Genomic DNA, 72,089 nt, shown 5'->3' with positions numbered 1-72,089 from the left:
ACATGTCTGCTGTGTTGCTCTATAAAGACTGATGGCTGTGGGAATGAAAGCTGTGAGAGTGTTTTGGGCTTTCTGGCAATAGGTTTCCTGTTTGAACTACCATAAAATAGAGTTCTGTGGGTTTTGATTGCCAATTTAATTGTTTTCCATGACTTTCACTCTGCTTCAAAGGCAGATTTGATCAGTTGCAACCGCTGGAGTTCCATATTTCAGTTCTTGAACTCATGATTGTGTGTCATGGTGCTGTAAATCTACAACAGACATCTACATGAAGACAGTTTTAATTGTCCTAATGAATCTCCGATTCAAGTAATTAAACACACACTTACAAAGCTTTTACAGATGATATTTGTGTGCAAAATAACACTCATTATTTCTCCCTAAAGCAGCATTAAGAGATTTTTGTCCACTTGGTGGCAGCAGAACAATCTGTACACACAACACTAACATATTATCACCTTGGTTTTACAAACAGTGGGATTTTAATGCTTTGTCACTAGAGCTGAGTGAGTGAACCAAAATCATAACACTTTATTTAAATGGACGTATAGTTTTTGACATGCAACTGACATGTAACGATAACGTTTCTTTCTCCATTCTATGTAATTTGAGGACTAATAACCGGGTTAATGGTGTTTCATTGTTAGCCTTTCAATTATTGATTCCAATGAATTATAGCATAACATATTAATAGTTTTCTTAATCAGCAGATCAGCTGAGCTTGCAGGAATGTAAAACTTTTCTTAATGTGTTATTGTAATTTAGGGGCAGGCAAACAATAAAACAAATATGGAGAATGTAGTTTCCAATAATACATGTGTCTACTTGGCTTTAAAATTACTTTTAAATCCAGCAGCTACTTATTTACACTTCACAAAAAAAATATACAAACATTATTTTAAAATAAATGAATTATTAAATGAATGCCCTGACGAAGACCTACAGTGGTCGAAACATATTGGATCTTTTAATGATTTAGCTACTATAATAAAGACACTTTAATATTTTATTTCTATATAATATTTGGTTCCAAGATTTTTGAGGGCCTCGATTGCCTTCCTTTTCATCCGGATTTTTGTTCCTGTTTTCCAAGAGCGCCTAACATGTTTTGGTATACAGTTTATTACACAGAGCAACCAGTTATCTCTCATTCTTAGGAAATTCTTAGGAAATTGCAAGACTCTGAAAATAAACGCTTACTTGCCGTAAACACTAAACAATAAGCTGACAGATGTTAAACCGCTCTGTAGAGATCTGCCACTGTGCATGAGACTTTAATATTATCAACCTTGATAAAAAGGAGACATGCAGGAGCAGACGGATGCAAAGTGGACGTGTTTATCGCAGATATCTCAAAGGCCAGAGCTCCAGCCGATACCAGATTTTCCGCTACCTCCATTACTGACACACACAGCCCAAGGCCTGGAAATTGCCTTTTCTGTGTCCAGAGGCAGAATTCACTGAAGCATCTTGAGAAAGTGCATCTGCAAGGACACAGATGTCCTCTTCAGGTGTAAACCTTTGATCCTTAAGAGACCCCCACCTTCCTTTTACCCCTTAGGTACAGGCATCAGCGTAATTGAAGATCATTACCAACCTACAATGCAACCCTCTTAGCGACCGTCTCCATAATGGAAATGAATTGTGTGGCGCGGAGCAGCTCACAACAGCAGAAAATGGAAGCCAAGAGGTAGAAGGAGCGAGGGATGTATTCCAAATTGAAATGAAGTGGAAATACTCCGTCCGTGGTGCCATTGGTTAGCCAAGGAGCCGAAACGAGCAAGATTACTGGCTTACATTTGTAGCTCCTCAGTGTTTTTGTTTTGTTTCGCTGAAGTGGGGTGGTATAGTGGGGGGGGGGTGGGGTGGGGTGGGGTGGGGGGCTGGGGGTGTTGTGTGTGCACTTCAAAAGAATTTGCAACAAACCTAATTCATCTGAAGCGTAGGATGAGCTGGTAAGAAAGATGAAAGATGAAAGTGAGTTGGCATGGAAACAGAAAGCACATCAGCGCTCGGCTGGCACACAAAAGGGCTGCCTGTGTTGCATGTAGCATTTCTGCGGGAAGGGATCCAGAGAGGCTTCAAGTGCTATCGTGACCTTACAAACAAAATTAGCCAATTATGACTAACTAGGGTGCTCAATTTGCACTTTTTTTTATGAGACCGTGCTTATCATATTTCTCTCTATTTTTACATAGGCCTATAATCTGGGGCATAGAATCAACATTTTTGTTACACACCTTCGAGTATATTTCCTCCACGCTTGTTATGTCGTAGTGTTGCTGATCAAAGTGGGTGTACATTCACTGTCCCAGAAAAAAACTATAAAGCTCATTCTATCTCTGTTTCACACTTTCTTTTGACCCCTGGCTGTCCCCGTCTCTTCTTATCACTTTTCATCTTTCAGTAGACGCAGGTGAAGTATTAATTGGCGAGCAGTTAGAGCCCATATATCTTTATTCCTCCATTTGATCTTAAGTAGGGGAATTCCACAAGTTGCTACTGCGCAGACCTCCAGTGCTGCTGCTGCTTCCACTGCACGCACACCTGAAAGCACACACACACACACACACACACACATAAAGAAAAACGTGCATGCGCAGTGTTCCAACAGAAACACAAGAAAAGTCCTCTGAACATGAAGAAGTGTGAAGTTTTTCTGCAAACTACAGCAACATTCACAGAACAAACACAGTCCAAGTACGGAAAAAGAACATTAAAGCAGACAATCATTTCCAGAAAAAGCAAACACTGTACAACACTGTTGCCCTGAAAACATTTGTGGTCAGAACATTTGAAACAAAGCCTCCAAACAGGTAAACCGCCAGGACACAGTGTTTACCATTTCATGTTTTCTCTCCGCGGAGGAGTTTGATCTTTTTCTCCTGTATATCCCGCAGTGTCACAAACACAATGCAGTGTCTCGTAGCTTCAAAGGCCCATCGGTGACAGGTTCAGGGGGAAAAGATCAAATATTCATTTCACAGAACGGGAAATTTAAATGAAATACGATGAAAATAGAAAAATAAGTGCTTGTGTCACTTGTGACGGGGACTCGCTGGAGAGGAAAAACCTTTGGGCTCTCCTTTGTGTTTTATTTTATGGCGGTGAAATCACAGTTTTTTTCGTGAATTTGCTTGCACAAAGAGTTTTGTTCTGAAAATGAGTTCTTTGTTTCACAGAATTACAGAAAGAGAGACATGATTTTAAATACTACTTCCATCTAAAACCCTTTTTTAGCCCTTTTATCAAACTTTCTCACTCACGCCTCAATGTAGCAAACTTTGTGTGTAAAAGACCGCAGACTTGTTTTGCCATTAATTAAAACTTTTTAGTTTGTTGCTTGTTATGGCACCAAATGTTCTCATCATATCATCATATTAACTGGCAATCCTCCCTTGGCTCACTTTTTGCTCTCTGCACACCATCAACAAAGTATCCCTCTGGGCCTCCGTGGCACGCCCAGCAAAGAACTAATTGAATTAAACTGCATTAATATGACTTACTGTATGTCCTTCCAACCACAGAAGAAACATCGCTCTCTAACACCCTCATGTTTATGATTATATGGGATATTGATTTCAGCACTTTAAAGAGATACCCCGTTTTATCAAATCTTCAAAAACGCTGCTTAATTGTTTACAGCGAGACCCATCTAAATCGTAAACACAAGATAGCAAACACATGCATGCAAAACTCCCACAGCAATTTGAATACCAATCCTCAGCAAACACCCCCCTTCGTAACTCTTTTTTTTTTTTTTATGCACTTGAGGAGGATGCAACTTAATCTCTCTCCTCTTAGATGGGAGCAGGGTTGTCAACTGAAATCTGGGCGGGCTGCATACCGATTGCTAGATGAGAGTTTCATCAATATAACAACGATAACAACAGGGCTGACCTCCTGAAGCCTCCCAACTTCACAGAGGGAGGGCGGAGCTCCCTCCACTTCTGTGTTAAGTGTGTGAAGAGGTGGAGGGCTTTACTGGATTATTGGGATCCCTGCCTGGCTGGCGCACGCAAGGGGAGCGTCTCCGTTGAAAGTCGTGGTATAAGGAGGATCCGTCGCTGCCATCATTGTTTTCCCGATGTCCCTTTTCTTGTGCATTTTGAATTTAAATGTGAGCATCATTGTCTGCATGAATGCTGACGATCTTCGTGTGTTTTTTTAAATTCTACAGCACAAAAGCATTCATAACACTATAAACACCAGAATAACCCGGATCAAATTACCTCCTCTTTTTTTCCTCATGTCGTCCCCCTTGTTCTCTCTTCTTCCCCCATTACATTTTTACATTTTGTGTATGTGTGTACGCGTCTGAACTGTGAGAGGCTGCTCCAGCAGAGTAGAAAGCGGAAGAGAGACCAGCCGGCACATGTTGAAAGGCATGGCTGCTCTTTAATGTGGCTCCAGCTCGGGAGTCCTGGGCCTAATGAGGTGCTGTGGAGCTGTGCTGCTCCATCGCCTACACACCAGCAGCCCACATACTGCCACCGCTGCACCATTCAGGATCATTAAGGAGATGCTGCCAAATTCCTCTAGGGACCCTGAAAGAAAAGAATGAAAAAAAAAATGAAAAATAGCTCAAGATTGGCACAGAGGAGGAGTTTGGGTGTGAACTGCGCTCCAGTCGCCAGCAGCTACACCCTACAGCCGGCACACAAACACAACTCACAGCACACTTAATCTTGACCAACACTGAGCAGTAACTGAAGCATCTGTCTGATTTAAGAAAGACGCTACAGTGAGGTGAACGATGCCAGCCGTGGCATCTTTTGATATTAATCCAGCAAAGGAAGGGCCCGGTGTAATTTAGATTTTGATAAATTTTGCTTCTGGTTGTGTTCTACTTGTTTTTTGTGGTTATTTCAGTTTCTTGGCCTATTATATGAGAACGACAGAGAAACCTTAATTTTCAGCAGGTTTGAGCAACCGTGAAGTCATTAGTCATACAATGGCAGGTGTTTTGCTGAAAGGGTCAAAGAAAACTTTAATATACTGTACCCAAATGCACGAATTGAATGTTCACTGTTTTGACATTATTTACTTAAGTCTGTCTATTAATTACTATAAATAGTAAAAATGTCCCATCACTAATTCAACCAGTTTAAGGTGCACTCTCCAGATTGCTTTTTTTGTCCAACCAACCATCTAAAACCAGGAGGAATTCACTTTACTTTCACATCACATAAAGAAATGCAGCAAATCCTAACATTCGAGAAGTTGTAATTGGAGACTGTTGAGTGATTTATTAAATGATAGGATTATCAAAATAGTTGCACATACATTTTCTGTCAATCAAGTTATCAGTCATCAAGTCTGTTTGACTAAGTCGCATTTCAACAACATGCTACAGGAAATGCTTCCTTTGAATGCATTGTTTTTTGCACAGGGATTCAAATTTTCTGTATCACTACTGTCTTTTGTAAAGCCTCGCACTTTTGAGCATAAGCTCCTCTCGGCAATAATGTAAACACTCACATGTATAACGCGTTATAAGCAGGGATAAAGATGATGGCACAGTAGGTCCACTTTGCTTTCAGGAATCAATAAACATGCTTCATAATAAATCCCTGGTTCTTACAATTTTGGACCAGATTCCAGTTTAGAAGCGGTTCGTGATACTCAGCCCAATGCAAAGTTCAAAGCCTTTTCAGGATTTCACTTGTTAAAAATGTATTACTCTCAATCATGAAGGTACTAGACATAGATGCCAATGTGAAGACCTCACACACAAAATGATCAGTGAGATTATTCGACCAAATTCTGACTCCTCATTGACATACACTGATCTAATCTCTTAGTGATTAAAGGTTTGACTAGTCCACTGCGTAGTTTACGAATACTTCTAAATGAAGAAGGGAGAGTCTGGACAGCTTTTTACTCATAACTTAAAGGTAAGTGTTGGTAATCTTCTTCAAAAACATTGTGATAAAGCTGCGAGTACTGACAATAGCCATGTTTATTGTTTTTGTTTCATAGTGATAATTTTGGGGAGCGGCTCTGGAGGGAGGCCTGAAGGGACGGGCTGTCAGTGTTACATTACATTACAGTCATTTAGCAGACGCTTTTATCCAAAGCGACTTACAATAAGTGTATTCAACATAGGTATTCAAGGTGTTGCTGACTCTGTGTCTTTCTTGCTAGATTTAGCAACTTTTGGAGCTAATGCTGCCAGCTACCTACACTGGAAAAGAGTTGGCAACACTGGGTTGGGTTTTTCTGTTGGACAATTCTTAGAATCTCTTGCTAGATTCTCAAGATTACTAACCCCAGATTCATCAGCTTCCCTTGAACAGTTTTTATATCTTTCCATTTTTCACTTGAATATGCATCACATTAAAGTAAGTGATAATATGTATCATATGGCACAAGTTGACCGAGCAGCTTCCAGTAAACCTAGAGGCTATCATAAAGCTCACTTAACTTAACTCTTTAATATCCACCTCACTTCACTTCTGTGTTGGATTGGCTCTCATTTGCTGTTGCCAGTTTGCACAGATTACAAAACGTGTCTAGATGCTGTGTCGTAAATATCAAACGTGTTTGTCACACGTTGTTATGTAGACATTGTTCTGATGTAACAGATGAGGGCCGCGTTTCCAAAAGAGACATTTGGGTAACTGAAGGTAGTGTTCCAAATTTTGTGCGGTTGAATATTTACTATAAAACGTGTAATTACTTTTCTTTCTTATTTTAAAGGTAGTTGCATGTTTTAATCCCTGACATCTCAAGTGTTCTGCAAAATAACTCAAATTGTTTGACTCAAGTTTGTAGGTTGATACTTTTATTTTAAAAGATTTCCACAAATTTTAATATTGTGTGACTTTTCCCTTTCTCACAAAAAAACCAAAACAAACAGAACAGAAGTCCACTTCCATGCCTTATAATAAAAGTCTAAAAATAAATTAAATAATGATATTCCCACCAACACTGTATAATTGAACAGTATCTTGATAACAACAGCAGTTCCAACATCAAAGTGTGGCAATGAAAAAAGTAAAAAATTCCTGAGGAGGAAATATTGGTGCAGTTATATGTGTATGTCTGTATATGCATGTGATGCTGCTGCTGCTGTGTGACAGTGGCATACCGCCCAACGAACAGGATGAATAATCCCCAACACCATCAAAGGGTCCTCAAGTAGGGAGCTCAGGCCATGACAGCGGCACATACAGCGAGTCTTCTAGCCTGTCTCATACCCCCTGGGGACAGCAGAGGCCGAGGAGAAAGGGGAGAGAAATGGGGAAAATGACGGGAAAGGAGAAGGGGAAGGAGCCGAGAAGGGGAAATTGGAAAAGGGAGAGAAAAGTAGAGAAAAGCAAAAAGTGTTGGTTGTAGAGGAGAAGACATAATGTGAGCTGCAGTAACTTCAACAGCATTTAAGAACCACTCCTTTGGGTGATGGAGACAAAGTGTAGTAGATGGTGGTGTATCTCCACCAGGACATAACATGCAGTGTTAAAGATGACCGGCTGAAATCATACCTAAAGTTCAGAGTGACAGTTTAATATTTTCATGAAAAGAAATTGAAGTGAGCAGTGCCAAAAAACAAACAAAACAAAAAAACCACTTATGATAATTTTATGTAGCCCCGGGAGTCCTGAATCTTCAAAATGATGTTTATTATCAACTTGTGCAGACAAGTTATTATCTTTGTATAAAATCTGTTGGTAGATAACTAATGTTCATAACTTATGAACATTGTGTGTAGAAGATAGGGATATCATGGTCAAACAATCTGATCTAAACTGTGTGAGGTTTAAGGAGGAACGGGCTACTAAGGGGCAGTATGACAGATTACATTTCAACTATGTGTCCACTGAGCATGTTTTGTCTACATGTACAGAGTTGTTCTCTGCCTCTTTTTATTTCAACTCTCCTGTTTATGATTATCACATCTTTTCTTTATGACGTCCTCATCTCTGTGAGCTTCAAATACACTATTCTCCTCTCCTGTTGGCATCAGTGCGGTATTGCTCTGTCCGACAGGGAAATACAGTGGATCACAGCTGGCCCGATGCCCACAGATAGAGCGGCTCCCGAGCGTCCTCACACCACCGCCTCAGATCCCGGGCCAATTCCCCCTGCCCCGCCTCGTAGGTCAACCTTGGCTGCTCTCTACACCCCTCGCGCTCCGTTCCCTGAGCCGATGCCCCACCCACCACCCGTAGCACAGACGCTGCTTTCCCTTCCCTGCCAGCTTTTTACCAAAAACAAACAAAAGGGACACAATGCAGTGTTTTTGTTAAGAGATGGACATGTAATTAACCTTGGACCGTGGGTGTTTTTACTCCGTGTCAAGACTCGTGGAGAGTTACGGAAGGCAGTTTAGCCAAAAGTCAGGACTGTTAGCAGTGTGTGAGGGGGGGCTAAATTAATGAAAGAGCCGTCCATTAACCTCGGTGGCTCCTCGCTGGCTGCTCACTCAGCCTGGTGCTTCTGGATGGATCTCAGCAATGTAAACTATGGACAGCACTACTTAAATGATACATGTTCATACTGAGTTCTGCATCAGTTAGACAACTGACAAAAAATACATCCATAACTATTTTATTAATTGAGTCATTTTTTAAAACATTTCCCTGTTCCAGCTTTTCAAGTATGAGTTTTGATCCATTTATCTGTCTTATAGTAACTCTAATAATAATCTCTTTGGGTTTTGGACTGTTGGTTGCGACTGTCCTCCCGACAAAAACAAGAGCATCTGTCGAGTCGGCAAATGCTTACGTTCAAGTATGACTTCTGGTGACTAGTAGTTCTCTTGAATACCTATGTTGAATACACTTATTGTAAGTCGCTTTGGATAAAAGCGTCTGCTAAATGACTGTAATGTAATGTAATGTACAAAGCCCTCTAATGTCCATACTGTAAGGATTATCAGTTTGTCTATCTGGAGCAAAATAGGAAGTAGTTTTACATTGTTATTTAGCCACAAAGTCCACGGAGCGAGAAGGTTGAGATAGATAGACAAGTCAAAAAACAATAAAATGCAGAGACCAGTGTTAGTTTCCTGTTTACACCTGACAGTTAACATTGATTTTGTCCATGATTGCTTCCCGATCTTATCCAAGTACTGTGACAATAGCGTCGAAGGTACCATCATTTTAACAAAGTAGTCATTTTTACCAAAACCATGATGATTCCCTAACACAAGTTGTTTCTGTACCCAAAGCTGTCTACGTTGTTTTCATTTTTTAAATAGTGATTTGTCAGTATTTTGATAGGCGTCAGATCAGAAAACATAATGTAGCAATTATACTGTATATCACTATTACAATCAATAATGAAAATAATCCTAACGCCCCATTCATACTGTGTCTAGGAATAAAAACACATTACAAACTGCACCCACGGTTCCCATTTACCTTAGCTTACAGGGCGGCCTGTGAATCGTCTGAGAAGGTGTAACAGTTAAATTTAGATCTGCACAGTCATACGGACCAAACGCTGCTTCTAATATAAAGATAGTTCTCGTCACATGACCCTCTAAGCCGTCCCCCCCCCCTCCCCCCTCCCACCAGTGTGCCAGTTCTGTGACATTGTTCATCAGCAATTACATAAAGCCCTTACAGCCGCTGTCGATGTTAGGCAGCATCTATTCACATGCAGATGTTACTAAATCCTCTTCTTGTTTTTGTTTTTTCTGCCGGGGATGGCTCATTTTGTTTTGGCTCCCCCCCCCACCACCACCACCTCCCTCTCCTTCTGGGTGTGTGTCTCCTTATTTGCGTTTATGGCCAAGAAAAACAAACAAAAAAACGAGGTTAAGCCCAAACGTGGATGGTACTGAAATGTTAATTGGTTGCATGTTCTATATAATCCTCCCTGCTCGCTCTGGGTGACTGTATAGATGACGATTGATAAATATTTGATTGTAGGCGTGTGGCTGTATGTACGGCATCCCCCCCCCCATCTGCTCTATGTCGCCCCCCCTTTAAAAAAAAAAAAAGGAATCAGCTGAACAATAGGCCTGATATTCTTTCTCTGCGCTCATCCGTTTGTCCCTGTTCCTCGCTCACTTTCTGCCACCCCGTCATTAAAACGAGGCTCACAGCTGTCCTATCAGCGGGGGCTTCCTTTCATCATACGCTGACTCCATTGCTCACCATTCTTTTTCTTTCATCATGCTCACAATAAGTCAGGAATCATGGTGACATTACGCAACATGCTGTAACACTATTACCTCATTGTCACATTTTAGCGTCGTCGTGAAGGGCGGGTACAGTGTCTTCCAACGCCGCCGTCCAACACAAATTCAAACGTCCCCCGCACCGGAGAGAGAGAGACACTCTGTGACTTCCTCCCTCTGCCAGACAACCGAGTCACATCGTGGCTAGTTGGCCATCTCTAATTATTTCATGCCCCTTGGTTCTGCGTGTACGGGACGACACGGCATAGTGTTGTAGAAGAATGAGGGAGATTGACAGCCAGGCTCCATCCCACAGGAACTCATTAGGCTTCCTGACTAAAAGCTAGTGGGCACGCTCATGCTGCTCTTGCCTCCTTCTTCCTTTGGTCCTCCTTTTAGTCGTACATTCAGTAAGTTGGAAAAAGAAAATTCCCGAACTCAGCTGCAAGCAGAGAGTGAACTTACTGTGCTCTTATCTCATCTGATCTGAGGATCAGATCATAATAAAAAATAAAAAATTGTACTCCGCGCTCTTTCATTTGGAGTTTCTTTTCCTCTGTGAGGGTTTCTCTGCTCGTCTCAGCCCCTATGACTCTTTTGCATTTTTGGTTTTAGAGTGTTCTCCCTCTTGCTCGCTGTCTCCTGCGTTCTCTTTCTATTTCTCTTTGGCCCTCTTTTCTCTGCCTCTCCCGGGGTGATACAAGGCAGTGGTGCGGGTTCTAAGAAGCCCTTGAAGTGCTGGCTCCTCTGAGAGCACTTTAAAAGGCCATTTCATCATGTTCATGAAGCTGCATTTGAGACCAAGCTCAAATATGACTTATGTGAAACTAGTATAAACTCCCTGGAAAGTTTTGTTGCACCCTTATAGTTACATACCACTTTTTCTGCGCTGTGGATGTCAGCGGCCCTCTTTGTAGTCCTGCAGTTGATGATCTTCAGATCTCCATGCATGTACATGATGTTTCTAGTTCAAGGAAAAGGAAAAGTGAGTCACTGGAGGATGATGGGCAATAATTATGTTGAATTGTAACCTTTATCTTAGCTTTTTCGGTTTCCAGAACTATTGAAGTGCAGGCCTCAAACAACACATTCCTCACTGAATTGATACCAAAAAGCAGAGGGCTGCAGAGAAACCTACTTTTAGTCATTCAGAGTCCAGACCTCACTGGGCTTTGTGGAGTGGCAATTATGACATGCCAATTAGACAGAGATAGAAGGATGGATGTGCAGCTCACTGGTTTCTAATCCGCTCCCAAACTGGGAAATCTACAGACCGAGTGCATCAGATTTGGTTCACTCACTGCCATTCATTTAACACATCTGGTACCACACACAGGCACCGATGTATGTGTGCTTACCGAGCGGTACGCACACAAACATGGATAATAAGGAAGAGGAGGGCAACAGTCTGTTGATTTATCTAAAAAAAGAAAAAAAAATCTATTTCACAACCTCAACCTAGAAATAAAAAAAAGTTGAATTTAGGCATTATTTAACCTGTCACAACTTGCATCTAAAGCCTGAATCATACTCTCTGAATTTGCATATCTGTGTCAATGTTATGTTATATTCGTCATCAGTCCATGTCTTCAAGGATCTGGGACACGCTGACAAATGTCTGAACACATCCTTGGCAAACAGTTGTTTATTTACTCATGCAGTGGATAGAGAGCAACATTAGCACTCGTTTGGAGTCATGTTTCTGGCCACCTGGCCAATGTTTGGATTTATTTACCAGCAGCGCTGGTATGGATGTGCGTGTGTCATCATGGCAAAACTTTGTCCTGGAGACAATTGCTGCAGCGGGAAGTGCTTTACTTCAGAAGTGGTTTTGAGCAGGTGTTTATATTTCTGTCCGATGATAGATGTCGTAACTGTGATAGCATCAACATCTTGGAAAATGCAGTCACGAACTTAAAAAGGTGTGTAGTTGAGATCAAAGAGAAAGGTTCAGTAATTATTGGTTATTGATTTGAGCTCTGTTTTTGGTCTCTACCAATTCTACAGGGAAAGATCTGTCTCTTTAGCTGCTAAATGCTTTGTTCACCAGCTAGTAGCAAACTGTGACTGTTTGCTGTTTTGGTGCTGGCCAGTCAGTGAACACTGCAGCTTTTTGCTGAATGTGTCAGATTAATGAAGGGAAATAACTAGATTGTTTCATTCATGAATTAATTTACCACTGCCATGATGCACATATACACAAACAAACACACATCATCTCGTCTGAATAGATGCATTCCATATTATTTAAGCGGAATTTGTGGTATTTGAATTTACATTGACCCAGCTCCCTTCACCAAAGCTATTTGCTGTTTACTGACTCCCAATTAGCTTCCAAACGCATGTGAGCAAGTTCCCATTTGAACTCATGCAATTCAACGTAGACAATTACTCCTTCTACTTGCAGTGTAGTACCAAGGCTTTAAGGCTCAACAGCTTGTTGTAGGAGCCGGGGTAAATACAGCATTGTTTGAGGAAATGTTGATGGTGAAATTACACTGTTTCATCTCGATTAACATTATTTACAACATTGTTTGGCCTGGGTTTAACAGCTAAGAAATGAATAATGGATTTTAGGGGGCCATAAACACAATCTTTTTCTGGTGCCAAGCCAGTGGTTAAATATAAATTAAGAAGAAAGCAGATGATTAATAGGGTCCGTAATACTCTCAAATCCCTGTTGCTTTACGTTCTGTTTGATGTCTCAAGTGAGGAGCTCATTCACGCTAAAATCAAAGACCTGTCATCTTGGTTGCAGTAAGAGCAGATCATATCATGATTATGGGTTAGTTTCTAAGCATTTAGGAAGCTGTTGTTTCCACTGTTGCTCACTGCCTGCTGACCAACATCTTTACACAACTTATTGATCGTCATTATGGACCAGTGAACAGTCTCATGGGAGAGACGCTGTAAGACGAGTCAACTGACAGGACTCCTTTATAGTGAAATTCAGTAAATCAAAGAGGTACCTCTTACCTTCTTAAAACATAACACTTGTCGTCCCTAATCAATTAATCTAATTGCATGTGTTCAGAGGCCCTCGGCTAAGTGACTAAGCATTCTGACGTTACACAGACTGATGTAACATGGAAATAAAACTAATGAGCTTTTATTTCCCCTGGTTCCACTGGCTTACCCCTAAATGGACAAAACTATGACGGTATTGTTTGTGAAGCTACTGCTTTCTAATTCATAAATGAATAGACACACGTGTGAGGCTGATGTAGAATTATACCACCACATTGCTCTAATAAAAAAATGTTTTCATTGCTAACTTTTTAGATCCATAAACTTGGAATTTTGGCATTATAGATTGTCATGGAAAGTTGGTTGCATCTCGTAGTTTACTTTCTTTCAACAATTTATTTTTTCATGTAATGCATCTATGTGACAATATATAAAAATCTAATTTGTGTTTTTGCCTTTATAGACAGTTGATAGAATAGAAACAGAGAGGAACTGGGGTATATGCGGTGACATGGTATGTTTCTTAACCCCTCCTCCTAAATCTCACTATTTTAACTGTTTTTTATTTTTTTTAAGTTAATCAAGGATAATTTATTGCCTCCTGATGCAACGAAATAGAGTCTTAGCCCATTTTCAACACAAGAAAACATGACAAACAAAGCATAACTAAAACAGTAGTGCTTTCATGTAGCAGTAGCATCAGGAGGAATGTAAGCAGCAGCAACACAAACAATTATCTGGGCAGATAATACGTCATCTTAACATTAAACTCAGCATCAGGAAAACATTGTCCATCATCTTTCAATATGTTTGAGCACAAAGCATCATTGATGTAAACACAGAGTTCCCTCCTCTCGTCCCACCGGAGTCCTGCACTCTGTCCTGTGCTGCTTGATCCACGATGCCATGATGGAGTCACCGACCTCCGGTCACTCGGTTCGCTCAAAGTCTTATTTGATCCATCTTATTTACCTGCAACCGAACATCAGACAGCCAGGAGTAGGCTGGGTAGTGGAGTCGCCTTAAATCCTAGCTGTTGGCTCAGCTGCTATCTTGCGGCAGTTCGGTGGAGTCTGGTCTGGCTGGTTGGTCGACTCCTTGGTCCTCCAGAAAACACATCAATTTAAGCCAGTTTTCGTAAATGTTATTTGTTAATTCTCTCATCTCCTATAATCATAATTTTTAATATGCAACTATCTTGCTTGAGCAAAATACGTTTTGCGGAAAATTGTTTTTCCTGAGCTCTTCTTATTGAACGATCATATTATACGTCTGGAAAATGTTCACTGCTGACATTCATGTTTAGATATCTTGATATACAAATAAACATCAACTATAGTATGGTTCAGATAATGCCACTATAACCCACTTTGTTTAGGATAGAGAAACATCACTGTTACTGTTTTACTAACACGGTCTGCATATTACACTAGGTGAACTCACACCAACATTAAAGTAAAACACATACACCTCCACACACAAACTTTTTGCTGAGCAATTTAAAATCATCCTTCTTCCTGTACTGAAAATTAAAAGAATGATTGTTTCTTTGAATAGATTAAGATATCTTTTCCCCCACTTAAGTGAGCAATGTGTTCCTATCGATGATCTCCTGTGACGTTGGGCAGCAGGATGTGGTCGTGGTGGATGTAAAAGTGTTACAGGAGCTTATTGCGTGAGCCTCCAGATATATTACGCATGAGAAAGCCGTAGAGGAAACCCACAGACCACAACGCCAGAGTAATGAGATGAGGCAAAAACAAACCACAAGCAGCACCAGAGGAAAACTTGTAAGACATCACGACAAGGGCGCTCAATGTAGAAACACAATGTCTTGTATGTTGTAGAGCAAAAAGTAGGAGAGAGAGTGTATTGCTGTGATCGCTTGCAACCATAGATTTTAATTGTGTTGCGCCCAGAATTCCTCCACCAATCGGATCCCTGACTCAGGCACGCTTCAGGGTGACCGCAAAGGAGCAAAAAAAACAAATGCTGGCCAAACAAACCAGCCCTGATCTGAAGCCGCTGAGCCCGTCCAGTCTTAGCAACAACAGAGCTGTCAAGAGGCTTCCAGGAAACAGACCCTCATTCCTCCACGCTGTCTCCTTTTAGGATTTACTTTATGCCCCATTTTTTGATCCTCTCTTCTCCTTCTTTTTATCGCCCTCTCCTCTTTTGACTTTCTTACTCCCTCTCCCCATCCATCTCGGTGCTCTCTGGCTCCCTCCCTCCTTCTCTCCCTCGGTGTCACTCGGCCCATCTGGGCTGTCTGGTGGAGTTGGGAACATCGGTCCCTGTCAGGGGAGCTCAGTGGGGCCCTGTTGAAGACACAAAGGGCGGATTACTGCAGCTGCCAGTCACACTAAGACCCACACAGCGGCTCTTCGGAGTCTATTCCAGTGTCCTCAACCCTCACACCCAGCCCTATCACAAAGGGACATCATTAGCTCCGGCACAAAGGATCCCCCTTGCTCACCCCGTCTTGAGCAACGCTGCAATCAGGCCCACAAATAGCCTGATTAGTCCAGATAATATGCATGTGTAATGTATGCTAAGGCAGTGTCATCTGCTCAAAATAGGAAGCGTACGTCGAGAGGCTTTGTTTTTGAGGAGCGTCTTTCACACAGATTTTACATCATGTTAATCTTAATGATCTTAATAAGGATTCTTAGTGGCGGACTCACTTTTCCACGAATGTCGTTTTTTTGTCTGTTTTCGCATTATGTACTGGTAAACTTTAAATCACTTTTATTTAGCATTAGTATGGAATCCTACATTATAAGCATAGAAATGAAATGATATGAAAGTCCACTATCAAGAAATACTGAAGCTTCTTTGTTATGTTTCTGTTTTCTTTCCATTTGAGTAATCTTAAATAATCTTAAAGCATCAGAGGATCACATTTAGGCCTTGTTATGTTTAACTGAAAGGTTAAATTATGTATTAAGTCGTTTTAATTATGCATCAAAAAGGTGTTTTAATTGGACTTTCCAGGAGAATTTCACTCACTGTTGAAAATATGTTTTTGTCTGAGAAATCATTACATTTCATCGTAATTGCAAGAACAAAGAAATTCCCACCCTTCACTCTCACACCATCAATAAACCACAACACATATAGTTTACTCTTTCTTCTTCTTCTTATTTAATCATTCCTCATAGCATCGAGAAGAAAAAGTTGTGCAACGTTGTGTTGAACCAAGATTCATTTCATTTTCCCCCACTGTGCTCCGGCCTGATCCCCTATGACAGATCACATTGAGCATCTGACCGGATCTGCTAATGCACCGAAGCCAGCAGCACTCAGGGTGCCACAAAACACATTTTCACTGCTCCAACACGCATGCTGGGTCCTCAACGCTGCCCAGACCGGTTATAGCGTTGGCTGCAGACTATAACTAATAATGTCTCCATTCATGCCGTTTGGCTCGCTAACTGAGTTCATTGCATAGAGAAATGCTGTCTCTCTTTCAGTGAAACATGCAAATATTTAGTTCTTCTTCTATCTTTGGTCACGTTAATCCACCCGACACTCATGCAGATTGTCGCGTGACAAAGATCAAACGGTTAACAGCATTGGCGCTCATGCTAGTATTCTCGAGATAGGCTTGAAATATCAGCAACGTGTCTCACTGAGTGGATGTTATCATTTCTGTAGATGTCTATTGGGTCTTAAAGGAATAGTTCTACATTTTGGGAAATGAACTTAGATGAGAAAAACAAGACAATATTCGGTCAGTTTAATAAGTGTAAGGCTTTAGCCGGCAGCCGAGTAGTTTAGCTTAGCATAAAGACTGGAAAGAGGGGGAAACAGCTAGCCTGGCTACGTCAAAATATAGCAAAATAGGCACCAAAAAATAAAATTCATTAATTTACAGGATATATCTTGTTTTATTTGATCCATACAAAGTATCCAAAAATATGTGTAAATAACATAAATTTACAGTTTTAAGGTTGTTTTCAGCCGCACTATATCTTGGCCAGATGCCTCTGGTGTCTGTAGCTTTATATTGAACAGACACAAGGGATATTATCAATTTTCTCATCTAACTCTGAAGTGTACTTGTCATTGTGATTCTTTTTGACAGAACTGAAGGGAAATGTCCACAATGACCTGAATTTGCTTGACTGCTAAAACTCTAACATCTCCTGCGCTGGCTGCTAAAATCGCATTGCGCCTCTTCCCCTTTAATAGTTTGTTGAGGAACTAGACTTTTCCATATCAGCTGTTTTATCATTGACCCGAGGAATTCCCATAACCTTAAAACACTCTTTGAAAGTGGTTGGATTAAAGCGAGGAACGATGTATAAAAAATGAGCCTCAAAGCCTCGATAAAGAGGTTGAGAATGCCTTTTAAGTCTGAACCTGGACCAGTGGCAGTCTACAGAGAGAGGAAACTTTCACATGTTTTATGTGGTGGTGGTGGGAGGGACTTCTGTCTACGGAAATGTGTGAACATTTTAAGTGTCATCTCTGGTGGATTGGGCTCTCTTTAATCATTATCTTGGCTTTCTCTATTACCTCTATCTGTCTCTCTGTCTTTGCATCGGACATAGTCGTTCCTGAAAAAGGTGACTCCCAACAGCACCGGCATTCCCAGACAAATCAAATGTCTTGGCGGCGAATGAACTGGATGGAGATGAAAACAGAGAACTGCACAAGGGAGGCTTGTTTACGAGCATTGCTCCAAGTCAAAGCCAGGGCAAGTCAAGCGATTCAGAGGAGGGTAAATGACATTAACAGCATAAGGAAGGCAGTAACACAGGGAAAATCAACAGGAACAGTTGGTCACCACACCCTGAATGAAATGCCCTCCTGATACATTTCGTGCAAGGAAATTTGGAAAAATAGTATGAATGTTTGCAGGACATTCCTTAAGGTGTGGTGGCACTAAATATCACTCTTGCAGGCTTTTCGTGACTCCACTTTATGAGGCAGATGGCAGGGCGAGGCAGGGCAAGAAGGATTTTGGCACAGGCTCTTCTCTATACATCCTCTGGGATTTTACTGTTTCAAATTTGGCTCAAATTGGGCCAAGACTTGGGCAAGACCGAGGCCAAGAGTTCAAACGCTCTGCTGGTTGCATATTTTAGCTGTAATAAAATTAGCAACAAGACAAAACAGGCTGTAGCTTAACAGGAGACGGTACTTCTCATGCCCCACATACTGCCTGTATCACACTTCAGGAATATTACCTGCAACCACATGTTGGAGCTTGGAACGTGGAGAGGAAAATGACATTTTCAGTTTAGGGTCAGCTCAGAAATGAAGTCCAGCTATAGAGAGACGAGGTCTGTCTTTGATCTCCCTTTCCACACCGAGAACAATAGCGCTATCATTTACAAACACATGAAGTCAAGCATGCACACAAACATAGACCTCAACACAAACATTTCAAAATCTTTCTGTAAAAACATAATTACTCACACACATTCCCAGACAGAACTTTTGAAAATTGGTGTTTGGATGTGTGTGGGACACAAGATACCATTTTTACGGGAATAACTATTTTCAAATATGTAATTTAAGATATCAGAAAATACATTGTAATATTAGTAATCACCACTACTTTGAGAGGTAATTAAAGCAGTGACTGGAGAAGTAAATTACTTTTGTCTACTTGAGAACATGGCTATTCTTTTTTTTTCTTCCTCGCCCGAGGCCTGCTAAGAAGAAATGACTCATTTGCAACAATTTCTTCATGTTGGGAGATGTGGGGGGAAAACCCTTAAACAAAGGAATGAAATGAGTTGTTTCCACACTCTGAAACAGAGTCAAACACAGCCAGCCCTAAAAATAAAAAAAATCCATCTGATGCTTTTTAAATACAACAATGGAGCGGAGCCAAGGTGCCTAACTAAACCTGTCAAATTGGCAGCATGTGCCTGTGTCTGGAAATGCTTTCCTCTCTAGTAACAACTCCCGGGAATTGTGGACTTTTCTTCTGTGGGACTAGAAAAAATCAATCAGCACGAGTAAGTATCACACTCCAGTGGTTTTAACAGTTAATATCCTGATGGTGCAGGCTGGTGCACACAGGAAATCAGCTACCAACCTGGTTAAATATTGCTCGCTTGGGCTCTTTAAAGAGGCCCTCTACAGCTGTAATGGAAAACCCACGCAACAAAAAACGTTCCAGATTTATATGAAAAGATGTGGTTTTTTTTTAATTCACTTATCAATTGCTGATGGCAAGGTATGGACCTGCTAAAATAATTACATGCAAGAGAGGGAATCTATGACTGAGAGTTTAATATAACATGCTATGAGAATAAGGTGTTTTAAAAGTCAAAGCTGAGATTAAACTTGTGCATGGCGTATTTTCTTCAATTTAACTTTTAACCATCACAAAATACCTCATAGTTTATGACAAATGAAAGGTTCATGGCAACTTAAAGGTTCTCCTTTCAGGAAAGATTATATTAGTAATGGGTCAAATGAGTGTGTAAATACAAAGAGGTGCTCGTAGACCTTACAAAGATAATACTGAGCTTTACCGTCCCACTGTGCAGTGTTTTTTAGCCTCAATGTTTTGTTTTGTTCTAAGTTTGCTATGATTCTGTTTTACTGCTCTCATCAGTGCCATTTCCAGCCACAGGAGGCAGCAGTGAAAAGGCACAAAAAACCCACTCTGCACCACCTGCTCAGCACTAAAGGACAGTGGAATTAGTAAAAACAGAGCTTAAAGTAGAATGAATTTTAGACCTATTGTCATGAAGTTGCTTGAAGCATGATTTCAAATGCTAATGTGACTGCTGGATGTGTAAATAAGCCACTGCTTTTTTAAATCTCGCCCAGGAGAATCATGCGATCACTCGCGTGTGAGTTCGTCCACGGCTGATCTTGCATTTGGCTACAGAAAACTCAAGCGGCAACCTCCGCTGCTGATAAATCAAGTCAACGTGAAAGTGCCAAAATCTGCCTTTACTGCCTGTTTTATAAAGCTATTGTCACTCTGCTGGCTCCTCACTCACTTCACGATGCAAACGTGCACTGCGATGGTCTAAACAATACCTGACCCTTACCTTCTCACACCCAGGTGCAGTCACGCATAAGCTTCCATACTGATATGTACACAAGCTTGCAGACCCACACACACACACACAGTGAGCAAAACCAGGCTTGCTGTGTTTACTGTTTAGCCCTGCGTGTTGATGTGATGAGACACCCAGGCTGATAACACAGGGCCAGAGGTACTGCCGCTCCGTGTTTGATCTCAGAGCAGCCAAGGCCGGCTGAGGCTGGGGCGACGGGCGCAGACGGCGGAGCGGGGTCAGCGAGGTGTGCTGTGTGCTTGATTACAGACTGGATGGGGGCCCCGCGACCTCTCAGCAGGTCAGCTCTGAACCCTGACCCTGACCCAGCAGGGCCCTGACGCAGTGCTCAATGCTTTCTCCAATAACACAGTGGGATGAAAGGAGGAGCAGTGTGAGCTGAGAGGACTGGGGCCGCTTCCCTTCCTTTTGGACCCTGAAGAATGTAGCACAGCACAGCAGCGCACGGCCGGTGTTGTAGCTCGGCCAGCCTCTGGACATATGTAGGCCCTGCGCGATGAAAAAGGAGCCTTGTCATGCCTCTCTGACCTGATCAATTACAGCAGGCGAGACCTTTGCCCTTTCCCGCAGCGTAACGGAAGGGAAAACCTCGAAACTTTCACTTAGAGGAAGACAAAAAAAAAAATGAAGAAGATGGAGTTTTTTTCCCTCATCTTCTGTTGAATGTACCCGCTGTGTTGCATTTTGCGACGGGTCATTTCAGATCATGACACACAGAGTTAAACAAGTTAAACGCTCAGCAGATTCCTGCACACTGACGGTCCGCTGGCGAGAAGGTGGCCGTCCCAGCTGGGTGAAGTTTGTAGATAAACACCCTCACCATTAGTTTCCCTCAAGGCACCTGGGTCAGCCAAGTGTTAATCTTCCCATTAGTCTTCAGGAGTGACAGCGGGACAGGGCTGCATGTGCACACACAGAGAAGAAAGACTTCCCGTCCTGATATCATAACCTCAGAGGATTTTCCTTTTGGCTACAGTGAGGCAACACTTATAAATATCGATCGGTGAGTGATGTGTGTTGAGGAAAAAGTCAGAGCGGAGATAAAGATTATGTCTGTGCATGTTTGTCCAAGGTGTTGGCTGATGACGGCGGCATGCGGCACTCAGGTTTTTTGAAGCTCGGAAAATGTAAGCTAATACCGTCTCGCCTGTGAGAGTGAGCGAAGTCTGAGAGGGAAAAGTGATCCCTAACTCTCCCACTCCTTCTCTGAAGAGCTTACTCAGGGCTTCTCTCTTTTCTGTCAGATCCACCGGCTGGCAGAGACAGAAGGGTGGAGTCAGGTGCCGCTTGGTGTGAATCATTCTTTATCTCTGTGAGGGAGACAATAGAGGAGTCTGCTGATTGGATTTGGTAATCTGTGCAGTGGGTGGAGGAGAGGATCCTCATGAGGAAGCTTTTTTTCCCAAGTACATTGTTTCAAATGTAGTAATGCTGCAGCGCCGGCAATGTCGGTCAGTTGGTTAGTCGACCACTTTAGTTGAAATATCTCATCAACTATTGGAGGGATTGCCATTCAAGTTTGCACATATTTTCATGGTCCTCAGAGGATGAATTCCACTGACTTGGGTGAACCCCTGACTTTTTCCGTTAGCACCACCAGCAGTCCAAAGTATTTACTTATCCTGTAAAATATCTCAACATTACCACATGGATTAACACAAATTCTAACATTCAAGCTCCCAGATGATGAATCCTTGAGACTTTTGTGATCATCTGACTTTTCTTCCAGCATCACCATGAGGTTGACGTTTCTGGTTTTAAATGAAATGTCTCCCCATCGAGGATGAATTGTAACAACTGATCCCCTAACTTTTCATGAAGCATCATCATGAGGTCAAAAGATCACCACAAAAACTAATGACATTCCCATCAGCCTTAGCTGTAGTTTGTGTATAGTGCCAATTAGGAAATGTTAGCATGCTAACACACTAAACTAAACTGATGAATATGGTAAACATTAAAACCTGATAAACATCAAACCTTGTAAACCTTGTCACTGTGAGCATATTTGCATGCTGATTTTAGCATTTATCTCAAAGCAGCGCTGTGCAGTATTGCAAGCTGCTAGCATGGCTGTAGACTTCTTTTTTTTAATTACCTTCCCAGCACTATCATGGTGTTAGTTTCCTCACCTGTATTCTTGGATTTACTGCTCTATTCTTGTAAACTCAGGCCTCCCCTTCCAAAATTGGACACATCCAAAATACATACATAGCATGACAAATTCCCCTCCTTTTCCATCAAGGAGATAATTTCATTTTAATGACAGTTTGTCTCAGACAGCCTCCTGACAGCGCTGCCATAAATCAACAGATCACACGTCGGCCTCTCTCTTCCTCACCTTACCCCCAAGACACTTTCCTCCCCTTCAAGAAGGTGAGTCATCTTCCACCAATCAAAGAGCAGCTCAAATAATCACTCACCTCGGACCTCCCCCATTTTTGATTTGCACGTTTGATAAATGGTGTCTTCTCGCTGCTTTAATTGCAAGCTCTTTTCATCATAATTTGATGTTTGTTTCCTGTCGTTTTTCGTGGAAATGGCTGCGAGCACAAGGGCTATAATTTCTACATCAAGGAAGTTGTTATGAATGACAAGCAGGTGGAATATAGACAGCAGAGTAGGGATTTCACCACTGAACTCACCTGGCAGGTACATTTAGGAACTGATATTGACAGGTCATCACACCGAACGGGGCGGATGCTCACACATGCAGACACATAAACACATACACACACATAGCACAAAGCACGAACGGGAGATAATTAGGGTAATTTCTGTTTGAAGTATTGTGCATTGCAATGAAAATAGAACAGATAAAAGACGAGACAATAATAGATCTAAAGAGGACCTTGACTGAATGTTGTTCCAACAACGACCATTTTGTTTGACACAATTCATATTGTCTGCTAAACTGATATGCTCTCCCAACTTTATGAGACAGGGGGGAAACATGGTAGAAAACAAAATATGCTACAAATGCATTGTGTTCATCAAAACTACACACCATGATGTGTAGACTAATTTTATTATTTCATTCTTCAGATTGACTGCCGTTTTTTTTTAAGGACAAAAATAAGGAATAAGAATCAGCTGGTTATAAATTATGCTGTGTGTATTGATATATTCCTTCCTTATATAACATGCAAAATGTAGTATCTAAAGTGAGAGAATACTGAATTCAGGTCACAGCGCAGCAGGAAATCTTCCTTTTCATGTGAGATCCAGAGGGGTCACTCTTATGAACTCATTAGGAGAGAAATGCTAATGTAGCTCTGTTTTTTCTCTCTATCCGCTCCTTCCTTCTATCTCTTTTCTTTCTCTCCACTTCAACTTTCCTGGTTATTTTAAACAACCATGGCTGCAAAAAACACACACCGAGCCTTGCTGGAGACTATAATGTGTTTTGATGTCAAGAAAAAAAAAGTGTGTTAGGTGGTTCTGACAGCGTCGTCCTTAGAGAGGCTGTCGTTTGCCGACTTGTCATCAAGTCGCTAAACTAGAATTATTTCACAGCAAACAAAGCCTCATCTTTATCTATGCTGGGTTATTACTGATGTACCTATTCTACTTCCCCAAACAGGAGTCATTAAAGACATGAAAAAACAGGTTGAAAAAGACAATCTATATGCTCAGTGAAATATGAACATCTGTGTAGTATCCTGGTGAACAAATGACCCCTCCTCGCTTTTCTGCAGCTGCCTCTCATTGTGCAGCAGAGAGCATTAAACAATGAATCTCTCACTCACCCAAGACTTCCACAAACTCTATACTTCCCTTTGCAAGACCAGGACATGCAATTGAGGTTGCTTTGTTTAGGTTATGCAGGAAACCCGGTCAAATTGATACCTTAATTGACTTTTTTTCCAGTTCCTTTAGAGGCCAATATGCATCATACAAAACTGTATTAAGTTAAATTTGCAACAATAGGTTACAGTTTTTGTCAAATATGTGTGTTTTTTATTTCTTCTTCTTAATTACCTGACATTTGCGCCTTGAAAATGTTTTTTCCATCTTTTAGTAGTATTTTTTGGACAGGGAATGTCTAAATATTGATTGATCCCCTTTGTTTTGTTGATATTGGCTTTACTAATCATTGTCCTCCACTACCTTGTGTGTAAAAAAATATTCATTAATACAGAAAAATCAACCTAATTTAAATATATTTGTTTTTGCTATTTTCTTTAAAGTATTACAATTTAAGTGGTAACCCTTTAATTTGCCATAAACTCGGGAGAATGGACAGAATAGTCCATAAAGACATTTTTCATGTTTTAAATGTGATTATTTTGTTGTTATATTTCATTTTTTTGCACAAAAAAAACATTCACAGACAAGAAATGCACATCATGTAGTCTTAAGTGGTGATATTATCTCACGTTTGAGTTCATTTCTAAACTTACATTTCAGAAATCGAATAGACTGCTGCATAGAAAGTATTGTCATCACCAATCAATACATCAAATCAATCAAACCATCTTTTACAGCTCCAGCCTCATAGATCCCAAACAGATGAAATTGGTTCAAAATCCCATTTATAATCAGTTATTATTGGAATAGGAAAATTGATAAAACAATGTTAAGTCTGTTTTTGGAGCTGCTAAAGAGGGCCGAAGGTCTCAAGGACCCCAAACAGAACATCAGCCTCCTTAACAAAGTCTTATATATTATATCTTATAATTATATCGCAATGCCAATAAGCCATCGCCAAAAATCATACATGAATCATTTAGTCCTGTGATTTATTCAATCCGTTTCATTTTTTCACAGTTTGGATCTCTTCACCTCGGCCCTGCAGGCCTGCACTTTCTCTTTTTAGTATCTTAATAGGCCTAACAAAAATCGCTTTTTCCAGATTCCCCCCTTTCTCCCAATTTTATGATTTAAACCATATCCAAGGTGAATGCTGTTAAAGACACAGAATAAAAATATATTTCAAGGCAATGAAGTGGTTCCTAGCGTGGTTTTAGGGTGGTGGTGGATGAAGGTAGCATCATTTCAGATCGTGCCAAAAAAAAAAAGTGGCGGATAATTAAATTAAAGAAAGTACTGTAATTAAGTAGAACCGACACTTTCCACAGAGTAGGAAGGGAAACCGCCAGAGTTAAAACCTTGTATCACATTCTTCTTCTTCTAATTTCTTTGGCTGGAAACAAAAAATAAAATGTTAAAGGTTTTCTTAATGAAAGCTTTTGGTTGTTCGCGTCTGCCTGCGTGAAATATTTCTAATTAACCCTCTCTCTCTCTTTCAGTGCTCTATTCACGCGCGTGTCGGTGCCTGTATCCCGCATGCGTGCGTGCGTGCGTGCCCGTGTGTATGTGAGTGCGGGCGCGTGTGGGAGAGCGCGCTTTCCGCTGTACTCTGGAATGCAGCCAGTCTCGGCTCTTTTGAATCCAGCCTCTGCTTCCAAAACCCAAAAGCCTTTGATCTTTTTTTTTTTTTTTTTTTTTTTTTGCTGTCTCCTTACCCGGAAGAGAACCCCTTCTCTCTCTCTCTCTCTCTCTCTCTCTCTCTCTCCCTTTCTCTCTCTCTCTCTCTCTCTCTCTCTCTCTCTCTCTCTCTCTCAGCTGGGATGAACGCACACGTGGAAATGTTGGCCCGGCTCCATACTCGGACCAAATTTAGTCATACAAAGGCGAGGGAGAGCGAGGAGGAGGGGTGGAAGAGGGAGGAGGTGGTGGTGGTGGTGGTGGGGGGGACCGGGCGGGGGGAGTCGGGGATGAAAGAGCCAGCCGCCGCAAGATCAAAGGCAGCCGCGGCTCCGCCCCGCTAACCCCACCTCCGCGCTTTATAAAGATCTGCCTCCCCATCCCAACTTTGATTCTCACGCAATCTTTCGCTGCTCAGACAGACAGAAAGCACAGCACTTCTACTGCTCGGTTTTTTTTTTGTTGTAGTATATTTTCCTTTTTCTCATGAAATATTCCAGTCTGAAAAACTCAAGTTCGTTGTTGTTGTTTTTTTTTGTGGCATATTTGCCATTCTTAATTTATTAAACAATTAATTTATTTTCTATTTATTCATGTGCATTTTTTTTTTTTAAGAGTAATCGTATGCCAATCATTACTCCCCACACACTAGGTATTTATTTGTGTATGTGCTTATAATGAATGGAAAAAACAAAATGTGTCATCTTTAGCATATTTTCATATATAGATCATATGGGGGTGTGAGACTTAGAACTCTATGTAAATAGAGGTAGCTAACATGTTGAAGTGTTTCGACCCTTCGATCATTATAATCACATTGTGTTCTCTTTCCACTGAGGCAAATACTTATAGACAACATTGTTTTGTTGCATAGCAAAAGCATACATTTAATATGTGTACATATTGTTAGAAAAAAAATGGAAAGCACTAGAAAACCACAAGCATGCCCTTGATATTGCCAATACAAAGCAATTTAATGAGGTAACAATAAAGACAGCCCACCCCCCTTTTCAAAAATGTTGAACACCCAAATACATAAATGATAAATATATATGATTATTTAATTGATGAAAATGTATAACCTGATACACACCTTACATTTATTTTTACACATGAAACAAATCCTAAATATCTGTTTTCTTCTTCTAATGTGGGAATTATGGTTGTTGTGTATTACTACAGAAAATTACACTATTGCCAATTCTTGCGTTTATATTCAATTCCACCTCTCCTGCGTCGGCCAAAACAAGTTGGAGCTCGTCTTGTGTTTTTTTTTCTCCTCTATTTCAGTTATAATTTTTATTCATCATGATTGTTTAAACCCATCACACACACACAGCGCGCGTGTCAGCCTCACCACTTCTCTCCCTTTTCTTCTTCTTCTTCTTCTTCTTCTTCTTCTTCTTCTTCTTCTTCTTCTTCTTCTTCTTCTTCTTCTCCTCCTGTCTGCCCATTTGTTGTGAGCCGTGTATAAATCTCTCTCTCTCAGGAGGAGTGTCAATCGGCCCGGTGTCAATCAGAGCTTCGGCTTCCCTTTCATCTCTCCTTCCTCCCAATGACTGAAGAGAGAGGAGGAGGAGGAGGAGGGAGCGCAGCTACATTACCAACACACACATACACACACTGGTTACATTACACTGTGGAAGCAGTGTGGCAGCAGTGTGGGAGCAGTCAGTCCACGGCGGGGTTTTTTTTCCTCCTCTACCTTCTTTTCTGATTGTTTTATGACTTTTTTTTTTGCGTTCATCCCTCCTGCGTCGAGGATGTATTTTGAAGCATGAAGGCGGCGTACTGCGTTGCTTGTTGTCTTGAATAAGTGCTACAACTGTGTTTTTTCACCCCCTTCCAGTTGCACACCTCCATCAGTTACCTTCTCCACCTCCAGACGGTGTTTTGGTTTTGTTAGCCTACTTTTTTCTTTTTTTGTTTGTTTGTTTCCACTTTCAAGGACGACGCAGTTTCTTCACTTGGACCAACGGAGGAAATATTATTTCTCACTTTTTTTTTTTTTTTTTATATATATAAATGTACTTCTTAAACGTTGAGTCATTTTTTTTTTTATTACTGGACCATATCCGTCGTCGGTTCTGTGTGTGAGTGTGAGTGAGTGAGTGTGTGTGTGTTGATTGAAACACTGGTGATGAGATTCTAACTCGTGGTTCGTTTCCTTTTTTTTTTATTTTTTTATTTCAGTCCTCATGACATTGAGGCGTTCACTGGACTCGCGTTCTGAGCCTTTAGATCTCAAGTTTTTCGGGTGTGAGTGTTCAGTCCTTCTAATTTAACCCGTGAAGAAGAGGACGCCGACAGCCGCCTCACTCCTCCTGTTGCTCCGGTTAAAAACACACCGGCAGCGTGCTCTCACGCCGCTTCCTCCCCGAGTGACTCACGGTGAAAGAGGGAGACGGTTACTCACTCGGTTCGGGGGGATTTCAGTGGGAGTTTTCCCCTCTCTGTTAGTTTCGGACAGTGCTGGCGTGCGTGTGCGTGCGTGTGTGTGCGTGTGTGTGTTGTCTTTGGTTATATTGGTGAAACAAACCGTACAAAACAAATCCAAAAATGCCACAGTTATCAGGCGGCGGTGGAGACCCGGAGCTGTGCGCCACGGACGAAATGATCCCGTTCAAAGACGAGGGAGACCCGCATAAGGAGCAGATCTTCGCCGAGCTCAGCCACTCGGAGGAAGAGGGAGACCTGGCAGACATCAAGTCATCTCTGGTCCACGAGTCGGAGAGCAGCCCCAACAGCAACAGCCACGACGTGAGTAATGTGGTGTGTGTTGACTGATGTGGTGGAGGATGAGGGAGAGAGGAAGGTGGGCATAAACTCTGAACTCCATCAGAGAAGAGGAGGAGGGGGGGGGGACAGCCTGCATGAAGCTGGTAAACAAAGTTGTCTTGTGGTTTTAATCATTTAAAGATAAGGATTTCATTTTAGCTCTGGGCACTTTTTTTTTTATTTTATTAAGTACTCAAGGTTTACCTGAATGATTTGAGAACTTTGAAAGATGGAGTGAGCTTTAAAGAGCAAATAGGCCTAAAATCTATTTCCTCGCGTGAGATCCTGCTCAGTTTCATAATGTGTTAAAGCATTTTTATCATAAGGGTTTATCTCAGAAAATAAAAAAAACATAAGATAAGCATTTATAGCCATAACAGCATTTATACTCTAATTTCATTTATTTTGAAAATGAGTAGCTTTATTGATACAGTACCAGTGCAGTCTGCAGACTCAGGTGTACCAGCTTCACCTCCAGAAGCCTCCTCTGCATGCTACATCTTAAGCACTCAGTGATTGTCTTTTTAAAAAAAACATTATAGGTCCAAATGCACACTTTAACATCTGTGGCAGTTATAGTTCATAAGTGTGTAGGAAAAATTTGAAGCAAACAAATTAAAATTAAAATATATAATTTAAGATGTAGAAAGTGGGGGCCTTGTCTGGTGCCAGTGAGAAGCAGGCTGATAGCTGTATTTGCATGGATCCACGTTAACCTTCGGCAGCTGTTTTGCAGACAGATTGGCTTAAAACATATTGACAAACAAGAAGATTAATTTATTTCAAAGGTCACAACAGGACAAGATCCAATTATTTTGTTATCAAGATGTGCATCTTTATCTAGCCTCATTAACATATTTCATAATTGTCCTATTTGTTTAATGGTACCCCCTTTTTTATTATTTTTTGCATGCTTTGGGGTTGAGAAAAATATTGAACACATGTACAGCAGCATTAGTTTTTGATCAGATCAAAAGGAGGCAGTACGAGTAAATTCTGAAGAAATTAATTGGGTATGTTCATGCAAATAGAATCTCAATTGAAGAATTATTAATGATTAATTTTTAATGTTTCCAAAAATGTTACTTTAAATTCAGTGCCTGCGAGATGCCATTTTATAAGTCCACATAAAGACGCAGAGCAGTCATGAAACATCAAAGCTAAAATTAATAAAAGGGAAAAAAAACAATTCTGCATCCGTCTCCCCCTGCACCAAGCTCAGGATGCAGGCTGCAGCTTCCCCATCACAGAGTCAGTCGCCTGTTTTTGTCATTAACCGCAGTGTTAATGAAATTTTGGGCACATCCTGAACGATACTGTACACATCCACCACCAAATGTCCTAGAGACGCACGAGACAGAGGCTGAATGTTAATTAGGAATCCAGTGAAGCTCCCTCGCTCAGCTTGAAGCCATCCTGAGGGGTCTGAACTCCAAAAAGAGGTCCTCTTCCCAATTCTTATTCGGGAAGAGAAAGGAAATGGCTGTGCAAAAAGCAGGGGATTTTTATTTTGTGAAGCCAAAAAAATTCTCCACCATTTATTATTTTCATCGGATGATTTTATTTGACTTTGCACAGAGGTTTTTCATTTCTGACATAAATACACATAAACGGAGAGATGAAATGGAGAGTGGGCCTATGGTACTGAAAACAAGTTAATTTGTAAGCTCCTTAAGGACATGAAGCTTAATTAAGTGGTTCTTTTGAAGCTTTGATGCAGGCTGCTCCATCACCTCTCTATAGATGGTTGTGTATGTACGTGTGTGTGTTAGTGTGTGTGTGTGTGCGTGTGTGTGCATTTGCAAGCTTGTTCTGCTTTGGTGACAAGCAAAAGGGACGACATTTGTCCCAGCAGTGTTTGTGGGAGTCCGACTGAATCAGCATGTTTGTGTGTCTCTTAACTGCGTTTCAAGGCCTTCTTAATTGATTCACCATCATTTAAATTTTGTATTCTTTTTCTTTTTTCTTTTTTTGTTACAGGCAGCTAGACAGTCCCAAATACCGCAAGATTCATATCATGAAAAACACAGAGACCATTTGGAGGATGGTAAGTGACGACGCCTTGAGCAAGAGCTCGTTAAATCAGCATGCTTTATAGCTGCAATAAAGCCTCAGAATTTCAGAATGATTTCACTGCAGCTTCAGAAGTTGAGGTTTTGGGGGAAAACGGTGTGAAAAAGTGTAACCTCGTTGTCCCCACACAGAAGTGATCCGTCACACTCTTTGCACTGTTGATCCTCGTCTTATCAGAGCTTCTTTTTTTTTTTTTTTTGCTGCACCCAGACAGATAATCTCAGATCCAGGTCTAGTCAGGACATGCTGTACTTTCATGGACACAGCTACCTGTTACTTACCTCACTGATGAGGGTGCCTGCAGAACCAGAGAGACTTGAAAGGAGGATGAATATGCACATTTCAGATGTTTTCATTTTTTAGATGATTATTAAGGAACAATCCTACAAATTAAGATCATTTTAAAACCACATTTCTGTGTCCTGTGTTCCTTATTATGCATCACCCGATTAAACTATTCCCCCACCCCACCCACACCAGCTCCCCAGTCCCTCTGTTGCATGCAACATGTTGCTGCCGCTCGGGGCTCTTTGCTCTCTGGGTATTGTGTTTTGACCTCGCGACTGCATGTCATCATCAGGGCTTTGAGGAGGAGTGTGTCTCCTCTTTGTTCCCCTTTCAAGATCCCCTCAAACCAAACACTGGCTTTCTTCACAAGAAGCTCCGTGTTGCCATCAGGCTGTATATCACAAACACTCCCCCCCCCCGGCCTTATTACTCCGCACGCAGTTGAGTGGCAAGTGGCTGCTGCATTGAGGCCTCTTGTATAAAGCTCCCCCTCTAAGGTCAAAGGCACAGTGGAACAGTTGGGGCGTCTCCTGTTTTGACACAGTCTGTATGTTCTTCTAATTGGTGCTAATTGGCACAGAGGGGCTCCATTGTTCCTCTGTATAATACGACCCTCCTCTCCAAGACGGGAAGAAAGAGCACAAACAAAAGGCCGAGGCGAAATGGGGCACGGGTTAAAGTGATCGACAGCGATATCATTACGGCTTCGAAAAAAGGCAGCCAGACTTTGTGTTCAGCTTTTATCATTAATACTTGTCTGATTTATTGACTGAAGCGGATTCAGAATTCTGTCATTTGTAAGATTTGTTTGTGTGTTTAGAGCTCCAGTGATGTGAGAAATACAAAGAGTTTTGTTGTTGATTTAATTTAAAAATGGCTTCATATGAGCCTTTTTGCAAACATGCTTTAAATTGTCCCTTTTTTTTTAATCAGGCAAACTCCACGACCTGTACAGTAAAGGGCATCCGTACCAGGGCTACCCGGGCTACATCATGATGAGCAACATGAACGACTCCTACATGAACAATGGCTCCCTTTCGCCGCCCATGCCCAGAACGGTCAGTACCAGCTCTCTTTTAACCCCTATTTTATCGTGACATGAAATGCTGTTGGTGTGACAATTAACTTGAGCCTAAGAAAAAAAAAAAAAAAAATGTTAATTAGCAACTCAGCTGAAGTGCACAATGGTATTAACCTTTCTCAATTTTGCGTGGCAAGGATTTATAGTTATAAAATAATTAGCTGACAAAATTTGAATGGGGGTGAGAATAACTCTGTGTTATTTGGCAGTATAGTTGATATTAACTTTCTTTGCTGGGTTAAAGCTTTTTGTTTTTTACGTAGTTAGAAGTCCTGCTTAAAGTGCTGATCTGAAACAACACATTTGCAGTGGTTATTAACACACACAGGATGATGATAGACCTGCAGAGATTAAGCTTCATGTTGCACCTGCTCAGGTTAAACAGAAGTTCAGGCGCTGTTTCGGATATCACTTGTAATGTAACACAGAGCATGCAGACTGAGGACGAAGAAAGAAAGCAACCTGTTGCTTTACATGTCCACAGACTCTGCTACGCTGTCTCACTTTTAAAACCTCTTGATTTAAAAGAATTTAATTTTTCCATATTGATTTAGTAAAAAAGATTAAATCAAATTCCATTGAAGAATCTCAGAAAAATGACTTGCAATACTTTGCAAAACAAATCAGCACTTAAATAAATGATATGGTATTGAAAAATTTGGTTCAAATTTTCATTGTCTCTAAAAAAGCGAGACCGTGTTAACATTTGCAGTTTTCAAGCTTCTTAAATAAAAGCATTGCCTTTATTACATTTAGTTGTTTGGACTGTTCTTAGACAAAATAAGCAATTTTCAGATAACTTGTAATATGTCCTCGTTGTTCATTTTTGGAAATGTTGGATACAAAACATTTGTTAAAGAAGAATCAGATAAGTTTGTTAATAATATAGTCCTTAGTTGCAGACCTACATGAGGTTAAGAAAAGGTCATCAGCCCAACACAACTGTTTTCATGGACCCCTTTAAAAAAAAATTATAAAATGAAAATAGCTTATATCTTAAAAAAGCTCTTGGGTCAAAATAAATGCAGTGCAATATACATCAAATAATCATTTAATAGCAACTAATCAGTTACTTTGAATTAACTATCATACCACAATTTAATGAGAAAACCTTCCTTGTACTGACCAATAACTTTGAATTTGAAATTAGGAATTGTGGATTAAAAGTAATGAAATAATTAATTAATAAAAGGCAGTTTGTCAGGTTAGCGTATATTTCTTCACTGATAAACTAACAAACTTAAACCTAATAATACAATATAAATAATTTAAAAAAAAAACGATTCACTTCCAATGGTCGTACGTTTGTGTTGTTGCGGAGTATCTTTGTAAAAATATTTACCCTTTAGTATCAGCATTGTTGACACCCGTCTCCTTGACAACCATATGTGACCCTTGGATACTGAATGCCTGTCATACTCTCCGGAAGATTAAGAGATGATATATACAGTGTTTCCCATCTTGTTAAAATCGTAAGTGCTGCATGTGTACATGACCCGAGTAAGCCCTCTAATTAGCCCAGCATGACGGAGGAGGCCTAAAGGCAACATCGCGTCTCCGAGGCCGCTCTGCAGTGGAGTCTATAGGACCGTCCAGGGGCAGTGTGTTGTTGCAGCTATTGTTCCTGTTAAAATGGTATTAATTTCAGGCCAGCTGCAGGTCTCTCACTGGCGGCTTCCTGTGTCTGTCCCGGTTGCAAATTTCTCCTCTCAAGACAGACCTAAAGCACAGGGCACATCAGCAGCTGTCCACTCTAATCCTGTTTGGTCCAAGTCTCTGTATCACACTTTGGAAGACAACCAGTCTCAGTCCTGCCTGTGGTTTTTTGGTTCCTTTCATACAGGAAACACTCTCACACACACACACACGTTCTGGGTTTGTTTGTGCTTTTGCAGCTCACACACGTTAGTTTCATCAGGGTGAAGTTCTGAAATGTGAGCTCTGCCTTATTGTAAGAGTCGGCTCTTGGAGGCAGATGTGATTGTTGGGGGCAGATGCCACATGCTGTGTGTAAAGGAACTTCATTCACACGCAACTCTATCACGGGATGGTGTTAAAATTGCACTGCTCTCCGTCTGCCAAAGTTGGAGACGGTGAAACTATGTGACATTGTAGAGAAAACGTGATTACCTCATGATTTTCCCTCTTCAAGTTGACAAATGGAGTGGTTTATGAAATGTGGGGGTATGACGCTTTTTTTTTCTTTTCAAATTCTCTGTTTATGGCTTGTTTTCTGGTTGATTTTATCGGTTATTCCATCGTACGCAGTGAAAAGCTCGTAGAGGGTCTGCATGGACTGTATGAGAGGAAATTACTCCTCACTGCAGATGAATTAAGCCAGGCAGTTAGACAGCATACTCGCTGCCAAAACTTTGAAAGCCCCGCTTTCATTTCATTTACCATGGCTGCTCTTATTTTTTATGTTTTTTCACCCAATTTCCCCCACCCCCCACCCTGTCTTCAATAAAACGGTAGTCATTTTATATACGTTTTCTCTCACTTATCCAATAAAAAGAAGCCAAGGCTTGGTGGAGGGATCACGGAACATGAGTCTTCTGGCTTTCTCACTGATGTCAGCTTGCTGCCTCTGCTGCCGGCCACCGCAGCCACAGTATCTGCAGGCCTGGGATCGGTTTTCACTGAGATCAAAGGCACATTCTCCCTTTCATTCTCTTCCATCCCCCCAGCCCCACCGCTGCCGCCCCCCCACCCCAATCCCAGTAGTTTAGATTGATTTCCATTGACCATGACATTCCTGCACATGCCGTCCAGTCATGATGGAGCTGTTGGGAGTAGCTGATTGTCAGCAGATTTTAGGGCTTCGAGCTTGATGGGTCGCCTCCACCACAAGAGCTGGAGACTCTGGTGTCAAGACGCCGAATGGTGTTCGGTTGCATATTCGCGTTGACCACTTCAAAGAGTCCGTGGTGTGTTATGGATACCCTCATGTTTACGTAATCCTATAGCTCTTTTAGGATGTGGAGTCTGCAGGGTATCCCGAGCATTAAGTGTAGTGATTTGGAGAGTTCATCCCGCGAGGTAAATCTTTTTCTTAAAGGAAAATATATATATATATAGAAATGCGCTATACTTATTTATTTCAGCTCTAGTCAGACTTGAGATTGAATCATTATACTATAAGACTCAGACAACTTTTGAGAGTTGATCTTTTCTGTCACCTCAGCTCACTGCCACAGCAGCAATGTTTCCTGTCCCAGGTCCCTTTATATGAATATGTGAACATGTTCATAGCCAGTTAAAAAACAGTAGAGCATATATATCTTCAAGAAACCAAATTTCTCCCGTGTTAAGTTTAAGTTTCTTACACCCTGATTTAAAAAAAACAACTTGTTTGCTTGTTTAAATTGTGTGAGAGGTTAATGCAAACAATGACAACAATAATCTGGTTATTTAATTAGACAGAAGTACTTCTTGTCTTCAGATCTGTCTCCTTGATCAGGGCTACTGCATGCATCAGATAATACACTTGTCTATATGTTAAGATTCATCCGTCTTTGTTATATATTTTGATGCCTTAAAATAGGAATGCTTGTGAAGATAGGAACGGATTGTTTCCTCTCTGGCCTCTGTGCCTTTGTGATTGTTTGTATTGACAAATGAACATGCTATTACCACGTTGGTCCGAATTATCATAACACGCCATTACGGTATTGAGGATAATGGTTGCTAAGTATAACTCTTCAAAGCATTAAGGATGTCATCCCTTTGGGATTGATGTGTGGAAGAAGAGAAGTTCAGTGCTTTGATGGGCTTTGTCTTATCCTTCTAATAAGTGGTCCTGCAGTCTCCAAAACTGAAGCGAGAATGTGAAAATGACAGCTTCTAAATAAAGATTATGCTCGTGATGGAAAGCGCATATTTTTAAATGACCTGAAATCTATTTTCAGATTCTGTTGTGACATAAATGTTTACCCTTTTTTTTGTTAAAATCACAAAAAGACCTGTTTCACATGCTCCTCTTGAGGGTTTAAAAAAAACAACTTATTAGCTCATGACATCCTTTGAATAAACACGAATGCATGGTTGACGAGATAAAGACACAACTGCTTGTTCATGGTTCTGAGATGTTGACAGTGCAGAGATACAGTACAAGGTGTTTCACCTGACTGTGAGCATGTGCTGGTGATCTACAGCTGTGTTGGAACCGTCTCATGGTCTAGAGCAACAGCTTGAGGAGAGGAACGGATAGAATCACTGCTTTTTTTTTTTTTAAAGCCTAGTTTTGCTGCTATGGTGGGGGGAGTTAAGAGAGCTCCCTCTCCTTTTTTCCCTTTGGACCCTCAATTGCAGATCCTCATGGCGAGAACGAGTGGGTGTGGAGGGGGTGAAGCGCTGTGCTTTCCTTTGATGTAGTGGGAACGTGACGGATCTGCTAGCCAGTGTCTCGCAGCGTGGAATCACTAACCCAGGCTTACCTAACGGGATTTGGTAGGACCGCTCTGGTGTCCCTCAGTGCCATGTGTGTCCTGAGCTCATGCCCCCAGCACTACCGTGGAAGATCCCTGTTAAAGAGAACACTACATTTACCAGCAGCCCTCCGTGTCCACACATAATGTTCTAGATGGAAGCTTATGGCACTTTATGTAGTTCCCTCACTATAGGGTGGACATGCTGTGTGAAGTTTAGCAGAGCTGAATGCAGTAGCTGGACATCTGATCATCTCACTGTCTGATCATACTCTACAAGTTGTCTTTAGTGCAGTAATTACTATATGTATATCTAAAGTCCATATGTATAAATTAGAAAAATATAGCTGTTAATAGACAGAAGTATAATTGCCTCATTTAATGCTATACACCATATCAAAGAGTCGTGCTGACATTGATGTCATCTGCTGTGCAGCTCTAGCGTGTGTGTGTGTGTGTGTGTGCGTGCGTGCGTGCGTGTGTGTGTGTGTCAGCGGCAGGGACCTCACACAGAAGAAACACTCGGCGTCTTAGAGTCTTTGTAGTGCCGCTGGGTCGTGGTGTTTTTATAAACTGCACCATTAACGCCAAGGTCTCCTCTCGTCCTCCGCTGTACGGTGATGCTGGTTGACACATTTACTCCATATGCACGCCGCTAATGACGCCATGTGGTTGCAATCACCTTATCAGGGTGTTACGTTTGGTGAAATGGAACTCAAGAGAGTGATTGTCTACCAGGACTAAGAGATATGCTTTGTTGTTTAAGATTAGAGCCAAAAGTACGACAATTGAGGTTTCTGGTGGATTTATTTTTCATTGATTTGAGCATAAAAAGATATTTACATTTCTTTATGTTTATACTCTTAAAACCATACAATTATTTTTATTGTGTTTATTGAAGTATTATCTGATTATTTCGAACACATTTACATTTTTAAGGAGGCAGGCTAATAACATCAAAACACAAAAAAACAGAGCAATCAGTAGATATAAACAGACATATCTGACATAAGAATAAAAATGAATGACAGATGAAATGCTCTAGAAAAAGTTATTAAGGGTTCAAAGTGCTGAAAATGTGTGTTTACTATGCGTGTGTGAGAAAAGCAATCGGATGTTTATTTCGGGCATGTGTTACCGCTCAAAGCGAAGCACTCATAGATGATGACACTTCCTTCGCTCCCCCGTCCTCCCACTGAGTTGGATGGAGCTTAACCAATCAAGCAGTGCTGCCTGGAGCCAGCCAGTCAGGCTTCCACGGACAGACTGCCGCTCAAACCCACAGCACCTGCTCACAGGACTTCACTCCTCACCAGCAGCCTGCTGCTGATCTCCAGGGGTCAGTGGAGGGCCTCGCCAAGGTTGTCCCTCATGCCCAATTCTGTCTCAATGGCCTGGGTGTGCACTTCCTGTAAGTGCGGCTCAGAGAAGGAGACCAGAGGGCGGTGTGTGTGTGTGGAGTGGGGTTTTTTTTGTTTTTTTTTGTGCAACTGACGTAACTGTTGGTGATGTTATGACAATGCTTAGTTAAATGGGATAGTGGGTTACGTTGGTGTCACTTGGCAAAAATGTTCTGTTGTTTGTAATGCAAAAAATGTCTAGTATCGCCCCGACAGAGCAAAGTTCATTGACTGCTTGGGTCAGTCTTTAAGCTACGATTGAAGCTTGTCAGTAGTCCCTCATCACAGAACTTCACTGTTCCCTGACACAGCCATAAAATGAGTAAAAAACATGAATAGCTTTATTGACTTCATCCTGACAGCTCGTAGGTCTATAAAGAGGCGAGCAGTGTTCCTGCTGGTAAACTGCAGCAAGCGGAACAATAGGACCACAGGAGTGAAACATGGGTGCAAATCCAGCCGGCTGTGTCCAGACTTCAGAGGAGCTCAAACAGCCCTCGCTTTGTCCGGCTAAGAAATAGAGCTATGATCAATAGCTGCTCTGTTTTGTATGAAGTTGGTCAGTCAGTTTTTTTTTTTTTTTTTTTTTCTTCCCCTCCCTCCCTTGTCTTTGCTGTTTCATATTTTTCAGAAGCTCATTATTTCTTTCTGCTGTGGGTGTGAGCGCTAAAGAGACTCACATGCAATGTGCATCTGACAGCGCTGAAATATTAATGGTCCCCAGTGTAGGAGGTTGGTATAGGGCCTACATAGTTGCAGTACAAAGGGTGCCTTCTCGCCACCAGGCTTTATTAACAGAGCTGTTAAATGAATGGATGTCTATAGCTTTTTTCATGCTGCCTGTGTTTTTTTTTTTTTTTTTTTGCTCTAAACATCATCAGATCACTTTCTCTTTGTTTAACAATTTGCAACACACACACCAAACTGGTATTGGATGGAGACTCAAACATGCACGCGCTCACACGAATGCATTGTGTAGTGGAAGAACTACGCTACACTGTTGGGCTTCTCTGCAAAGAGGAGGGCTTTGCTATCCGTTCATTTTGTGTGGTCTCGGCCATAAAAAAAAACACACTGTTCTTTGACGGTGAAAAAAGCCTGTCTTTAATTTTTGGGAAACCCATAAAAGTTTGTCGCGCCTTTCATACTGGCTGCAGAATTGAAAACAAATGCTACATTCTCCCCTCCTCTCCTTTGAACTGGCCAATTATGGAGTTGTGAAAATAAAAATCAGTCTGTAGATCTCTTTACCCCCCTCCTCTCTCTTTCTCTCACTCTTTCTTCCTCAGTCACTTTCTTTTTTTCCTTTTTTTTCGCCTCCCCCCTTGTTTTTGAAGAAACCGAGGGGGATCACTGATGTCAAAGTCAAAACCAAGAGCATTAAGAAAACTGGCGAAATGCAATACAGCTGCAATCCGACATGACGCTAGAAAATAGGGCTGAGGAGCAGAAAGCCTCTCTCCCGTATTCCCAGGGCGCGCAACTGCTCCCGGCCTTGGCTTTGATCTCTTCAAAGCCTCCTGCCTCCTACTAGATGGAGAGTCTTGGCTGCCGCTCGTGAGCGCTGGAGAGAGGCAGGGAGGGAGGTGGGGGGGGAGGTTTTTTTTTGGGAGGGGGGGGCGAGCCGTCGTCTTTTCCTTTCCAGGGCTGAAATCAATCACGGTGCCGAGGCAATTATGTGTAATTCAACCCCGGCCAGATTAGTGACTCCTGTTACCTGAGCGACCGGAGCTCTGTAATCTGTGAGCCACACCGGCCCTCACCGGGAAAAAAGGAGTAGCCAGGAACAGGCGAGGGCACTTGAGGGAGAGTAGAGGGGGATTGAGGGGAGAGGGAGAGGTGCTGAAAAGCAGGCTGCCATGCTGCCGTCCAGCGGAGCAGAAAATCGGAGTACAATGGAGTGATTACACTTGCAGATGTAGCCACATTTATGACGAGGTGGATAGAGAGAACAGAGAGAACGACGAGTGCCGATCGCCATGGAGCTCGATAGTTAGTGCGCTAACTAGCCCGGTCTCTTTTGTGTTGAAACATGTGCGTGATGTCCCTTCCAGTCCTCCCCCACCATCCGCCACCCTGCCGTCGTCTCCCCCCCCCAGTGCCATATCTCTATCCCTCATGCCCTCCATGAGGGCTCCGAAAATGCAGGCTTGGCTAAGGCTCCTGCCCCAGGCGCCCAATTTACTATGGCTGGAGAAAAACTCAGTGGCCCCCAAGTCACAGAGGAAAACAGCAGAGCTGAATCTTGCTCTTTCCCCGCTGCTGCAGTTCGTCTGATCTGTGCAACTGTTTCAGTGTCTTAACACACAGCAGTGTAACAATTTACACCCTTCTGTTTTTAAAAAAAATAAAAAATTATGTGGCTTACTGAGGAGATTTATCCCAATTATGTTTGCTCCTAGTTTAGGCAAATCTAGAACGTAGTAGGAGTTTGATGCTCATGACTAATACCACCTAGCGTACGTTATGAGATTATTTATTTGTATGACTTTTTTTTTTTTTTTAAGCCTACCATATTTTCATGTGGGGTTTAAACCATTAATTGGAGGTTGGTTAGAGGGCACAGGATAAAGTCTAGCTTCTCCTTATTGGTATTTAATTGGAAATATATGATTACCTTACCTTTCATTCTTCCCTGCACTCAGTATGTACGCGCTGATGTCACAGGGATGAGAACAAGGCTTTGTTTTTTTCCCCTTCAGCAGTCACTTGATGCAGGATGATGAAACCCACAAAGATATCTAGCAATAATGTGTTTGTTCATCTGATGAGCTCGTCTTGCGCTCCATGTTTCTTTTGATCATCCGACTACTCGGTCGGTGATTGAAGGCACTTATTTCCCCTCATGGGATGTACACATTGAATAAATTAGATATACAGTCCTGTAATAGAACGTGGATGATCAGGACCTTGATGTCTGTGATAGGCAGGCTGACAGGCAAGTGGAGCTGACTCTAAAAATATAAAGGTCACGCTGAATGGATTATGTGGCATCAATGGAGCCACCGTCCAGCGCAGCAGGAGCCCTTAAATCCACTAGCAGCCATAACCCCTCGGCTAAGGGGCCAGGTGACGCTTTTCATGTCCTCCAATGGAGAGACATCACAGAGGCATCCTCCACTTTGAGCTGCCCGTCATCAAACAATGCTTCAAAACATCAAATCAATCCACCCCCACTGTATCTGTCTTTTGAAATCAAAGATGGGGGAAATGGAAGTGCCCACTGCTTCCCCCATCCCCCCTTTCCACCACCACCAACATCACCAATCTACATCACTGCTACTGAAGTAATGATAGAGTGAAAAGGTTGTGCTCGCCATTTATTTGAAAAGTTCAACGTGGTTATCTGACCTGGGATCGTAAATCCACACCAGGGCCAGTTTTACATGGGTCTATTTTATGAAAGGGTGAAAAGAGCTTATTATAGTCTCTGGGATTACAACTCTAGGATTACCAGAGCCAAACCTAGCATTACGTGTTGGTAATTCAGGCTGTAAAGATGTGTGTGTGAACATGATTTAACACAACTTGACATTAGCTTCTCATAAAGGGACGCAGTAAAGAAAATACGGTTTGATTTTATCATTCACATTTTGACTGTAGAAATGTATAGCAAATATCTGAAGGGCTCAAGACTTTAACCCTGATTACATAAAACAATATATCCTACATTTCACTTTCTTTGGTTTCTTAAGATTTCAAATGACAGGGAAATACATTAAATTTATACATATACCTTTTGTATTTTCTAAAATATACTGTTTAATGTAGTTTATATTGGGATTATCAATTCATCTGATTCTCCAATCAGTCAGAAAATATTCATTAATAATAATTTCCCCTGATCCAAAAGTTAAATATTATCATTTCTCGTTTTATCTGACCAATTGTTCAGAACCCAAAGATATTAAGCTCAGGTCCTTGAATCTAACATTGCTTTCTTAATAGTCGAATGAAATTGAATTAAAACATTAGAGCAGTCCACAATGAATACATCTAGCTAAGAGCTGAATTACAGCCATGGTGTGTTCATTGTATGGCTCACCATTCTGTTTTTGTAGCATCAGGTGCACGAGTGTGCCCTGTAATGTTGCTGTCACCATATGCCCTGAGCATAAGGAGCCCCTTTTGTGCTCAACAAATTCACTATTACCATTTGTTTAGAGGTATCGAGGGATAAGCAGACGTTGTCCGTTGCCATGTTGTTCACGGTGATTGTTTTGTTTGTATTAAAGCCCACAAAAACCCTGCGGCAGAGCTAATTGACGGGGTAGAGTTTTCATGCGACCGTTCGGATCCTTGGAGAGGTTCTTGAAGTGTCCGCTGCTTCTCTGGGGACAGAGAAAAGCCATTTGTTCAGAAGGGGATCAGATTTGAATAGCTTTGTGCTTTTCATTCAGATCTTAACAGGGGCGTGTGCGCCTGGCTGGAAAGAAACCCTAAAATGTGTGGTTTCATTAACGACTAATTCCAGGCTGAAAGGCAGTTGTTGGTAGTCTTTACCACTTAATCCCTGAAAACGTGGAATCACACCCAAACAGTGGGCTGCTGGTTTTGTTGTACTGCCTATAATGTGAATGAGCCGAAAGGTTTGCAAAGTGTTTCTCAACCATGAATGCTTGTTAGCACTGTGGCGTGAACCAGGCCTCATTGTATCAGGGACCGAAACGGTCGCATGATATGAAACTATGGCTGCACTTAACTAAATACAATGTTGGTCAACTGAAATTCTACCTGCACCTCAATTAATTGATTCGTCCATGGGGGGGAAAATCTGAATATTATGTCTAGATTAACTAAATCGGCCACAGTGCTCTGTGCACTCTATCTGGTAGTCTAAATGGATTATATATAACATAAAAAGGCAGTTATTTGTAACCTAATTATTTTATACTTCAATGATAGTAACAGACACAAAGTCGACCTATTCTATATATATGATTTCTAAATAGAACGAGCCGTCGCGAGGGGATTCAGTTATATTATAAACAAAACGATAAGACTACTTATTAGACCAAACTTTTTTACATTATGACAATTCTCATATGTTCACTCTGAAAGCCTATTAAGAAGTGATGCTCAAGTCAGGGTATTTTTAATATCCGCCCCACCCACCTGACCAAATCGAGAGTCAATCTGCACCGCCAAGCCCGAAAAAATATGCCTTGATCAAACGATCCCGAACGGCAAACTGCCAACCTTATGCATTATAGTAGCACGTATGTCAGGACTGAGACACCGAGGACTGTGGTTCTCTCCAGAGGTCCTCCTGAGGGGAACCGCCACAGCTGCCACAGCTGCCACAGCTGGAGCGATCGAGGGCTCTCGTTCTCCCCCGCACACAGTCACGGAAAGATCTACGCTAAATATTAGTTAAAATTATGTTATTCTTTATTGTTGAATAGCAGCAAAACAAGTAGCCTAACTCTTGAAAAAAGACATGAGACATGGATTATGAATAAATGAATGAATGGACTTGGGGGTGGGGAAGGGAAATGGGACGTTTCGTTTTTTGTTTCTCTATCGTTTTTTCTGAGGGAGGATTTTTCTGACGGCACGCCTGTGTCTCTGAAACTTGTATTCTGTCAAATTCCACCCGCATCCTGCCATGGGTTCGGAGCATGAGTGTGTGTTTGTGTTTGTACGTGTGTCTATGTGGTAAATGCAATAACTACCCCTGCAAGATTGCCTTTTTAGCATCCACTAGTGATTGGCCAACAAATTAGAATTAAGTCCAACACGAGCATATTGACCAACCGACCAGAGGGTGTCTGCGTTATTTGTAACATAATGAAAAACACAGCTTTGTCCGGGTGCTGGTCTAGTTATGTAAAAACAAAAGGTCAGTTTGGAAGTGAAGGGAGACAGAACATGTAGAGCTTGAAGCGCAATCGCTCATTGAGATGAAAAGAGCATCGATCATGTAACCACGGGGTCAAAAGTTAAGATCAAGGCCTGGACACAGGTGTCATGACACCTGAGCCAACAGAGCTGTTCAAAGCATTACATAAGCTACATGTTTAACCCTTTCACAACAAATTTGTGTTCTGTTTAATTCTGGCATTTTCTTCACATTCATTTTTTTGTTCCATTAAGTCGTCAGCTGCACCGGCTCACTAACATCCAACGTTTTTATTCTTCCTATTCTTGCTCATTGTGCTTTGGTGGGTGTGAATCTGTCTGAGTGAAATACAGAAGGAAAACTAGGTCAATACTCTCTCCAGCTCAGGCAGAGGCAGCTCTCATTCAAATCACCTTTCCTATCCACATTTTCACAAGTGTGCGCCATCGAAACCCTTCCCCACAAAAACATTTCAGCCGGCTGCTGTCTGCCTTCGTCCAGCTCTCCCTGGCTAGCCTGCAATGCTAAAATCTACCCCTTCCTCTCCGACGATGTAATGTGCAATGTCGCAATGGGAGCTAGCCGGGGCTTAGAGAGAAGAGTACTGTCTCTAGCTCACGTCTCCACAGGTAGAGACACACAAAGACCCCCACCAGACTCTATTTTCCCCCTCAACGCTGAGCTCCCAAATCCAAACTGACAGCCATTCATGCCCAGAATACCTGGGCGAAAGCTGAGGGGGGGAAACACTATCTAGGTGCAGCAGGCAAATCCGCTCTTGTTCGATGGCTCTATGAAGCTCCCGCATAAGGCAACTCCTCAGCACTTTTCCCCCCATTCTGCACTGCGTTTTCTCTCCCTCTTCCTCTGCGTCTCTGGTTATTGTGCCGAGGCTAAGGGTTTTTAGTGCGCTCGCCACACAAAGTTAGCTTGTGCTGCGATTTTATTTGTGTACATCTCTCAGGGCCTCGGAGTGTTGTTGTTGAATGTGGATGTTGGCACCGCCGTGCTGCCTGGCATGAATGTAGCTACTCAGCAGACCAGAGCTGGCTTCTAATGATAAATCATGCAGTGTGTTAATGCAGCAGCGCCGTTGCTATAAATAGTCGCTGGAGAGGGATGACGATTGATTCGAGAAGAAAAATATAGCACGCTCCAAACATATTCAGCTTGTGGTCAACTCTAACGGCTGAGTTCAAACACGGCCCCGATTTACATTTCGCCTGGTTTGAAACACACAGCTGATCAAGTAAATGGCGAAATGACGCAACTAAAGGCTTCTTTAAATACATTTAGACACATCGACAGTGTCCAGATATACCAGGTAGCTGTCTTTTTTTTGTGCCACCTGTGCTTTTTTGGTGTCATCTGAGGTGCTGTTTAAGGATGTTAACCTGTCTCAATAGATCCAAGGCAAGTGATGGAGCTGCAGAGAGCAGCCATGTTCTTTGTGGGGTGATAGATGCCTAGTGGGCGCTCAAGTGTGTGTGCGGTCTTCCTTTTGTGGGTGTTTTTTGCGTGTGCACTCGCAGGCCTGCTGACAGTGGCACTTCAGCAGAATGTTTGCCCTTTCCTCAGTCCTTTGATGTGACCAGGTCCTGCTGTGATAATGAGCCCTGTGCCCCGCCGCAAGGTGAACATCCTGCAGTTCGCCCAGGGCTCTGCCAGAGCAGCGGCCCTACCCCCACCACACACACACACACACACACACACACACACACACACACACACACACACACACACACACACACACACACACACACACACAATAGTGGAGGAGCAGACCACCACTCAGAGCTGATCAACTTCCACACAGTGCTTGGATGGTGTGAAAATGACAACAATCCATCTTGTGGCACAGAAGCGATCAAAACCTGTCCATATGCACATTATGGACAGGCTAAATGGCTGAATGTGGTGATTGATATTATAATTGTTCCAAGATGTAGATATATATTACTGTATGGAATATGTTTGCAGAATTACAAATAAAAATCAATTACATTTTAACAATGAAATAGACAAGTCTGTTGGTATTCTATATTTTTCCTCTTGGCAGTAAATCCCATTAAAAGACAAAAACCAACAATGAATAGACCCACACGTTTTTTTCTTTGAAGCCAAAGCCTTATATATCTTATTTCTCTGTGCCATAAACTCCTCATCAGTCAAACCATAAGTCTAAGGCTGCTCTCACACCAGATCCAGTGTGGCAAAAACGCCTGCCCTCCTAGAACTTTTGTAGTGAGTTTGTGCTGGTTCATTCGACAGTGGGGATCGAAAGGGGGTACTGAAAAAAAAAAATGCAGCAGAAACAGAATCCACTTTTGGAGAAGCTGAACTCTACGATAAGTTGCGGTGGCCAATCACATAACTCGACATCCAGGGCTATACAACAAGGAAACAAATGACGTCAAACGTGCTGCCGTCACTGGGCGATCAGTTATACTTCCACACAGCCACACTACCTATGGTGTAAATGCAGCTTAAATGCCAACGCTGATGAATGTGATGACTTCATTACAATGAACATGGCCACTGTAGTTTATTTTAAGTCCAACATAAACTGTTGTGCTGCTGTAAATAATCATGTTTTTTAATTTGCCGCAGAATATAGTCACCAGCAAATACGCTGTGGAAAACCAAAATAGTTCAAGGAAAAATCCTTGAACTATTTTGCACTGATATGTATTGCATAAGTCAAATTTTTTTAGATAATGACAATAGTTATTTTGTGAAGCAATAACACATTGTGAGACCATATAGAAGATGCTTCATGATTCCAGCACAATGCTATATACAAAATGACTAAACTACCCAACCCTATACTGCAGCTTCTACCCTTCATGATCTTTTTAAAGCCTGAACTCTTTAACAAACTCGATGTCATAGTGATTTACTGTTCCTACTTAACTTGCTGTGGCTTAACAGCGAAGAGAAATAGCAACTGGATCATTTCTAATGTTCTGTTGCTCTTCCCTCAGTATTTTAATAGCTCCGCGACATATAGAAATTAAGAGTTGAACACTTTAAAAAGCGGATAAAGTCTTTTCATCTGGGGCAGGCATATTTCACACAAATTATCTCCTTTTGCACATCCAGTATGAGAGCTAGTGTGATTGGTTTGCTTGGAGCACACGCTCTTCATGCCAACTGAAGGATGATGGGTAATCCACCTCGTCCTATTCGGTTGTGCTTGGTGGTGGTTGGAGGGAGAAGACATCGTTGTGTTCATATGTAGCATGTATGGGTTGAATTCATTAAGCGTGTGGTTATTGCACACTCTCTGTTCCCTTCACCGTGTACCATAACCATATGTTACAGCACGTCGATGCGCCTTTTGGAGTCCAGTTTTGTGTGGATTCCATGTTTATCCTGCGGCATGTGTCGGTCATGTGTGGTTAATGTGAAGTGTTTGACATGTTGCTCATGTGGGTGTATCGCTGGTATTTAGAGGACAGCGTGACAAGTTTCCTCGCATGATAAATTTGTGCTGCAACTTAGCTACTAAAACCATAACATTGCATATGTGCTACATTCCTATTTTTGTCATCTACCAAATACCATCCTGCTTCTAGTTTGTGATTTAGGATGATTTATACTTTCTATTCCCATTTTTTTTACCAACTGGCCTTGGATTTCAGTTTCACAGCTTCTGCTCAACTTTTGGACTCTGAGTAACACGCAAGATTTATGATTGAAATAAAGGGAGAAGAGAGAAGGGGAGATTGGGGGGTGTGTGTGTGTATCACAGATGTAAACGTCTCTCCAGGGTAGGATTTTCCTGTTATTCGTAGCCTCCTCCACTCCCGTCCCTGTGGTTGGCTTCGCTTGTTCGTCTCATTACCCCGGGCGCGTGGCGCTCCTTCGCTCGCTGGCGGCCCAGCTTTCTTCTCCATTAATTGGGTTTCGTTACATTAAGCCCCCTGGCCGAGGGGCCATCCTGCCAATAAAACATTCCATTTTTAGCACTCCACTTGAAGCTGGTGGGGTTCAACCCGCTCTGTGAATGGTAATTGGTTATTTATTTAAGCTTCCTCAGGTCGGTCTCCACTGGTTTTGGTGGAGAGGGAGGAGAGAGCTACAATGATCACATTGTCAGTGGATACAGTAGCCAAAGACTGTATTTAAGCATCCAGAGGTGGGTGTGTTCTCTGCCAGTGATTCACAGTTATTTTAAACCATTCCCTCAGGTGATGACAATCATCATTTTTATTGGAAATTTACAGCAAACTCTTGATGAAACAGGTTGTAATCACAGTACAATTTATTGCATCATCTTTTTATTCTTTCTTTTGTTAATATCCTGAGCAAAATCCTGAGAAAATCATGTGACTAGGTGAGGTTGTGTTTTGGGGGTGAGATGGGCTCCTTGGTGAAAAAGATTTAGCAGCATGGGAATCCATAGCCACCACTTGAGCTGCCATCTCCCCAGCTGTTTGTGAAACACCTCACACGGTTTCCACACACTTGATTGTAGCTGCAGGCGCGAAGAGTCCTCATTGCATATAAATTACAGAAGTGGGAAGTGATTATTATAAAATTCCTGCTTTCCCTTTTTTCCCCACTCCGCTCTGCAGAAGTGGTATAATTGAGTGGAGTACAAAAGCCATGCTGTGAGGGGAGAGAGGGAGAGAGATGCTAAAAAGGCAATCTTGCAGGGGTAGTTATTGCATTTACCACATAGACACACACACAAACACACACTCATGCTCCGAAACCATGGCAGGATGCGGGTGGAATTTGACAGAATACAAGTTTCAGAGACACAGGCGTGCCGTCAGAAAAATCCTCCCTCAGAAAAAACGATAGAGAAACAAAAAACGAAACGTCCCATTTCCCTTCCCCACCCCCATTTTCAGACGGCACGCCAAGTCACTGGCTGCCCGTACTGAAACACACTGGAGTATCTCCTCCATGGAGGGCTTCCTGCCAGCTCCAGTTCCGCACAATGAATTTCTCTTAAAACCACATCTGAGGGGTTCTTTAGAAGGGCCGGCCAAGCCTGGATATGAAATTCCAAATGGAACGTTTTCTTTTCAATCCTCGCCGCCTCTCCTCTTTCACTCTCCCTGAAAAAATATGAATAGAAAGATCCTAAGCCTATTATTTCTCCTATACAATGAAAGGGACCTCCAATATGGCCGCCCTCCATCGCAACATCGCTGCCGCTGCTAAGGGCATTTAGAGTCGGGATGGGGGATGAGAGGGGGTTGAATTGCAGCAACCTGCCGTGACACTCACGGTCGTGGTCACTTCAGTGTCCCCAACTACTTCCTCCAGGAAATTGGTAAAAGGGTGTCCTGCTTTTTGTGTGTAAACTTGCCAAGAGCTGCAAAATGGGTGCAGCAAGCAAACAAGTCTTCACCTGGAGGAACTGAAAGGTGGCTCCGTGACGACTGTTTGCACCGTAACTTAACAGTCAAAGCGTGTGACTATTTCTCCTAACCCGATACATTTTTTTTCACCATCATACAAATATTTAGAGAGATGTAAAGATGTAAGAAGCCTAAATAACAATGCATTGCTCTTCCTCTCCTCTCCTGAGAGTAAACCGTGGTTAGTTGCTGCATGCAGTTTATGTAAATGTGAACCCAAACAGCCATAAACTGTGTATCGGTCACAGAGGCCTGCAGGTTTTTCTCTGGTGGATTTTTGCCATAATGGAGGCAGTTTATTAAGAAGTTGAGAAAAATATGATATGACAGCTGTAACTGGGAAAAGCACAAAAGTGGGCTTCTCTTCCATGGCGGAAGCCTCTAGCTTTCTCGGATGCTAAGTAGTCAATCACCTTTTTTCTGTTGTTTTTTTGCGGTATCGTAGTTTATGTGTGTGTGAACAAGTATGAGAGACTAACTTTTGTTTCTGCATGCTTTTTTCATTCGTTTCTATCTGCTACAAGTTTGAGAAGATTTCCAGCTAAAATGATAATCCCTCAGGTTCTTATCTCCTCCCCACAGGATAACAAATGGGAGTGGACAAGCGGAAAATAATATGGGCGAGAATGCTATCATTTAGCCCCTGGTGTAGGCTTGTCCCAGCCACCCCGGTCCCGGTTAGCCCTCCTTTAGGGTTAGCATCCCTCACTCATAAACCCCTCCCCTCTATAGGATGAGGTCTGACTCTCCCACAGTCACAGATTATCCCGTCACCTTTGACTCTTGTTGACTGGGGTCACAGAACAACACTCACCTGGGCTAATGTGAAAAGCCTCTGCATTATGGCTGAATTAGTTCCAGACTTTCAGGTTTGCCTCATTTGGGGGCAGTGTGTTTCAATCTTTAATGCTCCAATGTGGAATGTGCTAGATGGTGGCACATGAAGGCTCTTATCAAGAGAGAAACTGGGAAAGAAATGTGCCCTGGGAGATGAGATTCCCATCCTGATAACAGGAATCTGATGCAGATGATGCGTCATGTGGTTGAGGATACTGAGATCTTTCTTGCCACACACACACACACACACACACACACACACACACACACACACACACACACACACACACACACACACAGCACACATACTGCCCTTTGTGTTCCCAGTAAGGACGTTCCAAGAAGGTGGGGAGAGCGAGAGGGGGCTCTTAAATTGAGTCCGGTGCCAGTCTGCGAGAGGTTCGGGAAAAAACGCAGACATTCCAGCCACCCGTGTGTCCAAGGAGTTTTCTGTATATGTGTGTGTGTGTGTGTGTGTGGTGGGAGTGGGTGAGCAGCGGCACCAATCACCATTTAGGACTGAAGGAATGTCACCTTGGCCGACGCCTCACTAGGACAACGCAGCGAGAGCTAATAAAGAACAGTCCCGTGATTGGACTGTCTCTTCAGAAATTTACGCTCATACTAAATTTAGACGAGTATCTCCAACAACATTATTTATCAGGTGACCATTCCTTTGAGAGCATCTGATTCAAAATCTCATGAAGCTCTTTCATTCCAAGCTCATGGGAGCCCTTTGGTGTTAGAAGCGTCTCGCCCAACAGTGAACCAATGTCTCTCTGATTAGCCACATAACCTGTGGAGGTGATGTTTTGACTCCAGCTCCGCTCTGGGCTGAGATTGCGAATAGTAGATTTAGCATGGCTAAGCATTGCCATGTGTTCATTGCTGCTCATGCATGTAAGCGCTATTGGCTCGGGGGGGACCGGGGGGATTTTTTTTTGGGCCCGGCTCGGTCTATTTTAGTTGTCAGGAGGCAGGTCTCTCTGAGTCAGCCGGTGATGGGGGGGGGGGGGGTGATTACCCCTGCATTAAGTACCACTGCAGACATCTGTCTCTCTCTCTCTCTCTCTCTCTTTCTCTCTCTCTCGCTCTCTCTCCGCAGCCAAACCCCCTTCTCCTCCTTCCTCCATCTCTCCTTCCCCCGGCTCTCGCTCTGTAATGAACTCCCCTTATTCACCAGCTAATGACTGCCTTTGATCTCCCGCCTAAGACCTCTGCTCTAACTCTACCCTGCGAATCTTTCTTTTCTCTCCCCTCCCTCTGCTCTACCACTTTGCTCGCTCCTATTCGCTGCAGCTCTGTTTCTCTCTTCTGCTGTCTCAAACATTCTCATGCACCTCTTTGACTTGTTTTTTCCTACCTTCCTTCAGGGAACGGGGGTTTTCGGTCTCGCTGACCTAGGCTAAACAAAGTTTTGATGTGCTGCTACTAAGAATTGAATAAATAGTTTTTAGTTACCTCTTTGGTTATTACTATTAAGCTTCACCCACATCTACATGGAGGCAGACCACCCGCACTATATGTGCCGTACCAGTCGCCAGATCATGTGGTAGGGAACAGGGCCGAATTGCGCATGTAGTGATGCAGCTCATGTTTAATGTCGTTCCCTTTTCATATTGTTTTAAATCTTCTTTTTTTTCCTCCACAGTCCAACAAAGTCCCCGTGGTGCAGCCGTCCCATGCAGTCCACCCACTCACCCCACTGATCACGTACAGTGACGAGCACTTCGCCCCAGGTCCTCACCCCCAGGATATGAACAACAAACAAGGTACAGACCAAGACAACCAATCCGAACATGACAACACACACACACAGCCTGAATGCAGGGTTTCAGGAACAGAACTTTACAAATGATCCGTGTTTCCAAATCTTTTGGACTTTCTTTTCATGCTTTTGCTTTACAAATAGTAGTGACAATGTTTTCAAAATGGACAAAAACTTCTCACTTACCATTTCTTATTTGAACTACTTCAGTAAAAAAAAAAGAAGTACTACTAATTAAAGATACACAGATCCACCCTTTTCTTCCCCGAAATTGGTTCTGATTCCTTAGCTCAATGTTTATGTCAGTACCAATAAGTGATGTCTTTTTGCTAAATTTAAAATCTGTATACTTTAAAATGATCCTACTGAGTTAGACACGTTAATCTATGAGAACATGAGGCCTGGGACTGCTGTTGGACCAAAAACTTAGTTTCTTTTATAGTCATTCCTGGCTGCCAACTGATAATGGAAACACTGAATAATAAACCTCTAGCAGAATCTATATTTTATGTAATGGGTCACATAATGGCCGATCCCTGATCCGCTTAAGCAGATCAGTATCTGTGCCTGTTAGATCCACAGCTTGATTAATATTTAGGATCCGTGAGAACAAAAGTATTTGATTGTCATTAGTTAAAAAAAATAGAGAATTTAGTGACTCTGTTTGTTGCTATTAAAAGTGGTTAATGTTATATTGATAGTATAATGGGCTGTTATAATAATAATTGCCTATTACTCCCCTGAAGAGCTTTAATGGAGAAGTTTGACAGCACCACATTTTTCCATATGCATTGCTACATTTGATCAGAACTTGCATTCAGAAGTCCTAAAGTCTTACACATCACCCTCAGAGGAAAACTGGGTTACTACAGACCTCATTTGATTGACAGATTCAGAAATAAAGTGTGATTTTATTTAAAAATTGCAATAATGTTAAACAGTGCACTCAGTCTGAAATAAACAGAGCAACTACCTGAGGTTTATTAATTTATAAATGTGTCACATCAAAGTCATCCATCAGCTCTTAACGTGAACTTATTTGAAGCGTCCTGTGGGACGGCGCGCTGAGCTCTGCTGCCCTCTCCCTCCCCACCCTCCGCCTCTCCGTAACAACATCAAGCTGCAGCTCTGACAGCTGCAGAGGAGCTCCTCGGCGGTGTGGACGAGCTCCTCAGCCCTCGCACAGCTGGAGACGTTGGCAGCTTCTCACAAACGTGGAAAAAAAGATGTGGGCCCCGCCGTAGTTTTTGTCCCGCACCTTTTCTCTTCTCGTGGCTTTCTTCTTCCTGCGGCTGCCAGTTGAAAAGGAGGAGAGGGATCAGACAGGATGTAGGCGATGATGAAGATGATGATGAGGCTGGGAGGTTCTGAGGGACCGACTATAAATAACAAAGTAGAGCTGAGCGCTAGAGTACACAGCGTAGTGAGATGAAGGGAGAGACGAATAAAGACACTGTGCTCCACTTACGCCAGAGGAATCATGCATCAGGCGTCTTTTTGTTCAATACTTTTTTCTAAAGGAAGCAGGAAAGAATTGAGTTGACACGGAATTGAGCGATAATTACACTGAATTCATTTGCATGCATTTGATTTCAGAGATTTGTTGTCATGTAGTACAATTTATGAAGTAATGTAGTCGTTTGTGTGGGTCCATCCAGATCCACTAAACAGAAAAGAACCCTGGAGGTCTTTTTTTCCTTTTTCTACTTTATTTGATCTTTGCTCTCGCAGCCCAACAGAAATCCATGTCCAAGCGATCCAGTTTGCAGCAGAATTTGCTGCAAATGATTTCCCTAGGCATATTCATGTGTGTTTATACCAGTGGAGCTAAGCTGAAGATGCTTAAAACGAAAATCTCTCTTATTCTCTTTCTTGTTGTCCCACTCTCTCTCTTTCTTTCTCGCTCGCTCATATCGACCGATTGCCGCTCTGCCTTCTTTAGTGGGCTCAGACTTTGATCTGCTCGTTAATTATGAAAAACAATCATGGATTTTCTCATTATGAGCTCTAATATGCACAGGGCTGCAATGCAATGGAAGGAAGGTCGAGCGGCGGGGGGGCTTTGAACATTTGACATTTAAACCTTCTATGTATACTGTTTAAAAAAAAACAAAGAAACATAACATGAGAACACACATTTGAATTAAGATTATTTCAATGTTTTACAATGAGAAGCATGTTAGTGTTGCTTGTTTTGAGAGGAAATGCAAGTGTGAAGCCTTGTTGGGCGTCAACGGGAACATGTGAATAGGGGGAGTGAGTAATTAGGCACCTTAGGGGTGTGAGTGACAAGGTTAACACGCTGGGGCTCTCTCCGCCTCCCTCATCGCCTCACCCCTTGCCTCCTTCCCGTCTGCCCTCAGGAGGGCCCTCAGGAGTGTTAGGTGGTGGATTAGTTGGCAGGGGGTAGTGCTATGCGTGCTATGAATCCAGCGTTGCAACATTGGCTTTGGTGATATAAGCCCCCCGTTCGCCCTCTGCCTCTCCGAGGAGGGAGGCCCCTTCAGACCACAGCCTGGAGAGAGAAAGAGGAGAAAAGATAGAGGCAGGGAGAAAAGGGCCGGCTCCAGCAGGGATTAGAAGATGGTGTTAATCTGGAGGCATTTGGCCTCTTTTCTCTCTCTCTCTCTCTCTCTCTCTCTCTCTCTCTCTCTCTCTCTCTCTCTCTCTCTCTCTCTCTCTCTCTCTCTCTCTCTCTCTGTCTCTCTGTGTGTGTGTGTGTGTGTGTCTCTGTGTCTCTCTCTCTCTCTCTCTCTCTCTCTCTCTGTGTGTGTGTGATTTTCCTGATCTCTACAGACTGTCAATCTGATTATTATTTGCTCTGCTCTTAAAAAACATATGAAATAGGTGTCTCACAAGAGGACATGAGTTGCCTCAGATTTAGTTAAATATGAATCATGTTACAGCCCAATTCTCAAATCTTTTAACAAAAAAAAAAAAAAAAAAAAGGACCCCTCGACCTTGAAACCCGACAGGAGCAGACGAGCTGGAGATGGAGGAGCTTAGTCCTGAAGATCCACCGACAGTTAGTCTAAGTCAATCCCGTGTCTACAGGGAGAGCTGCAGCCTCTGCCACAAAGAGGAAGCCTCAATTAACCAGCTTAAAGATGCTGAGACACACTGGAAGGACTCTGGCTAAACAGGGGAAATATTATCCTCTTTTTACTGGATGATAATGTGAGGTCAAGAAGCGTGTTCAAGCCCCGACATGTGCGCTGTCCTTGACTTGTAGTGGAGTAGGGTGGGAAGGAGTAATAGCTTTTAAAGGATACAATATGCACAATAATATTATACAATACAATTGGCAAAGTTATGACTAAAATCAGAATTGATTCAAATAATATGTTAACAAGACCTGACAAAGCATTCAAGGCAAACTTTTGGTAGTTTGTACTGTTTGTATATAATCTTGTATATCATTAGAAGTTTTTATTTATTTATTCTAATCTTATTTCAATGTTCTTCGCAATGGGATTTATAATTACCCTTATTAAGGCCACAAACGGAAAAGCGTTGATCTAACAATAAAGTTGTTCTCAGTGTTTCAGGCACATTTCGATTGGTAACTTAGATCCACAGGATGCATATGCATACGTGAAAAAAATGTAACCTGAATACTTTCTAACAGTTGTGTACCTTTTTTGTTGCCTGTCTAGGAATGCCAAGGCATCACCACGGACCAGACATGACCAACTTCTACTCCCTGTCTCCTGGAGGAGTCGGGCAGCTCACGCCACCGCTGGGATGGTGAGTCAGACAGACAAAAGCAAAAAGCATGCTCAGTTGATTCATGTAAACAAGGAGCAATTACAATCCCGTCTCTTCACATCAGATGCTCACTGACACTGTGCTAGCTTTAATGGAGGACTGCTGGCCTGCAGCAGCCTACACAGGGAGGTCTGCTTCTGGCTGTTCCTGCTGCGGCTTCAGCCACACTGCTCCTCTGTATGCCCAGCACATGTCAAACACATCACCGCATACATGCCCCTGCATAACCATATGGCTTCTTAGCCCCCATCAAAGCTTCCTGGAAGTACTTCTCTCTCTCTCTCTCTCTCTCTCTCTGCATCCTTGTCAATGCCATTCCTTCACTTTTTTTTCTCTCTTGTTCTCAACATATCTTACCCTCTTTCTTCTTCCTCTCTATCTCTTTATCTGTCAGCATGATGTTTGTAAAGAGGGGGCTTCAGGCACACGCTGAGTGAAGCCAGATGTAAGGTGTAGGATCAGGCGACAGTTGAAGCTCATGCACTTCTGCTTTCCTCCTCCTTATATCTGACTTGGGGTTTATTTTTGTTTTAGGAACTTTATTCAAATTTAAGAACTTTTCCGTCACTTTTCCTGCTGAGAAACCTAATTTTGGATCGTTGGTCATAGTTTTACACCACAACAAGTCCATGTGCTGAAGAAGCATTGTGTTTGCAGAACTAAACATTGCTGATCTATACATTTCATGCTCCACAAGAATCTTAGTTTCTATAAAATCTTTGTATTGAAAACCAGCAACCAGTAGATTAAAACACAACCACAGCAGAAGTGAGTGTTATACGAACACACAGACATTATGGACCCACTGATGGACTGATGACAACAAACAAAATCTACGATTCATTATTTCAGAAGAAGGGTCTCAAAACGTTTGAGCCAGGAAAGAAACGCATATCTAAAAAATGTGTCCCCATGTTATGGATATTCAAAGCACTTTTGAAAATTGAAACAGATTTAAAGAACTGAAGACAACATAAAGTTTATCTTCGCTTGATCTTCGTTTTTCTCGGAGAATAAAAGTCATACACAGGCACAACATAATGAAACTCTCCCAACCATGAGTCTTTGGACACACAATAGCATTGAGGGCAAAACAAACATGTACAATTTAAATGATCATAAAAACCAGTAGTACCCAACCTTTTTAAAGAGTGATCCCATAATATGAAGCATTTCATCGTGACCCGCTCTAATATTGAAGGAAAGAAGATGATGAAATCAAGCTGAAAAAAGATCTAGAGCTAAAATAACTGTACACACAAGCTACTACAGCCAGTGACGACTCAGTCGTTGCCACAGTCTTTTTTTTGGCTGAAATAATTTTTTTTATATTAAGCATTTATCTTCAAGAAAATAAATATGTTTTAACAGATCTCTTTCCTTGTTTGTGTACGCTGTTGCAAGTGTGCACCTACTGTCACTTGACATTTAGGGGACCCTTTCCATGCTACTGTCCTTCTTGGTCCTCTTTAATTAATCCCAGCCTGCTGTCTGCTGTTATTGCAGGTTCTCACACCACATGGTGCCCGGCCCCCAAGGTCCCCACGCCACAGGGATCCCCCACCCGGCCATCGTCAACCCACAGGTCAAACACGAGCCTCCGCATGAAACAGACATCATGCACATGTGAGTCCTGCAAACACAAAATACCTTCATCAAAACAACTGACTTTCAGGTATTCGTGCACTCCACCATCACAGTAGGCCATTGCTGAACAAACCCTCTGTCGGAGCCTTGTTCTCGTTCCCTTGATGTGAACAGATAAGCAGCGAGGGCCCGCGCTCTACTGATAACAGGCCTATGCTTCATTTGGCCTCAGGGATCACAACACTCTTAGCACTCAGCAACAGATACAGGTCCTAGATTAGTGCTCAGATGAAATGAATTCACATCCCCAAGTGTGTGCAGTGGGAAGTGCTGAGAGTACCCTGAAGTAGTTATCGCTGATATTTCCATTATTCATGGCCATCCCAGCACCAAGACTATACTAGTATCAAAAAGGTTGTTAGAAAGTAAGTCAGGAGTGGGAGCAGAGTGTTTTTGAGCGTGAGCATTTGGCTTTAAGCGATTGCCAATGTGTGCGGCGGACGAGGAGGTTTGGTTGCCATTACTGGTGAAGTAATCGCTCCGCATTAAGGGGCTGCGACTGTGCAACTGCACATGATTAAAGAGGCAGGGGCCCCGTTGCGTGCCTCGCCATTGGCTGAGCGCAACCAGACCCTCGCTGCTTTTGTCGCCATAACGGCACCACAGTTTCCCTCCTCTGTTGCTTTGCTCTTTCATTCTCTCATTTTCTAACTAATTTGTTTCCTTCTTTCTCTTTACCTCCATCCATGTTGTTTTTTTATTTCCTTTTACAGGAAACCCCAGCACGAACAGAGAAAGGAGCAGGAGCCTAAGAGACCGCACATCAAGAAGCCGCTAAACGCCTTCATGCTCTACATGAAAGAAATGCGTGCGAATGTGGTCGCCGAGTGCACGCTGAAGGAGAGCGCTGCCATCAATCAGATCCTGGGACGAAGGGTAGGTCAAACATTATGTGTACACCGATGCACCGATCCCGGTCCCTTTGTCACTGTAGTTGATCTTTTTTTGATTGAGTTAAAATCACCAGGAGATCACAGTTGAAGCCGTGGGTCTAACGAGTCCGCATGGACGGACTTCCCAGCCCCAATTAGTTTAAAAAGTACAAAGCTTCCTCTCTCTATTAACATGCAGTCTTTTTTATGAACTAGTTGTGATTATTGTCATAATGATTGCCCCAGCCAATTACTTTCTCCTCCCCCCTCTCAGCAGCACAGATACATACTGCCTATCTAACTGACATTTAATCAAATTGGCTTTAATAAAACATGCCTGGATAATGGCACGGTTGGAAATGACAAAATTTGTTCCTTTTGAGGATTGGGAAAAGAGTGGAACCGCAGAGCCATGTTAAAAGCCTTAACGAATAGGCCGAGCGGTTGAGGCAGCCAGCCACAGCAAAGCCTAGTTTGTGGCCTGCATAGGGTAATTGCTCGCTGACATAGTTTGAATAAAAAGCGCTGCTAAATTGGAACCAGTGTTTTGATATGAAATCAAAGTTTTTTTTTTTCTCCCTTCTCTTCTCTGCCTCCCTCTGACTCTTGTGCATGTTAATCTCTTCATCATGTGTCCCCCTTCTTCTTTCTATATTTTATCCCCTTTTTCTTTTTCTACACCAAAGGTTTGGAAGTTGAAAAGATATCTTTTTTTTTTTTTTTTTTTTTTTTTTTTTTTTTTTACAAAAACACCAGCATACTTCTCTATGCAGGGAACATGCAATTGCATGCCAGTAATTGACTGTATGCTATTTCTCTCCCTAATCTCCTTTGTACTGAAACAGTGGCATGCTTTATCTCGGGAAGAGCAAGCTAAGTATTATGAGCTAGCCCGCAAGGAACGGCAGCTCCACATGCAGCTCTACCCAGGCTGGTCCGCTCGAGATAATTATGTAAGTATCAACAGAACAGATTGGCAGAGGTGCGTGCGCGTGTGTGTGTGATGTGTGTTGATTTATGTTTGTTTGTTTATGTCAGCGTTGCATGACTTGTTCTTTAAATGACACACAGTAGTGACACACACACTAATTCACACCAGTCGGCCCCAATGCTAATGGGGTCCATTTGTGGACCCTTTTGTTTCGGCCTGATGTGTAATTCATAACACTGTGATTATATTACCATCTGCGGTAAAAGGATCGCAGACATTATCATTGCCACAGAGAGTGAAAACTGCCTGGTAATGGTTATGCTAGTCTTTGATGTTCCATATCAGCACGGAGCTTTGGATGTAAAAAGCACCTGTTAGACTGAGTTGATGAGGCCGGATCGCACATACAGCATTCAGCAGCAGCAACCTTTTGCTCCTCTAGCTGCCCATTTTGTTTGTGAATGCAGGAGGTTCAGCTGCATTTAAGATGCAGCCTGTTTATTACGTGTATATCACCGTATGCATGCCTACGTGTTTGTGTATTTCCTCGGAAGCTGTCAAATCTGTCTGAGTATGTGGCGTGTATGAATTTGTGAGAGAGAGCACCAGCCTTTATTAAAAGTGTGGCTCCGGCACTCACGTTCACTCCACCACCAAAGTGCTTTTGTGGTGTTTATCTGCCTCCCCTCGGACACCGACAGCATCCTCCCCCCTTCTTCTGCCTCCAATGCTCCACCGCCAAAAAATGCCTCGCTGAGGGGGGAAGACAGTTTCACAGCTCTGCTCCCAGTGACGCACAGCACAGTTACAGATACACAACATCAGCCAGTGACAGTCAGCCCAGTTTACCATTTAAATTTCCAGCTTTGTTAGTACAAACATATTTGACGGGTAGGAAATAGAAAAAAATAGTAGAGGCATGGCTTTCTACTTGGCATACCAAAGAGATAAAGGGAAGCGATATGTTCAACGCAAAACATTTCTTACATGTACATTTTGTATCCCTGAGAGTGCTGTTCTGCGACCCCTCCCACAAACAAACAATCTTCAGCTGTACACAGGCAGCACATCATGCCTGGAAACACCCAAAAATAGGTAACGCACTGGCACGGACTGGAGCGTGTGGCGTTCATAGTTTTGCTGTGTATCCCCTCTCTCATCCTTTTTCTCTCACCCACTCTCACTTAGTCTGTCTCTTCCCTGTCTGCCGCAGCAGTAGAAGGCAGATTAGCTCATGAATAAGTGGATTAGCAGACTTTGCAGCAGGAAACCAAAGTGCTGCTCATATTTGACTAGAACGACTCTGCGCTGCTATCTATACCTATAGTCTCCCCCCTGGGGATTTAGCATAAGCTATAAATCCTTACACACTCCCACCACCTCGCTTGGAAAAAAAAAGAGTGGCACTCTTCACAGTCATTGAGCTAGACTAGCCTAATTACAGTGAGCATTTTTAATTGCACTTCATGTTAATATTTGTCATTAGAGGGACTTCAAAGGAAGTGGAAATATGACACAGACGGGTCACAGCAGCAGGACAAGCTGCCTACATTCTGTTAGGATGGCCACAACAAAAAAAAAAAGGGCTTAAAATGTATGAAATTAAGTCATTTCAAACCAGCTGAAAGCAGGCAGAGCACACTTAACATCAGCCCACACTCTTGGCCAGTGCGTCCCTCTCAGCGTTTCAGTTTGCGGTGGAGTCCGGAGTCCGGGGGATGCTGGTTGGATGCCCAGCAGGGGATGAGTGAACATGGCAGTCAGCAGCAGGATATCAGAGTGGTCTAGTGAGCGTGAGTGCTGGAGCCACACTTTATGTGTTCCTCTGTATATTTTTTAGGGAAAGAAGAAGAAGCGGAAGAGGGAGAAGATGCAGGAATCAGCCCCAGGTAAGCACGATCCTTCCAGTTCCTTCTCTTTGGTTTTTTTTGTCTGTTGCATTTTGAAGCTGTGAGTTACACCATCTTTCCATAGACAACACACCATCTTTTACAGTATACTGCTGCATTTGCACACAAGATGAGACAAAGGGCTATGAAACTGACAAGTAGCGGTATACACTAACAGAACTATCCTCATTCTGGCTCCAGTAGACTGGCTTGATTCTGTGCAGGCAGCATTATAGGTTTCCTTTGTATACATCCCACCATCCATTTGCCCTCTGCCCCTCTTTCATCCCCGTCTTCACAAACGACACCTACTTTGGGATTAGTCTGTCCATTCTATACGACTACTTATCAACTCTGGGCTTTTGCACTATTTGTTTACTACAGTGTGTCTTTCTGCTGACCTTGTTTAGCTGCGCTTATGAGGCTCCCCTCAGCACTGCAACTGTAATCCATAGAGAATTACATCTTAAGTAAAATGTCAGTATTTTATTTATTTTTGGGGGGTCTGTACACTGTGTAGGCCAAACGGGCGGTAAAGATCTATGCCGTCCAGATACCTTTTTAAATTATTTTTTTAAAAGATGCAATTTTCTGCAGGTACAGGCCAGAGAATGAAAACGGCGTACATCTGAGAATATGGTAAGACAAACCCTCTATCCGCTCCCTCTGTGATCAGTTCAGTATATGCCAAGTCTTTTTTATAAACTGCTAAACACTGACTTGAGAGTGTGTACTCACAGACTAATCCTGAAAAGGTCCACCCTAACCTCGCCATAGTCATTGTGCCAGTGGTGTTAAGGCCTGAGGAGGGATTGAGCTTTGTGTGTGGAGTTTGCTCAAAGGCCTCAGCACAATACCCACTGGATTTTATGTTTTTGTTTGTGTGCAAACGTGCATGTGTGTGCATGTTGAATGGGTCAATCCAATGTTTCTGTGTTGAGCACTGGTTGGATTAAAGGTCAGATGCTGTGTCAGCAGTTTGTGGCTTATGTTTCTTCCATCAGGAGTCAGGAAAACGTCCAAATAAAAAGGGATTTGAAATCTATTGCTTAATAAATCATACAGCTCACGCACTCAGTGTTTTCTAAACATGGACCAAATAATACATCTGAAAACACTTTTACTCGCCCAGAACAGTTTTTTTGTTTTGTTTTTTACTGCTGTTGGAGGCTAAGACGTCAGCGCTCGGTCCCATATGGACTACATGTGTTGTCTCCCTCTGCATCTTTGTGAGGCAGAGCAGGATTCAGCAGCTTTTTTGGCAGGAACTTAATGAGATGCTATACCTTAATAAGATTTCATGGTATCTGGGGTTTCACGGTGTATATAATACCTTCATAACAAAGGCACTCGGTAGTCGTCTTTTTTACATGTGAATGATATGCTGAGATATATTGATTCAGATGACATGTCAAACCCGCACTGAACTGTCACCTATCCTTTTTTTTTTTTTTTATTGAAAGAAGGATTAACGTTCTCAATATGTGGCAAAGGCAACTCTATTTCCAGTCTTCCTTACTCTCTCTGGATCCTTTTTCTCCTCCCCCCACTCTCCCCCCCTCTGGTAGCATCCTGTTGTTCCGCTCCCTTTCGGCAGCAGAAAAAGCCGGGCAGATGTGACAAATCTGGTCTTACGTCGAAATCACCTCAACCAGACAAAGGTTTTCCACATGATCGATTCCTGACCCCGGTCGCTCTCTCTGAACCCCGAAATTGGGCCGCTTTTTCTTTTCTTTTTTTTTTTTCTACTCCTTTTTTCTCCGCCACAGTCGGTTTTCAAAGCTCAGAGAGAGCGGGCGCTAAAAAGCACTTTATCTCTGATCCAATAATTAGCAGCGCCTAGCCGCAGCGGGATGGACACCCTTGCTGATTCTCAGTGACAGCCTTAAACTAATATGCATAATACCAAGGATACTGCCACAACTCCCCAAGCCCTCAATTTATGCAGATCCCAAAGAGCTGGATTGAGGTTAGCTTGGTGTAGACGCCAAAAAAACATCTTTAAATGAACTCGTTTGTCTATTTTTCTTTTCATCTGCCCCGGCCTCTACCCCGTCTGTCTGTCCTCCATATGAAAAAAAACTGATAGTCAAACTGATAGGAAATTTGTTATTGAGTAAATTTCTAGACAAAACTTCAACACCTTTTTGTGTCATACACAGTGAACATTTACCACATTGGATTTTATTTATAGTGCTTCCACAGTCACCATAAAGATTATTCAACATAACAAAGTGAAATGCTCCAGTCTAGGTGGATTTTATGAATGGAAAAATTCACTGAAAACAACTTCATATTAACATATTTTTTGGCTTCTGCTGATTTTTTTATTTTTTTTTTCTGCCTCTGAGCCAAACCAGGAGTTGAGTAGTGGAGCAGTGTTTTATGGCATGACGTTGGTTCCCGTTGTTATCTTAAGCATGTCAAACACTGGGCCCGCCACACAGCTGGCTCTCACCACAGTGGAACGGCACTCTGAGAAGTCATTACTCTGACAATGTGAAATTAGGGTTTCTGTCTCTTCCCATCATCACCCCACGCCCAAGCCCCCCCCTTTTTACGTACACTGACTGGAAATGTGCAGTTTTACTCCTCCGTTCCTCACTGTTTCTGCACACTCCTTCATTTAGTTTCTCTCTTTCTTTTGCTTCCCCTCGTGCTGTTTGCCTTTTGTGTGACTAAGCCCGCTGATTCACAGCCTTTTGAGATAGTTGTCTGGCCGAGACACATACATGCCCTCGAGGCTTTCTCCGAATTCAGCCACTTCAAACTTATTACACGGGGGGGGGAGACACTTTTAACAATGGTGGCCTTTTAATCTTGCTTTCAAGGGTCTTGGAGTTGCAAACACTTGCAAACTTTAATAAGACTGCATTCGAGTCTTCTTGCTTGGACTCTTATGAAGATTCTCTTTTGTTGTCAAACAAAATGGATGTCTCCTCAAACCGTTTTGCCCTAATACTTGGGCAAGAGGCTGCGTTTTTAATCACATGATCCATGAACCATCTTTAAATGATGCTTTACAATCGGTAAAGTCTGGTAAGTCCAGCGAGGGTCAGTTCTAACCTCATGTCCTCGTCCAGAGACATGAAAGAAAAAGAGGAGCTTTGGTGGCCACTCTTTCTCTCTCTCTCTCTCTCTCTCTCTCTCTCTCTCTCTCTCCCCTCTCTCTGTCTCCGTCGTGCCCCGGCTCTGCTCCCTCTGATGTGTGCAGCCAGAAGTCAGCTGTCAGAAGACTTTGATGAGCGACGAGGGAAGAAGAGGAGAGAGGAGGGCATGAGTGTGTTGGGGGGGGGGGGGGGGGAGCGTAAGAAAAGGGGCCAAAAGAAAATCCCTCATTCTCTCGAGTTCTCAGTTTACCCAATCTCTCTCAACTGCCACTCACCCTTCAGTCTCCATCTCCCATTTCTCCCCTCTCTTTCTCTCTCTTTATTTGTCGCCTCTCATCTTCTCTCTCTCAGACCCTCATCACTCTCTCTCTCTCTCTCTCTCTCTCTCTCTCTCTCTCTCTCGCACATCTGAGCAGCCAGCCACACACTCCGCCTGCAATTAGGCAAGATTCAGCGTCTGCCTCGATTTCCCCGAGTCGTTTCAATTTGGCACCGAGCCTCTAGGCCACCGCGGCACAGCCCAGTGCCTCCTCGGCCCGCCTTATTAGTGACCTAGGATAATTGGGGAAGGAATCCGGATTGCAAAACAGACTCTGGGTCTCGCTTTGAGCAGGGCACAGGAGATGAGAGGATGTTTTTAAAACTGTACTCTTTCACACATTAAAAAAAAAAAAAAATATGAGTGGGAGGCTTAAATCAGAGCAACCCCCACCCAGCTAATGTTTCCGTGGGTAGGAAGTAGAATCGTAAATGTTCACCCCCACACACAGTCCTCCCATCCTCTCACTCCCCCTGACCTCCACAAAGCCTGCTCTGTGAAGAAAAATGACCCTCTCAGCACTTAGTATATGGACTTCCAGAGGGTGGCAGTATGTCAAACTCTGTGTAATTCAAGTATGTGGTTTTAGCTTAGAAGTACAAATCTTTTACACTGACATGGTTGTCTTATATTGGCCCTGGCAACCTTATGTGACACTTCGGAGGGGGGCTATAACCCTCTTAAAGGTCTTTGTTTACACGTGAGAAGTGCAGCTATAGTGCTCCCATTGTTTAGACTGGGGCTTGAATATTGTTTTGATTGAGTCACGGGCCTATTGTGTTGTGGTTTGGCCAGCTGCAGTAACAGTATGAGGGTCCAGTCTCTTGGCTTTTTTTGTGATGTCTTCTCCACTTCCTCTCTTTCTCTCTCCGTCTGTACCTCTTAAACCCCCCCTGACCTCACCCCCGTGGCGGAGATATGTGACTTTATAAGACGCTCCCCTTGTGACATGCTTATCTCTCTGAATGAAAGGCCCCTAGGCAACACAGGGACACAGACTGGAAAAAGTGACAGTGGAACTGAAGGAAGCAGTGTTTATTTTTATTTTACTCTAATCATTCTGTCCATTGTAGAAGGATTAACCTTAAACCTCAAGTGCAGCACAATCGCTTGTTTTTTTCTTTCACTCATTTTCTGCCGCTTTGCTTCCCTCTGTCTTTGCTCCTCCTTTTCCTGCTCCTCTCCTCTGTCCTGACGGAGAATATGAGTGGCGGTGGAGGCCTTTGAAGCGAGACCACAGCAGAGGCAGCAGTTATTGTGCCGGCTCTTTGAATGTGGCCCCCACCCCCAACCCCATCCCCTTCTCCCGACATCCCCCGGCCTGCAGCGGCTCAGACTGAGCTGTTCGAGGGCACACAGCCAGACTTCAGCTGCCCCGGCCCCCCAGCGATGCCGCCTCAGATGTGGGCAACGCCCCCTCCTCCTCCCACACCCTCCTGTACTCCCATAGTCTCACCCACACATGCCTGAGGTTTGGGGTTTTTTAGTGACTCCCCCTCCCCGTTCCCCCTTTTGACCACAACCAGACCCCACCCTTCCCTTCTCTCCAGTATTTAACACAGACACCGTCTTTTCTCCTCCTTCTCTTCACCCTCACCCTCCAGTTTCAGCCCCTCCTGACTTGACTTGTTAGTTTCTGATAGCCCCTTGTGGAAAATATACATCCCCCTGAGTCTGCCTTTTTCATTGGAGGTTAAAAATTTCAAAGCTTTTTTTTTTTTTAAAGAGGCGATTTCTTTTATGTGTAAGGTCTCGGAGCTGAAAAATGTGCTGACAGTGCAGAGCGTTTTGTTTCAAACGTTGCTTTGTCTTCCAGGTGCTATATATTTTTTTTTTTTATTGCCCTGCCCATTTTCTTTTTTTTCTCATTTCTTTAAGAGCAGTGCTGCTACAAATGTATTTAGAGGAGGTTCCTTTGAAGAGGTGTCTCCAAAGCCAGCTGTATGTTCGAGGCCACGGTCACTGCCGTGCCAAAACACGCCACCGCACCAGACTTAAATCTAAATGTGTGGACAATTATACTTACTAGAGCTCGCAAGTCTTTTCGTCTGAGTCAGACTGAGCTGACCTCAGTCGATGATGTAACAAAGTAATGCCACTTATTGTTTTCTGGAATCTTGAAATTAAAAAGGTGGGCAGCGGCTTCAGCATTCATGACCTCATCAGATTTGAAAGACACTGACGGAAATGTTGGTTCTGTTTCTTTCTAAACACACGACACTCATCAGTGATGGTTGATGTGAATTGTACTTCATCCATCAGTTTGTCAAGGGTCAGAAAATGAATTGATAGTTGAACAAGTAAAGTCAACATTTTTAGTTTTTTCACTGTTGGTCGATCATAAAAAAGCCCTTTGTTGCTTTGGGAAATTGTGCTGTCATTTCTAATCAATCTTTAGACGAAAAGATCAAATGATAAATTTGGGGGGAAAAATCACGGATAAACAGGTAATAAAGAATTTGCAGCATTTCCTGTGAACATGAATTAAAAGTGAGTGAGTGATTTTTGCACCCTGACTTTGACCTGACAGATAAAGGATGATTCCGGTTGATTACAACTTGTAGTTATTTTCTGAATTTTGGTAAGATTGTAGTCACTAGGATAATTGCTGAGTTTCTGTTTTCCCTCCAAATTAAGTGATTCAGAAAATCATGTGACTACACTTGTCTCTTGCCCTTCTTTCTAGCGACATTGCCATGTTCCCAGTTCTTAACAGTTACTGATAAAAAAAGATGGCCAAATCTACAAAAATCAGTTGTAATCAACCAGATCCGTCTTTGAAGATGACTATGACATGTCTTTACTTGCATCGCTCTCTATCTTTAGTCTTTCCCTCTCGTTTCTCCTCCAAATCCCCGTCTTGTCTCTGCCATGGTAAAGTCTGCGCCTCAGCCTGTGCTGGAGACACCTCTCTCCACTTGACTTATTTTTAGAGTAATTTGTCGGCTGTGTTTTCCTTTTTAATGGCACCAAAAGAAACCCCAGAGCTGTGTGTGCTAAGAGAGAGAGAGAGAGAGAGCAGAGAGAGAGGAGCTGAGGAGGTGGGTGGGGCGGTGGGTTTGGAGGTTAGGGGGCTATAAGGCAGGCGGGCCCCAGCTGCGGCCGCTTTGATTTGGCCTGGGAGGTGAAAGCGCCGATTGAGACGCGAGGGTTGTGCCAGTTATCTTAACCTCCCACACTTCAAAAGCTGGGCGAGAGTTTGTCCGACTCCTTTCCCTCCTCCCTCCCTCCCTCCCTCCGTCCCGTAGCGGGAAAAGGAATTGGGGGAGAGAGAAGTGGGGGGAGACTAAACCTTCGCTAGCCCTCTGAACAGAGGAGCGTTTCATTTCCTGCACAAAAAAAAAAAGTCTAGCCGGCATTCCTGAGCGCGAATGTAGAGGGAGGAGGAGGAGAGGAGGAGGAGGAGGAGGAGGAGAAGGAGAGGAGGGGTCAAGTTGCTCCTGAATCCCAGTGTTTGTGTCGGCTGGACCTTGTGAAGAGCTGGCCTGGTGCCCCCTACAACCAACCACCACGCAAGAACACATCCCTGCTGTTACCACCAACTGCACACACACACACACACACACACACACACACACACACACACACACACACACACACACACACACACACACACACACACACACACACACACACACACACACACACACACACACACATTTCTCGCCCCGTAGCCCCTCAGGCCTCTTCCCCAGGCAGGAAGGCCAAAGCTTTTCATGTCTGCGGTGGGGGAAGGAAAAATGCTCCCCAGGAAACAGGGTGCAGTGGCGGGCGTGCGGGCCCGCTTTGAGATCCTGGGATGAAAAGAGAGAGGGCGGGCGGAGGTAAATAAAAGCGACAGGGGCTCTCTCTCTCTCTCTCTCTCTCTCTCTCTCTCTCAGCGCTCTGCTTTCAGCGCTATGCTGCTTTCAGTCTCTGCTCTTTGCAGCTCGGGGTCAGCTCTCCTCGGGAAAGGTGGCCTCTGTCCTGTTCCCTTTTATCCACATGTGGTAAAGCAGTCTGCAGGGTGGTGTGTGTGTGTGTGTGTGTTAAGACTTTTCGAGTGTTAAGATGCAGCGAGCAGCAGGGCTCAGCTGACTTCTCTCCTACAAAAACACACTCTTGGCTTTGCCACAAGAGAAAAAGCAAACTAATACAGCTTCTCTTTCCTTTTTTCGTCTTCACAAAACATCCATCTTTTCTTTTTTTTTTTTTTTTTTTTTTGTCGCAGGAGGCATCCATCCACCTCTGTCTCTGCCTCTCCACTTTGATCACAGATTCTATTTGATGCTGCTCGGGTTTAAAATAACTCTCCTTGGCTTGTCAATAACTGAAGCTAACTCTGTTATGTTAGCTCGAGCACAGATCATGACAGGGAAAGAAACACTTTTGCAGCATGACAAACAATTTTCCCACCAGGGAAAGGGGCCAATTCAGTCTGAGCCCAGTGAAGTGGATGGAGCAGTCAGGTTACATTTTTTTACACCGCCCTGTCAATCTGCACCTGAACCGCGTTGGCTCAGATTACAAATTACCAACATAGTTCCATGAACTCTGCTAGTTTACCTGGGTCACTGCAGCGATCCTCCTGTGTGGAGACTGTTTTCCTCGTCTTGTTTTCCCATCGCCCACCTGCAGCGGCAGCCTAAATGTCAACCAGAAGCTACACAATCAGAGGCGTCGCCTTGAGAGAGTGAGAGGAGGGATGAGTCAGTCAGGGGAGGGCAAAGAAGAGCGTAGCACTGCCAGCTGGGTCACGGCAACCCCCATGTCGGACTAGATCAAAGCCAGACCGGCCCACATCCTGTCGCTGACCTATGACCCCTCTGTAGTTCAGCGCTTTGGCTCCACACAGCTGCAAAGGCTTTCATTCAATCAGCTGTAACACTACGAAGATAAAAATAATTGACGATGTAGATGGTAATGACAGGTATTTTGTCCCTCCATGAACCCGGTAGGCACGCCTGCATGACGAGACACTTTTGAGTCATTCTGAGTCATCTTGGTATGTCTGGTTTCGGTTAACGTGTCTTGAATGTGACCAGTGTTTTGGTGTAAGTTACTGATGTGCCTCTCATTGTTTCCTTTTGTTGGTATACACATGCAGTGACTTCATAGTTGGGTTGATTTAAAAAGTTTTTTTTCTTTTGTCCCCGTCTTTGTTTTGTTTCTTTTCTCTCCAGGAGGAAAACGGAACAATTTCTCCACATGCAAAGCGAAGGCAGCAGCTACGGGCCCTCTGCTTGAGATGGAGGCCTGTTAGATTCCATGAAGACCCTTAAATCTCCAACCTGACGCCTCCAGTTCTCAGAGGATACCCACCCCCCACCCCCTACACCCATCTCTCCCCTAACCCCACCTAACCCCTACTCCCCTTTCCTTCAACACAGTCACATGCCACCACCTCCACCGAAAACACTTCACTGTTTGACTCCACTCCCGTCCTGAAGGCGCCCGCTGTGGAGACACTGAATTGAACTGAACAAGACAATCATGATTAGTAGGAGCACCCTCACGCAACCACGTTCTCTCACCGAAAAAAAAACCAAACAAACATCAATTTGACGTCTGTGTTTTGTCAGTTTCCTTTCACAATCAGCTTTACTGCAATCCCAGAGGCACGGCACTGAAAAACAGCAGCAATTTTGATGTGCGCACAAACTTCTCCACTGCACCGCCCGAACACCTGTCTCCAAGTTACTGTAAGTTATTTGTCACCTCGGTTCCTTTGTATAGTTCATTAGGCCGACATTCACTCCCCTGAACACCCCCACACACCCCCATTCTCTCCCTCTCTCCCTGGATTTTTGCGACCATTTGGGGTTTCGCCCGACCGACCAAACACCTCTTTCTAGACTGCACTAAGGAAGCCGGAGGAATCTCATCCTGTCTACGAAAAACGTCCTCAAGACGCCATTTTAGTTTGTTGCTGACCAGTTGGTGCAAAAAAGGATCAATGTTTTGATTTGCTTTTCATTTTAGACTGAATTTGATTTTGAATGCTTTTTTGTATCTTGAACCCTTGTTTCAATTTCTCGGTGTATATTTTAGTGATTTTGTTTTTTTTAAATATTGTTTTTTTTATATAGTGGTATATATGAAAATAAGCTTTGGACACAGGAAAGCCATTTTTCTTGTTGAAGCATCTTGCAGAAAATTGAAACTTAAGGCTTCTTTTGATAACTATTTGTAACAAATAGTGACCTCGAGTCTTGCTCAGATGTAAAATAATGCTCAGTATGTGTACTTTTTAAAACTGTCAGGATATGTCAATTTTCTTGGTATTTTTGCAGGCAACATTAGGACAAAGGCGAGAGTGACGGCTCAGAGGCCTATATTTTATTGTTCTAAAACATGACAAATGAAGCAGATATATATATTTACCCCAGCACTTGGCAGTCTTTCTTTTATTGCAATGGACCTTCGTCTTTTCTCTCTGGTAGCTAATAGTGTGGTCTTTAGCCATGTTGTTTATTCCATGCAAGCATCTCTGTAACATTATGATTTCAATGCTCTATTTTAGTATTACTTGATGAATTCCTTTTTTTTTTTTTTATTATCATATTTCGGGTCACTGTCATCTTGGACTAGCATTTTGCTTCCCAAGTGGTCATATTTGAACTGTTTCAACATGTTTCTGTTTTTTTTGTAAGAAAAATAAAAAAGGCACCATTGGCTCATTTGATCACTTGTGTGGTGGAAAGACCAGAGCTGGAAGTGCCAGATGTAGCAGTCTGTGTGTCATCCTTGGAGATTATAGTGTAATTATGCATAGGTGGTAGTGCTATGAATGTGCTGATGGTGTGACGAAGGTAACACACATTTTATAACATGTTTTAGTCTTTGTGGAAACTTTGAGCTTACCTTCAAAACTCCAAAGCACACAATGTTCGGGGCTACAGTGTTATTGTGATAATGGTAAAAAGACACGTGAGCATAAAAATCTTCATCAATTGTGTCAATTTAGAGGGTGATATTTTTATTCTCCTGTTTTTCAAAGTAAAATTGTCTCTAGACTTTTGTAAAAACTCTTAAGATAACAAATTAATATTTAAGTAAAAAATAGTTTTTATTAAACTGCCAAGATCAAAGGAAACTTGTATTTATAGGCAAATCTGAATTGTGTCTCTTAAGATACCATTTCAAGTAAAACAGCCCCACCTTGTGTTCATGTTGTGCACAGGACAACAACAGGACAATTTAAAGAGGCGAAACATTCCTAAAAGCATTTGACAAATAATTCATTTTATCAATTCCCAAATGCCAGGTTTGTCATATGCACAATTCTAACGAGTCTCTATTTCATGTGTTCGGATTAGCAAATACACCTTAAAAATGTACAGCAGCAAGTACCAATAGTACAACTAGAATATTAAGGGGGAAAAAAGGTTAAGTTTGATAAAGAGTACATAGGTTGTACGTATGCAGTAGTGGACCTCCTCTCAAAGTGCTTTTGCCTTATACTCCACTTTAATGTTTGAGATAAACTGCAGAATGATGAACATGCAGAGTTTCACACCAGAAGGCTGTTTTCACAGTTTCTCTCATCACTCGTCCGGTAGTGGCGGAAGTATTTAACAAAATGAAGTTTGTGCGCGTGGGAATAGCTGAGCATAAGACTGGATAAACGAGATTTTGATAATTGTTCATATAGTTTTGCTGTTGTTAAACCTGGACCCCATTCACTTCAATTCTCCAAGAATTTACCCCATTAATCGTGGTATGCAAGAAAAACATGTTCTACAAGAATGCAAGGTAACTTAACACGCAGTGATTCATTGATAAACAAATGCATTTGAAACAATACCAGACAATGTATTATCATTGAAAGCGGTGTGTTATTAAATCACTTGAAACCAAGCAGCACGCTTAAGTTCCGACACCTGCAGTTCATCGAATGGCCGCTAGAGGCTCCAACGAGGCGCGAAACCTCCAACTTTACTGCAGAAATCCACGTTTACAGCCTTTGTTCTATATATATATATATATATTTACATATTATTTCCCCATTCATGACAACTGTTGCAGGGTTGCATATTGATACAACCTCTATGTGTAAATAATATTGCTTACAGTTATGCGTAATTAAGGGCATCAAAGACAAAAAGAGACTTTTGT

General features: G+C 42.6%; 1 protein-coding gene across 2 annotated transcripts; it reads left to right on the top strand.

Moving 5' to 3' along the window:
* Positions 1-27,697: 27,697 nt before the first annotated feature.
* lef1 (lymphoid enhancer-binding factor 1) lies at positions 27,698-70,673 on the top strand. 2 transcript variants are annotated; one of them, XM_054604183.1, is made up of 11 exons: positions 27,698-28,344; positions 30,343-30,409; positions 31,657-31,781; positions 51,340-51,460; positions 55,113-55,203; positions 56,731-56,850; positions 57,585-57,747; positions 58,589-58,696; positions 60,521-60,563; positions 61,161-61,202; positions 69,155-70,673. In XM_054604183.1, exons 1-10 carry the CDS (start codon positions 28,144-28,146, stop codon positions 61,193-61,195), a joined length of 1,074 nt encoding a protein of 357 aa, XP_054460158.1. In that variant the 5' UTR covers positions 27,698-28,143; the 3' UTR covers positions 61,196-61,202; positions 69,155-70,673. The 2 variants fall into 2 exon arrangements, with proteins under 2 accessions (XP_054460158.1, XP_054460157.1); XM_054604182.1 differs by having other exon boundaries at positions 60,515-60,563.
* Positions 70,674-72,089: the final 1,416 nt, after the last annotated feature.

The sequence above is a fragment of the Anoplopoma fimbria genome, chromosome 9 (assembly GCF_027596085.1).
Source record: "Anoplopoma fimbria isolate UVic2021 breed Golden Eagle Sablefish chromosome 9, Afim_UVic_2022, whole genome shotgun sequence".
Taxonomy (NCBI): Eukaryota; Metazoa; Chordata; class Actinopteri; order Perciformes; family Anoplopomatidae; genus Anoplopoma; species Anoplopoma fimbria.
Note: the sequence above shows the minus strand (reverse complement) of the source record. Positions and strands in the feature narration are given on the sequence as shown.

Coding starts and splice junctions, on each gene's coding strand:
- lef1 (XM_054604182.1), top strand. CDS start 28,144: ATGCCACAGTTATCAGGCGGCGGTGGAGACCCGGAGCTGTGCGCCACG. Junction 56,851..57,584: donor GAAACAGACATCATGCACAT/GTGAGTCCTGCA, acceptor TTCCTTTTACAG/GAAACCCCAGCACGAACAGA. Junction 58,697..60,514: donor GGTCCGCTCGAGATAATTAT/GTAAGTATCAAC, acceptor TATATTTTTTAG/GGAAAGAAGAAGAAGCGGAA.